Source organism: Lepeophtheirus salmonis, chromosome 3, assembly GCF_016086655.4.
Source record: "Lepeophtheirus salmonis chromosome 3, UVic_Lsal_1.4, whole genome shotgun sequence".
NCBI lineage: Eukaryota > Metazoa > Arthropoda > Copepoda > Siphonostomatoida > Caligidae > Lepeophtheirus > Lepeophtheirus salmonis.
In genome coordinates, this window is record NC_052133.2 from 7917524 (window position 1) to 7989612 (window position 72089).

At 33.0% G+C, this 72089-nt stretch overlaps 4 protein-coding genes and 2 long non-coding RNA genes across 18 annotated transcripts; 2 read left to right on the forward strand and 4 right to left on the reverse strand.

Moving 5' to 3' along the window:
* The first annotated feature begins 4344 nt into the window (after positions 1 to 4344).
* On the forward strand, positions 4345 to 19277 carry LOC121114255 (E3 ubiquitin-protein ligase Mdm2). 13 transcript variants are annotated; one of them, XM_071886980.1, is made up of 13 exons: positions 4345 to 4756; positions 4812 to 5196; positions 6847 to 6956; positions 7266 to 7461; positions 10848 to 10978; positions 11034 to 11313; positions 11400 to 11539; positions 11593 to 11771; positions 11833 to 12176; positions 12585 to 13089; positions 15121 to 15181; positions 17908 to 18676; positions 18732 to 19277. In XM_071886980.1, the coding sequence occupies exons 4-11, from the start codon at positions 7339 to 7341 to the stop codon at positions 15162 to 15164; spliced, it is 1746 nt and encodes a 581-aa protein (XP_071743081.1). In that variant the 5' UTR covers positions 4345 to 4756; positions 4812 to 5196; positions 6847 to 6956; positions 7266 to 7338; the 3' UTR covers positions 15165 to 15181; positions 17908 to 18676; positions 18732 to 19277. The 13 variants fall into 13 exon arrangements, with proteins under 13 accessions (XP_071743081.1, XP_040564097.1, XP_071743074.1 ...); XM_071886979.1 differs by having other exon boundaries at positions 4618 to 4903; XM_071886978.1 differs by lacking the exons at positions 4345 to 4756; positions 4812 to 5196 and having other exon boundaries at positions 6629 to 6956; positions 17908 to 18310; positions 18375 to 18676.
* On the reverse strand, positions 17487 to 20188 carry LOC121114256 (uncharacterized). The gene is made up of 2 exons (XM_040708166.2): positions 20031 to 20188; positions 17487 to 18673 (listed from the first exon to the last, which is right to left on the reverse strand). Exons 1-2 carry the CDS (start codon positions 20186 to 20188, stop codon positions 17617 to 17619), a joined length of 1215 nt encoding a protein of 404 aa, XP_040564100.1. The 3' UTR covers positions 17487 to 17616.
* Positions 20189 to 20338: 150 nt separating this feature from the next.
* Positions 20339 to 23097, forward strand: LOC121114257 (fidgetin-like protein 1). Its single transcript, XM_040708168.2, has 4 exons — positions 20339 to 21219; positions 21308 to 22043; positions 22101 to 22348; positions 22415 to 23097. Exons 2-4 carry the CDS (start codon positions 21806 to 21808, stop codon positions 22853 to 22855), a joined length of 927 nt encoding a protein of 308 aa, XP_040564102.1. The 5' UTR covers positions 20339 to 21219; positions 21308 to 21805; the 3' UTR covers positions 22856 to 23097.
* Positions 23098 to 26273: 3176 nt separating this feature from the next.
* RN-tre (Related to the N terminus of tre oncogene) lies at positions 26274 to 30102 on the reverse strand. The gene is made up of 5 exons (XM_040708160.2): positions 29550 to 30102; positions 29229 to 29481; positions 28890 to 29172; positions 28208 to 28816; positions 26274 to 27565 (listed from the first exon to the last, which is right to left on the reverse strand). The coding sequence occupies exons 1-5, from the start codon at positions 29711 to 29713 to the stop codon at positions 26664 to 26666; spliced, it is 2211 nt and encodes a 736-aa protein (XP_040564094.1). The 5' UTR covers positions 29714 to 30102; the 3' UTR covers positions 26274 to 26663.
* A 3343-nt stretch (positions 30103 to 33445) lies between these two features.
* LOC121114252 (uncharacterized) lies at positions 33446 to 34847 on the reverse strand. Its single transcript, XR_005863232.2, has 2 exons — positions 34534 to 34847; positions 33446 to 34406 (listed from the first exon to the last, which is right to left on the reverse strand). It is a non-coding gene; the product is annotated as an uncharacterized lncRNA (long non-coding RNA).
* Positions 34848 to 61298: 26451 nt separating this feature from the next.
* Positions 61299 to 64890, reverse strand: LOC121114251 (uncharacterized). Its single transcript, XR_005863231.2, has 2 exons — positions 64214 to 64890; positions 61299 to 64159 (listed from the first exon to the last, which is right to left on the reverse strand). It is a non-coding gene; the product is annotated as an uncharacterized lncRNA (long non-coding RNA).
* Between the last annotated feature and the right edge of the window lie 7199 nt (positions 64891 to 72089).

Here is a 72089-nt window from a genome sequence, read left to right on the forward strand (position 1 = left end):
AAGAGTAAAATTTAAACATGAGGTTTTGTGAAACATTTATTTGACAAATCATCTGAAAATAGTACTTAGCACAACTTTTATCTAATATGTGAGCCCCTGATCTAACTATTGCATAAAAACGAGGACAAAAGCTCTTGCAGACCTTGACTATGTAGTTAGACTCGAGCTTGGTCAACTCGTTCTTGATAGAAACCTCTAGAGACTGGGCACTTCTATGAGGAGTAGCACACAGCCTCTCCTCCGGATGTCCCTAGATAGAGTAGTTCAAGGGGTTTGCACCTGGAGTGGAGGGCTACCACATATTGAGGCCCCAAAAGCCCACTAAGTTGTCATGCAGAGAGGCCTGGGTCTCAGCGGCGTGATGACATGGAGCTCCGTCTTAAATGAAAACAAAGTTATTCTTGAATTTTTCTCTGGCCAAGATGGGGCTTTCTTAACCAGAAGTTCGATGTATGCATCTGTATTGAGCCGCTTCTTCCTCTCCACAAAAATGAGAGGGTAGACTCCACTACGCCCAAGACTATGGTTCCGGCTAGATTTTTTTTTCTGAAGATATGTTTAATGTTTAATCTGGTACGTAGTCGGCGTTTTGTTTCTGGGTTTTATAACTTTGGTGAAGAATGAAGCGATGTACCGAGTAGTCCATTAAAATCTGAACACTTTGAGTTTTACACTTCAACAAGATATAATTTATTAAAAGAAGAAACCGAAAATGAACGTGGTAATCCTGACAATTTGAAGAATTTTTTGAGCTAGGAGAAGCTTAGCTGTCATAACGTTTTACTAGAACAGCTACAAGCGGCTATGAGAGATAGAAAATAATAATAAATCCAACTCCCTATATAACAAGGACATCGGAGTGGAATTACTCTGAAGCAGTGTTAACTTCGTCAGTTATTTTCAGTTTCGTCTCGTCTTTGTCTTGTATCGTCTTCGTCAGTGTATAATCTTCGTCATTATTTCGTCCGATTTCGTCTTCATCAATGTTTTGTCTGGGGCATAATATTGTCTTCGTTAGAAATCGTCATTGTTTCGTCATAGTTGTCTTTTATTTCGTCTTTGTCTCGTCTTCGTCAGAGTTTTATCTTTGCCAAAGTTTCGTTTTGGTCATGATTTTTTTTCAGATTATCGTCTTTGTCAAAGCTTACTCTGCATTAAAAATTACTTTTCTAATTTAATTTATATTTTCTTACTAATTAATAATGCTTGAAAAATAGGGCTATAAGGTACAAAAAGTATGACAGTAAGGGGGATTTAGGTTAAGAAAACAGTTAAGAGACATAACTAGAAATTGTAAAATAGCATTTTCTATATATTAAATGTGAATGTCTGTGTGATGCTGAAATTTTTCATGTAGGTTCTTAAGGCTCCAGAAACGGTTCTGGTAACATTTTTTTAAGTCTTCGGGTCAATAGCATTTTTAGCACATTACCTGTACAATCTGAGGGCTGGAGTGTATTTTGGATATTAGACAGGTTCTTTGATACTCAGGGAAGCGGTGGATCAAAAATATAATCTGCCTCAGAAACCACAGCCCTTGGGTAGGGGTATATTCTTGCATATTAGATGGGGTTCTTGGTGCTTAGAAATGTGGCAGTGGTGCAGTTTAAACTGCTTTGAGGCCCAGTACTTCAGCTACCAGAGAGGTAGGGTATATTTTGGGACATTAGGAGAGTTCCTTGATGCTCAGGAAAGGGGTGACTGAGAAATTAAACTTGGCTTGGTCCTTGCAGTTCCCCTGGAAAACCCTTGGGCTGGAGTGTTTTATAGCATATTATAAGAGTTTCTTTGTGTCTAGAAACGTGTCGACGGCGGAGTTAAAAATGTATTTTGGGCCAGTACTTAACCCTGTAAAATCTGAAAGCCCGGGTGAGTCTATTTTGGAATTTTAGGAGGATTCCTTGATGCTCATGGAAGCGGCTGAGACACTTTGAGTTCGGTGTCTTACTCAAAATAAAGAAAACCAATTCATCATCGCGTGAAAGAATAGTCCTATATAATGGCTATATATTAGTATACTCAATATTCATACACATAACACCATCATGATAATAATTCTTAAAATTTTACAGCCTTTATTTTTATTTAATGTTAAGCAGAAGAGTACTTAATTAATTTTGATTTCTAAATGTCCATGGTCAATTTACTCTAGTTGAAGTTAAAAAGTAAAATATTCAAAATCCTTTCTTTTAAGACGTAATGACTTTATAAAAAAGCGTACAGACGATAAAAATATCAGTGCCAGTTATTGTAAAAACTTTATAAGAAATATTCATTTCATTTTTTCACGTGCTAATTATGAATTAATTATACAGAAACCATATCATACAAATTAATTGACTTTCCTAGGTCAGCATCTTCCAGTTCGAATCCATGAGGTGTCTAACTTGAAAAAAATACGTATAGAAAAATTTCATTCTAATTCATTCTTGTTATATTCGTGACTTTTTTCTCAAATTATAACAACACCCCCCCTCTTACAAAAAATAAAAAATATTGAAGAGGTATTTAGTGCCTAGCCATAATAACAATATTATAAAAGATCTAGGCCTTCAATGAATTAATTCAAATGAATTCGTAAATGAAACGTAAATATTCGCCTATCACGACTACAAATACAAAGAAAAAGGAACACTGGCGCCAAAATATGAAAATATTAGTTAAAAAAAATCAATATTTTTTCTCACAGATTCATCAATGATTCATAAAGGACTAAAATTTAACGGATTTTGAATATTTAACTTTTTATGTTAAAAAATGCTATATTGCATTTTATAGTTATAGTTGTTAAACGTTTCTAAACCTGAGCCCCCATTCTGGATGCTGACCACCTTTGCAAACCCAGTAGAAAGTCAAATGGATCATATAAGTAAAAATGTTAGTTATCTCTTGAGGTCATATCAAAAAACAGTCAATTGGCGTTAGGTTATGAGCCCACTACGTGCCCCGCTGGTATATTGCACAACCTGTGGGCAGAAAAAGTAAATAGATTCTCAAATAAGGGGGCTACAACCCTCCCTCTGGGTACGCCCCTAAAATAAGAACAAAAGAAAAAAAATATAAAAAGTACATTTTATAAAATTTAAAAAATGACTGTGACTGAAGATTAGGATTAGTAATGAACTGAAGCAGTGGTTCTCAAATGGGGTACTTGAGATTTTGAAAGAAAATTTTATAAGTGGTGCATAACTCAGGGGCGTCTCAAGGAGGTAGGCTGGAGGGCCTTTAGCGTCCTCAATTAAGGATTTTTTTGTTTTTTACTAGAAAATCTAATGTTTTAATTTTTTTTTCGAAAAATTTAATATTTGAAATATATTTCATTCTTTGTGAAAAGCTATAGATTTTTAACCAAGAAACTTAATATTTGAAATTTTTTTCATCATCTTAGCAATCATAATATCGTCCAGTTGCTGAACGTCGATCAAAAAACTGCTTTGAACCATTTGCAGATGGCTGGATACATTAAAAAAAACAAAAAAAAAAAAACTGGAATATGAGAGTAAGTCATGACTCATGTTTTATCAAGACAACGCCAGGCTGTACACATATTTGATAATGCGAGAGAAGCTGTGGGAGCTCGGATGAGAAGTTCTTATGCATCCACCCTACAGTCCAGACCTGGCACCAAGTGATTATTGGCTGTTCCTGTCTATGGCCAATGCCAATAAACAGAAAGAGCATACTTGACTTAAATAGGATGATTGTAACAGTAAAACTGTATAGAAAGCATTGAAATAAAACGAATAATACGAAATTACTTAATTACCTAATATACATTCCTTATCATTTGTCGTGCGTCAGCATAAAAACATCCTTGAATAAAAATCAATAAAATGAGAAAATCCTCAATTATTTTTTTAAATTAAATACTCAGAGATATAAAAATCATATACATATGTAGAGATATAAAAAAAAGTTTTAATATCTCTATGACTCGTACGCGGTGTACAAGTTGCAATGTCTCTACAGGTTAAAACTTTTATAAGCAATTTGTACAAGTTGCAATTTTTTCGTAATCATTTGCATTAATTCTTTACAACATTAGTCATTCTAATAGGATATGAGCAAAATAAATAAATTTGCTGTCCGCAAAAAAAAAAAAATAGTACATGTTGTTAATAATTTTCACAACGCCCTCTATGTGACTAACATACACCTATATTTTATATAAAATAATTATCATTCAGGGAGTTGTATTACTTTACTTTAAGTTATAAAAAAGCGCCACTCTCTGCCGCTTTGTTTACAGACTAATATATAAATTGTAACACGTGACTTCACATAGATTTTTTGATGCTGTTGAAATAAAAAAGGAGTAATATTGTACAAAGTCAATTAGGTTTTGTCATTTGATTTTTAATCATAAAATATACACATCTCCCTACATGAGATTAAGTGATTGGCCCTTGGTTCACTCTAGATATTAGTAGAACTCAATTGAAACAACGCTCAAAGTCATACTCCATCAACAACTATTAATTGATACTTTCATCTCATTTTATAAATTCATGAATTGGCATACATTCAAAAAAAAAATCAAATTGTAATATAAATTAATTTTAAAAAAACTTTAGTTCGAAACCCTTTGCCCGGATTACATGGCGGAGACGAAGAGACACTTGTGAAGAGACAGCAACGACAAAGTTATTCACCTTTAACGACATCCACAACGCCCAAAATAACCGTGGAGCAGCCAAGACGATTGATAACATACCTTAGGAGCACTGCAGGGTGCCAGAAGCTGCCCAGTGTCATGGTTTGGGCCATTATTATGTCAGAGTGTTTAAAGATACTTCTCTGTTTAATTATAGAGGGTTTGAAGATCAACTACAAGAACCTCTTGTTCGATAAGATCCCCTTCCCTGGCTTCAGGACACTTCAGGACCTTACATCTTTAGCCAAGGTAGGCCACCCTCTCAATTGCAAAAAGTGTCCAGGATTGATGAAAAACAAATTTCCAGAGTTTTCGGGAAAAGAATATGTGCCCACCTAGTAGCTCTGACCTTAATCCCATGGATTTTTCTATGTAATCCATTCTTCAGAATAGAGATCGTACCAAGCACCACCTTCACCAAAGACATTTTGAGGCTGGTCCTCATTCAGGATTGACCCAATATCTCTAAAGAAACTTTCTACCTCTGCCCAAGTGCCTCTTCGTCATGAAATCCCGACCAAGGATGGATAATTCGAACTAAAGTATTTTTAAAATTAATACGAGGACAACATTTGTCAATAATACATCATAACTTATGATCTATTAAGAATACGCAATTCTCAATTATTTATATTGTTCTGAAGGTTACATGTTGATGTTTCTAGCATAAATTATACCTTTTTTATCTTAGAGTACGTACTTAACGACGATATTAGAACAAGTGATAGCGAATGACTTTATACACTAGGCCCTTGTATATATAGTGACTAGGGTTAGACAACTGGCAACCCGGGGCCACACAAGTTCCTTGAACTCATTCAGTGCGGCCTGCACATGAAGTACATAAAATCCAAAGAGAGAAACACCGATGAAACTCTTTTTCATTTAATGTGCATTAAAACCACAAAAATTGACATCCAATAAATTGTGAGTCTGCAGGCCAAACCATAGGTTCTCATTAGGCTTAATTAATGTTGCCATTATTGAATGTGAGCTATTTGGACTTTTTTAAGAAACTTTTTTATATGAAGAAGTTAAAATTCCTTTTTGCATTTTTTCTAAGCAAATCTTTTGTCTTTACATATAAAAATGCATTTATGTGCAGAAAACAGTTTTATGTTGGTGCGATACACATACAGATATCAATACATATACTATGTGTTCTTATTGAGAATCATTTGTAGCGTCTGTTATATCAAGTTATTTGAAGTGTGGTTTTGTGACCCTCACTTCATAGTGCTAAAAAAATTGGCTCTCTTTATCATGGATGTTGCCTTCCCCTGATGTACGTCATACAGAAAGAAATATTTTTTTCTGTATTATGCACACAATCATTGGCTATTGTTATCAAATCTATCCGTAAGATGTCGTACTAATTGTGTTTTTAGATATAATTTCGTCATGTGTATTCACAGGAAATTTGATGAGCATGAATTTGATTCGGAAATAGCGAAAATGTGACTAATTATAATATACATATGAATGTGTATATTGCTCAAGACCATATTTATATATCTTGTGTCAACATAATAAACATCTCGAACGAAAATCCCAATATTTCATAGACATAGGCCTTGTATTCAAATTACCGGAATGAGTTATGATACCCAAGTATTTTAGCTATAATATAGAACTTTCATTTGATTAAAGAGTCATATATAGGCCCCATTATGGTCATTCTTGTATCGTGAAGATTTATTTTAGCTACTTTAAGGGTGCAATTTCGGGCACACCCAAAGATTTAATAAGAATAATCCTTGTTGATAGAAATGGCTTGATGATAATTCGTCATTCAAGAATATAAAAATAATCATTCTAGTTTCCTTTTAAGTTGACTGGACATATCCTCTAATTAAAAAAGTAGTTTAAATTATGCGCTATTAATTATTTATTCGTTGTTCCTTCATGAGCGAAGATTCGAGGAATACTACAAAAAAGATGCTAAAAAATAGGTATTTTTGAAGGAATTTCGCCATGTTTAGTAAGGAAGCAGCGTAGAGGAGGGCCCAGTATTATAGATAGGAGGAAAGAGAGAGAGGGGAAGACAAACAGACTAGAAAAGGCAGATTTGGCTGAGTTGGGCTGTATTATAGAGTCATAAAGGAAATTTTCTTTATTCTTTGAAATATAGTTGTAATAAATAGAAATAAATTAAGCAATCTACGAGCTACGTAAAACTTATTTTTCTATAGAACTACTGGACTACTATTGGAAACCATTTCCGGAGTAAAAAAACATTTCATCACATTTGAAATCTTGGTTCGTTCGAGTCCATAATCAGTTGAAGAGAAAAATAGTGAAGGTAAGTAATAACTAATAGCATTAGACAAAAAAGGGGAGGGCGACTCGAGTGCTGTCATGATGAAATTCCCTAAACAATGTAGTCTGAGTTTTTGGAGTACGCTAAACTTTCCTTCAATCATGAGAATTACCCTGTATTTTCAGTTATACAATCATGGGTCGCCTCTTCGAAAGCTTTTCCAGACCTTACGGTTTTAATAGCGGGTACATATGATTCGATACAAGTCCCTCGTTCCCTTATAATCTTATCCACATGTCACACATTGTTCGTAACTAAAACTCTCTAATCTTTTTCATCTCTCTCCTCTAGAATCAACAATGCTTCTGAAACTTTAAGTCATCTCGATCAAGGCGCCCTAACCGGATTTCTAATCTCTATTTTAATGTCAACGTGCAGTAACAATGCTATTTGCCAGTTTAAAGACGATGCTCCGATTTGGAATTTCCTGCACCGAAAGTTCCCTCACCTCATCTCACTTGATACCAAACAATATAAATTTATCGAGGTGAGTTACTTTTCTTGTTGGTCCTTGAGAGTAGGATGAAGTTGATTTTGCACTATTAACGGACTCAACATTCAATTGCATGCTGTCACCGTATACTACTAGGATCTGTTCGCTTGCAACTTTATTCGAGAAGAAAAGCATTCAATTGCTACTAATTGCACATGACACTATTACCCAAAAGGTATTTTCTCCTCTGGTGCAATTAATAGCATCTAACAGCTTTCCCTCTCGACTAAAATTGCAGCCGGATTGTAAATGGTCACAGGATACAAATGCACTTTGAGTTCGTTAATAATACATTATCAACTTCATCCTGATCTCAAGGGCCAACAAAAAATTAAATCTCAACTAATGTGCCGTTATTTGAAAGATCTATTTAAGTTCTTTTGAATGAAGTTAACCTTGTAAGCCTTAGAGGTTTCAATAAATTGCTAACTTTTTGAAACGCACTTCTTTTTTATTTCAAGTATTCAGTTGCAAGAAAACTCTTTCTTATTAATTAGTTTTTTATGAATGATTATAGCGAGCCATTATCTCACAATTCAGATTTACTATGACAAAGAAATGTAATAAAATCATTGTTTATAAAACCTTCTATGCACTAATTTCTTCTAATTCAAACTTTTTGAACAGATTATCTACAATATACACTTGTGTATTCATCAACTATCTACAATCAAATGTGGATAAAAGTGAACAAATAAATAGGATAACCTGTGGAAAGGAATTATATACCTGTTGTGAAGTAAAAAAACAAATTTCTTCTGCTCATAGCATTAACGCAGGGAAATATTGTTTTTAATATTTATGAACAAAACTTTATGATTTAGCTAATTGTTCCTAAAAATGGACTTTCTTTGACCGAGGAAAAGGCAGTGATCATATGATCACACTAGGCAGATCTGAAAACGTTTTTAACATATTTACATTTATCCTTTTATTTATCATAATTTCCTCTATAAAATCCTCTACCATCGGAACAAAAAAAACCTAGAAAAGTAGGTGGTTCCAAATGCATTTCAGTTCATTAGTTAATAACTCAACCTAAAGTCTAGAATATGGAATCTTCTACTTCTGTATATATATATATATTAAAAAAAAAAAAAAAAAAAAAAAAAAAAGATTGGGTAGGGAAAAATCAATTTTAACTACAGAAGATATTATGATAGACTCTTGAAATGTATTACAGATCCTTCTGAAGAATATAGGATATGATAATGCTTCATATTTTCAAATTAAGAGGATTAATTAAGTATGATATTGATTTATGACTATAGAGAAGTGTTGTGATCACTATAGGCGTTACTGGGTTAAGTAAATTTACGTATTTGGAATTAACCCTGGTTGTTTTAAAAAAAGTAAATGGATAATACTGATCAACAAAATGGTTAAATCGAAGCAAATACTTGTTTATGCATAAATTTAAAGTGCCGAATTTGACCCTAGTTTATTTTCTGTCAGCTCTTTTTAGGATGTTTACTGGAGGTATCTAATCCAATCAAAATTTTCATCTGAAATCGGGGGGTGGGGTTATAAATAACGCTTTTTTTAACAACTGAAGACTTAAAGATTATATAGTCAATCTACATAGCGTTTGAGCTCAAAAAAATAAAATAAATAAATAAAAAGCTGGCAACTTATAAACATGTATTATTCAACGTCTTGTCAATAATTCCAAATTTACTAGCTTTTTTTCCTGATTTTTTCCGAACAAAAGGCATTTAAAACCCCATTTTTTTAGTTGCAGAAAAAAACTAAGATCTCATTAGAAGTCCACAATTAAAACTGCATTATAATCTGCTAATAAACTATTGCAACACAAAACTTTCTGCCCAATTATTATAACTAGAGATCATATATTTAGTAAACTTAGTTATTTGTGCAGTGATAAGTACATTAATAAATATAGATTATAATAAATATATTATGATGGACATGTTTAACGATCTTAATTTGAATTTGTATGTTTTAGGTCATTTTTATATTAAAATACTGACCAAATGAATAAGTTATTGCTTATATTCGTTTGGCTGTAAAGCTTTTTTTGTGGATTTAAGGAACAACAATATGTAAGACCTGTAAATTGATTTCTAAATCTTGTATAAACTTTATATTTAACGGGAGAATACGTATTTATGATTTGTTGTAAGTAGATAGACCAGTGGTTCTCCAACTTTATAAAGTCTGAGCGTACTTACAATACTAAAGATACAAAATAAAATCTTATCTATGACATAATATATAACCATTAGGTATTTCCTTCCGTTATTTAAGTCAAGTGCGTGTCAGGGATCGAACCACAACTTAGCATAATTGCTTTCTTTTCATATCTGGACTGGACATAATTAATATTTGAGGAATGCTACGGAGCGCAACCTAAAAAAAGCAGTTTGAGAACCACTGAGATACACACAAGATACTAGAAGTAAATCACGTCTCATAACGTTCATTGCAACCAAGTATTAAGTACAGTGAATTGAATTATTAAATGTGTGCCATGTGACTATCTACATCATTCTTCCTATTAATATATCTGTGAATTGGAGAAAACAAAATTTGTGCTTTTTTTTTTGTCGTACATTTTTTTTAATAATTAAAAAAACAGGAATTGAAACAGTGTTGAATTTAAAAGAATATATTATGCGTATAGATATGTAACTATATAATATATTCAGTATACATCTATAGTATCTCTAAAAATGAGGATACATCATTTTGGCAATTCATCCAAATTTCCACGAAATATGTACAAAATCATCTGACTAATTAAATATCAACATAAAGAAGCTTATAATATAACTTGGATTGACTTTATCATGATCACGGTAATAAGTTTTAATGGTAGATATATGAGGTATGTATATTTAATTAAAGAAGCTGTTTACACAACTTCTAGTTTTTAAATATTTTATTGATAGAGTAGCCCCCTTCAATAATGAATTAAACGTGTCGATATAATGATGCACTATTTTATATGAATGAGGCAATACATATATTATGTTTGTACATTCTACACCCATTTGAACTATACTTTAGTTAAAAGCCTCATTAAAAATTGGGCTGAATTTCTTCTCTTCCTAGAATCGAACTTTCAATCATTCATATCCATTATTGTTAGTCATCGTATTTTTTTAGTATACTAGGAAAAGCCAATACGTTGTATAAACAACTGTCTCTACTGTGTAAGACAATTACATGTTTTGCAAAAGGGCTCATTTTGTGATATCATATCTTGAGTTATATTTGAACAGTTCCATATGTATCTTGTATTTCTAAATTATCATGTGAATACTTTGTAAACAAAGTTTTGTATACGACCTGAAATATTGGAAAGATAAGACGCATTATTTCATAATTTAATTGTAAGAAATCTTTATTAATTTCAGATTCAAAGTACATTAAGCCAAGTGATTAAGGACAAAAAGCTTTTTGATGCAGCAAATCCTGCGATTGTACTTTGTGATAAGGATCTTGAAGACGCTTTAAATGTCAGATCCTTCCATGTTAGTCAATTTAGGTAAGATTACATAAAATTTGTTGAGCACGAGCCTGATTTTTAATTTACTTTCTAGTTATTATATAACCAAACAATTCCAGTTTATAAAATGTGAACCACCTACTGATCCTAGAAGTAACTTAGAGGCAGCATCATCAACGGACTCATTGTCAACGGAAAGCAATCATGTTCCTTGTGAATATTCCCATAAAAATTCTAGTCAATCAAATTTGCGTAGACAACCGTCTGTTGATTACAAAGTGGAAGGGACCTTTATCATTAGTAAAGAACTGAGAGATACGTTCAAGCTCCTTGATAACTTTAAAAGTGAGCAATCACTTTTTGAGTATAGTGAGGTATATCAAAGTCTCATAAGTCGTAATATATTTATGTATTCTTGGAAATATTGAGTGAGTCAACATTTTATGTATTTTATTTATAGGTTTTATCTTATTTATCCAAGTATATTATAAAGAAAAAGGACACATTTTTTGATCCTAGGAATGTTAAGATCGCCAATATCGAAGGCGATCTCTTGGAACGAGCTTTTAAGGTTAAAGCGTTCCATCGGAGTCAAGTGACGTAAGTTTTCATTTGCTTGTCTCGCAGGCAATTTATTATGCATTACTTATTAGAGCTCTACTTGATCGCGAAATAAATCGTGTACCGATCATTGACGAAGTAAAGATTGAAGATCTAACAACCAAAGAAGAATGTAATATTCAAGAGAATGACGGCGACTATTCAAAAAGTAGTTCTTGTCATTTTGTTGAGGATGAAGATCAAAACGACCATAAAAGAAAGTTTTCTATTGGTAATATCCTTTGACCGTACATACGGTGGTAACTTACAATATTCTCTTACCTTATTTTCAGAGTATGAAAAAAGTGAAGAGCAACCAGGTTGCTCAAGTTCGTCGTCTCCTCCAAAGAGAGTTAGGAGACTCTCGACTTATACAGTATCTATTTTAGGGTACGACTCAACTGATGAAGAAACTATTTACTCGGCTCAAGGGTATGAAACTGTTGCTATGAGTGAGGGTAGTCACCACAGTAAGAGTTGTGACAATGAGAATATGCATAGTTCCGGTAGCTCAAATGAAGATGAAATGGTATATAGTGTCGAATACGAAATCAATGATGATGATGATGAAGAAGATAATGAAGAAGATCGTCGTCGTAAGAATAACGAAAATTCGGATGAAGACTCTGAACTTGATGTAAGTTCTAAAGCGGTAACAGAGTTTAATCTCAACTTACCTCAACTTTGTTATGAGTTATTTGATTTTATCATTGTTAGTTGTGTTTTTTAATTAGATACGGTGAATTATGTTCATATGACATTCCTGCAATATAAGTAAACTATCAATTTTGTTTTCTAACTTCTTGCTCTACTCGTGATACAATTATAATTCATGTATTAATTTACTACTAAAATATTTTCAATAAATGCTGCTTTGGCTTTGAAACAAATTTTTTTGAGAAAGGGAATAATAATTATAACTGAATATGGAGTCAATCAAACATTTAATTCATAATGATACAATATATATATTGATTCTTAAGTTTCTATTTATGAACATATTATTATCTATATATTAAGGCTAACATATAGAATTTATATATAGGATGTCGTATTAATGGCTACAGTTTTAGACCTGATGGAGGAAGAAAAGGAATTTTGGGCCGACTCAGAGTCTGATATAGATGATGAATTTGAGATTAAAGATACTAAATCTGTTTATAAATGTTGTAAATGCGGCGAACAGAATAAGGTTATATTATCGTACTGTGACAGTTGTTGGCAAGAACGTAAAGAAACTTTTCCTAAAAGAGAAAAACCCCGAAAGAAACGGCGACACGTCATTCGGAACACTCTCGCATCTGATGAATTAATTATGATGAGAAATGGTGGCGCCGCCCCCACTCAATCTGATACGGGAGAGGAATTCCGTACAAAGAACAAGGAGGTTATACCATCTTATTTGAGGAGTTACTCCCAACCCTGTTCATCCGCAACATCATCTAAGATGTCCAATCATTATGAGAGCCAAGATTCTGGTCTTGGTAGTCAGGACAGTATTTGTTCTGAGAAGTCTCGGGATGATTCTAGCGAAGAAAATGATTTCGAGGGTATCTATACACCATTTAAAAGCTATAATCCTACAAAAAGTTCTCTCGCCTCTAATAATGATAAAACTCAAAATGAATCCTTTTCTGGGTGTACTTTCTGTTTTCGGAGACCTAAAAATGCCACACTTATTCATGGTAACATAGGTCATACTGTTTGTTGTTACCCCTGTGCAAAAAAGCTATGGAAAAATCAACGTCCTTGCCCTATTTGTCGCAGGAAAATTGAAAAATTCGTACTTAACATAGAAGCCTAAGGCTTAATATTAAAAAAAAGTATATTAACCAAAGATATGAATTTCCCATATCAGAACTTTAGCAGTCATTTCCATACGATTTGGATACGACCATACCATGTGTATAATTAATATTCATCCTGTTAGATCTTCAATATTATTTAAACTGAGGATGCTGTCTTGATTTTGTTATCAAGGATTCCCTTTTTGTTTATATAGTATTTGTTATAAATCCTTGGCATTCCCCAGATATATATATATACTATACTTTTTTTTACTACTCTGATTCTCAAAACTAATTACTATTGGACAGAAAACCATTTGTATTGAAATAAATTAAATATATTCAGGATGAAAAAGGAAATTCTAAATGCAGTAAGAGGTATCAAAATTCATATCACGGTTATCACCTTTCAAGTAAGTACATTTTTCAATTCTTTTTTTTTTTTTTTTTACTTCAACTTATATAAATAAAATATTCGGAAAAATGAAAGCTTTGTAACTTATCTTATTTGTGACAAAATTGTCTTTAATTCACCGTTTTAAATACTATGTATTCTGACCAATAAAGTAACTGAAACAAAAATGTCATTAATATGGTATATTCCCGTGATTAAATTGAACTGTCATTCAGCTAGCTACTAAAGATTCAGATAGTACATATACAGCGTTTTCACTGACATTCTAAGTTACATCATAATGGAAGGAGACGCCATTTTGAGGATTCAATGTTGATATTTTTACTATATAAAATGGACACATATTCGATAAATCTTGATTAAACTCGCATCAAACGGCTTTATAAATAGAAAGACAATACTTTGTTCCAATGAGAAAACACTGACATTTGCATGTCATCAAAGTAATGTGTACTAAAAATGGTTAGAATTGTACAATTATTTGTTGTTGTTGGTCGATTAGGAACACAAAAAGTAGGGTAGTTACAGACAAAATTCATATTCTTTACATTGTAATAATTAATTTGTAACACGAAAAGCTGATTTTGTATAACAATGTAATAAAATATTTTTAATTCCTCAACTTAGGGAATAAATATATAATAAAACAAGGCAATTGAGAGATAAAATTTTTATAGACAGTAAGGTTTAAGTTCTTTTTGTTGGTTACACTTTGACATCCATTAGTTCACTATTTTCCTTAATATTAATGAAGAAAAGGGTTTCATTGTTATAAAACTTGGTTGTTAGTCCCACTTACTGGACGACATCAAAAATGTGAAGTCATGTGAAAACGCTCTATTGTACAATTTCGTTATTAATTATGAACTATTTTGTTATTGAGATGATATCCTATCCAGATTTTTTATTATGCATTGATTCATTACATGAAAGCTGCTCCGACCTTATGACCTTTAGATATGACAACAATCGCCAATTTTCAAAAATAATACCTCTCACTGTTCAGAAGCCCATTGTAGATATGTGGTCTGTCAACAGAAAAATAAGCTAGAATTATTTTTCTCGAAATTAAGTATGGGCTACATTTGTATTCTTTGACAAATTATCGTGTATATATATATATAAGCAATTACCGACTCAAATATGTCTGAAATATATGTATATCTATATGTAAAAAGGAAGTACAAAATAAATTGGGATTATCTTTTCTTGATTTTCAAGATTGCTTTTAACTTGGTAATATGTGTTCTAGTAAGCACAACTAATTAGTAATTACCATCATATTAAAATGTATTATTGAATGGGGTCCATCGTTAGCAATTATTACTACGAATCATTGCTGAAATCCGTATAATTAAATTTTTGTGTCTACATTTCAGATCTATTTCCTCGAGAAAGATATCATCCCAGGATACCACGATAGGACCCAGTAGAAAACAGGTTTGTAAAATTCACTTGTCATAGAAAGCTAATACATATTGATATCATATTGTTATGGGTTTGTCTAAGGCAAACATAATTGGTTATTTGTGAAAAATAAATCTTATTGCAGTTGTAACTTTTTGCTATTAACTGTAGTGATAAGTAATATTCATTGATCCAATTATGGGATGCATGCTCTTAATATACAAAAATCTTAGTTGGATTCTAATAAGCATCACAAAAGTGTATTTAAATGATTGATACCTTGTATTTTGAATAGACCATGTATTAATCAATTGCAAGCGGGGGCTGCAAGGTCTCAAAATTAGAAAGGAAGGGAGATAACAAATTTATCTGCAGAAATGTAATATTTATCTTCAAAAGAGCATTTTATTTAATGGGGAGTGGCAATAGGGCGTGAACAAAAAATCAAAATATATATTATCCGCAAGGTGGTATGACTTTCTGTTCCTGGGCTTCTACAAGTATAGATTACTTGAGGGGATATCTACGTAATAATGATAATTATAATAATTCAGAGTTGTATTATTTTATCGTAATACGGCGCCATTCTCTGTTGCCTTATTTACAAACTAATATCATCATAATAAACAACGCTCACCCTCAATTTCTTACGACTTTGAATAAGAGAGAGATAACACGGGGAACACTCATTTTGTAGAAATGAATTTAACATTGAGTGCAAAATCCAAAACTGATCTTAGTATTTCTTTGAGTCATCTGAATTCTGAAATATCTGATATTATATTAATTCGTAACTATTATCGTTCAGTGTCCATTTTTTCCCTTAAAACAATTCCCAAATTAAAAGTAGGATTAATTAAACTAAACTTATGTAAACGTGTTTTTATGATTAAAAAGTGTTTTTACTGATTCTGTATCTTGTTCTGAACTCAATATATTTCCATTATTAGGCTAAAAAATGATGAAAAACGACACTCTCCTTTAGACACTTATAACTTTTTCCTAATACATAGGGATGAGGAATATAATTGAATATCATAGAAAAATATTCAATGTATAATTTAAAGTAATATGCATCTCGAAGGATTTTTGTTCCATTTGGTATTCTTTAAGTGATCCCATTTTGAAATATTAAAATTATCAACTCATCGTGAATGGATCGCTTTATTGTTTCGATCATGGTATGTCATTCCCAAGAATGGAGTCCACTCTACTCTACTCTATAACTTATAACCTACACCAAAACCTGTGATCTAATAAAATATGATATTTCAATAAGACAACACAGCTTTCTTAAACATCAAGAAAATTGGATGAAATTTTCAGGAATTACAGAGTACAGTATTGTGCAAAATATGATAATTTTAAGTACCTGCAATTGAATTGTATAATATGAAATTCGAGTATATGAATATCTTACCACGCTCTCCAGACAATAAATGATCATTATTGAAAAAGAAAAAAGAGAGGTTAAAATTAAAGACAAAGTGCTTTGATAATGCGCAGTAATAAAGATTGAAGGTGCTTAAGTCGGGATAAAATTTATGTACTTCGCATGGACAGATTGGTTGGAAACTTTACGAAATACTAGATAATTAAATGTTTTAACGCCCATTATACCTTTTATTTGATCCATTCTACCCTATCCGTGATTTTGGATGTTATTTTGAGATAGTTTATTTTCCAACGATTGGGCGATTAAACGAAGCAAGAGATTGAAAAAAAAAAAAAAAAATAGACCAGATAAAAGATTAACAATTTATCTACATTAAATATAAATGACATCAAATTGATTTCCCCCATTTAAGTAATGAAAATCCAGCATTTCCATGGGGATTTCCAAAATACTTCTAGACACCTAAATATTATAAATTAAGCCTTATAATGATGCAAGTAGATAAAACAAATACATTTAAAAAAAACTTAATTGTCTTCGTTGATTTCAAGAGTTTCATGGGTTTAGCCTTATGTATTTTCATTTGTTCAAAGCTAAGTAAAAATTAGGATTTTAAGTGACACTATACCGTCTCAGTCAATTTTTCGAGTACAATAGGGTATTTTTGGATACGAGCTGAGAAAGTGTGATATTTGTTCATTAATAAGTTCATAAGAAAATGAAGAACAGTTGTGTACCATCACAATGTTACGCGATTAATAGTAAAAGGAAATAAATTTATAAAAATTATAGATAATTTGTGAGTTTAGTTAAGTTAATTCTAAGGTGGGAAGGGTTTAATTATAGTTATTTATGACCAGGATAAATTGCTTTGACAAAAACGAATAAAACTCGTATATTGTACATTAGTATTACTCAAGTAATCTTTAAAAAAATGAAATATTATGAATGACTAAATTTAATTATATTATTGGGGGTTTATCCCTTCTCCTCTATTGATAAAATATATATTATATGGTACAAATTTACAAAGCTAAAAAATATACATATATATGTACATGAGGGGTAAAAATTAGTATTCACAAGTCTCTGATTCCCCAATACTAGGATCAGTATACAACTTCAGCTGCTCCTCAACAATGGTCATTCTTTTCTCCATGTAGAAAATAGTCTGTGTTAAAGTTTCCACTTTTTGATTAAGTCTATTAATTTCGGCTTTGAGAGTTGTAGTATCAACATCTTGTTCCAGTGGATTTTTCTTGAGTATGGACTGTTTTTCAATGTTTTCATAATCACTTTTATTCAGATCTAGCTCTGAAAGAGCTCTAACAGTATTTCCATCTTTCACATTCTTATCTTTTAGAGAATTGGATGATGAGGAGTCAATATTAGATTTCCAAACAAAAACAGCGTTGTCCGAGCCTCCCGAGGAAAAGTATTCTCCCTTTGGTGAAAATTCTATGGCAGTGACTTCTTCTTTATGTCCTGTCAATCCATATACCGGCTGTGCCTCAATTATATCAAACATTTTAACGAATCCGTCAGAGGAACATGACAATAAATAGCATCCAGAGGGATGGAAGGCAACTTGATTAACAGGTCCTGTATGGGAGGTGTAGCTTTGATGAAGTTTCATCGTACGAATGTCATACATCTTCACTTTCTTGTCTGAAGTCCCAATAGCAATACAGGACCCACTGGGATGAAAACTTAAACACTGTCCAAAACCCCTCCCAGGTTCATTGAAGGAATGGATCTCTTTTCCGGTATTTTCGTCAAATAATTTAAGAGATCTGTCGTCTGACACAGAAGCAATCATTTTTTGATCAGGACTCCACTTGGCAGAGCGTACCCAATTGTTATGGCCATTAAATGATTTGATGAATCTTTGCTTTTCTACAGTCCATAACTTGATGGATTTATCATCAGAGGCACTAAGGATTTTCGAGCCGTCACTGTTGAAATCCACGGAGCGAACGGGTCCTTGATGACCTTTGAAATCTGTGGACTGCCCCTTGACAGACTTAACTACCCAAATTCGTATGGTACGATCTTTGGAAGAAGAGGCAAGGAGACTTCCAGAAGGGGAATATTGAATGTCGAGGACGGCATCAGTGTGGCCAGAGTATCTAGTAAGTAGTAAATTATAATTGAATTAGTAAATATTACTTTAATAATTGATTTTAGTAGCATGGCTTATAATTTTGCTCAAACGTCATATTTTCTCCTTCTATCTGGAAATTGGAGACAGCAAATTGATATTCAATGATCACAACCTTTTAGTTATAAAGCAATAACTTTGCTAAGCAAATTATATATTATTGAAGTAGGAGTGGGATCTCAAATCTTTCGAGCTATAAAGCGTTTCTACTAACGTCATAAATTCTATCGTAATTGAAGGAGACGTCATTTTAGGGACACTTAGTTAGTACTTTTACTACATAAAATAGATAAATTTCCAATAAATCTTGACTAAACTCCCTCAAATGGATTTCTGCATTAAAAATACTTCAGACCTGCGTTGAATTCTACTTGATGTCAATGATAAACACTGATATTTGAAAATAATCAAAGTAACATGTACTGAAAATCTCCATTAAACGTAAAAATTTGAACAATTATTGAACTGTTTTTGGACCAATTAGGGACAAGAAAAGTAGGATAATTGTAGAAAAATACCATATTCTTTCTATTATAATGATTAAGGTTAATATAAATACTATATCGCGTGAACGACTGACGTTTTACTTCCACCACGCTTTTAAATATTGACGTCATAGTCTATGAGTGGTAGCGTATTTTGTTAAAATCGGTCTTTCCTGCCCAGTAGTCGGTACGATACCTCAAATTGAAAATTCTAGCAAGCTCTATTACATCATGGTTTATCCTTGTAATTCTATTAACCTTGATTTAATAAGATTTATAGTGATGTAATAACCTATTTTGAAGATATTTTGGCGTCTGACATATAATGCAACTCGGCAATAGAGGGATACATTTTTAATAGAGTATAAAGGGTTATGTCTTTTTATTTGTTGGTCCTATTTGTACTATTGTCATTAATATGAATGAAAAAAAAGAGTATTTATTCTTATTTAACTTGTTCGTTGAGGCCCCCGAATTTGCCTACATCATATGAGAACGCATTATTCAGATAATTACCCCTTTGGAAGATATTTAAAGTAGATGGGAAGGTCGTATTTTGTGGAAGAGGTTGTAAGTTCGTCTCTTATGGAGTATCGAGGGGAAAAGGGAACTCGGAGAAACAAATTCACAACCTACTCCACCTTCCCAAGATCCTTCAAAGTGGTAATTTTCGGGAATAACTCGAATAGGAATTCGAAAAATAGAAATGTTATTTCCTAAAAATTAGGAGGTTGGGAGGATTGAATTTCAAGTTTCCGCGTTGGCTATCTCCATTTTTCAGATAGAAAGAGAAAGTATGACGTGCGGCAAGATTCTAAACCAAGGTCTCCATAGACGTACCTCAAAGCCTTCAAATTGTTTTCAGATGAAAAGTTCCAGACCATGATATTGGAGTCCAGGGATGAGGCAGCCACTTGTTTGATGTGGGGATGGAAGCTCAATCCCGTGACGCCTCCTTTCAACCCCCGAAACTGATGAGCTAATTGGGGCTCCTCCATTTTCTTCGTAACTGTGCAGGACTGTTAAAAAAGTTTACTTGTAGATTTGGTATGGATGGCTATGGGTTAGCGAACACTCAACACTGATGAGAAGTAGAAACTGATTCAATGGATTTTATGATGTAACTGAATTTCCCTCGCGAATAGATGAGTGACCTCATGATTTAAAATAAATGACGTCATTTGAAGAGGATTTTGAGCGGGAGTTCTATTTTCCGTGTAAAAAAAGAATAAGCCGAAATGAACATGGTAACCCTGACAATATCAATAATGTTTCCGAAGTGACGAGGCGAGCTGTCATGACGTATAAAATTAGCCGTCAGCAACTGAAATAAACAGAAACTCCACTCCGCATCAACCAAGGAAATAGCCAGGAATTCCTCCCTTTTCTATCTTCAATTCTACTCCTTGGCGTCAAACAGGACCTAAACTTTTTACTCCCAACCAATCCTCAGCCTTATTCCCCCATCATTCATGAACACAGCCACTCGTGATCTCTCTTTATAATTAGAGACTCTTTTCTCAAGATTGAAATAATGATTATAACAGCTGTAGAAAATCATAACCACTGTTGAATTACCAACAACATAAAAACTTGCACGCTGAAAAATGCTTAGGATTTACAGCCTTATCACTTCTACTTTTATTTAAAGAGGAGCATAGACAGAATTGACTAATTAGTAAATAATAATTAATTAATAATTGAACTCTATCCGGGAATAATATATAAATATGCCGAATGAGGAGGAAATTTATTTCTTTCGAAAAACGCTGGAGGATTCAGAGAAAGTTTTACCAGATTCGAGTGAGCGTGCTATTCTCTTGCGACGATTGGCATGGCGATATCCCAAGGAGCGACCTTTTTTAATTCCTGAGAGCAGTGACATTATTGATAATGAAGATGGAGTCAACAATTTTGCGGGTCCCACATTGGCCCTTGCTGAAGGATATAGGAACCAAAGTCATAAATGGAAATCTTCACTCACATTCAGAGATATTCAGCCTTGGATGTCTACTTCTACTCCCCTTACGTAGGTTCATTTCTTGCCTTCCACTTTAATCGATAGTCACAATTTCTCATGAACATTTTTTAATACTTAATTGTTTATACTTATCTAGGAAGGAAGCTCAAACATCATCCCAAGGCGATCCACTTGCTCGACTTTTAAGTCTTCCTCTCAAAAAGAAGGAAGATGAGGTAGCCCAAGTCCCTCCTCTTGCTACTTCCAAGTCCTTAGAAGAGAACTCCATGTCAAAGAAACAATTGGAGTCCCATCGCTTTAACTTCAAACCTGTCCTCAAATCAAATGTAGCTCCAAAACACCAAACGCTATTTAAAGAGGATAAACCTTTATTTTCTCACAAAAAAGCCTCAGTTCCTTCCCATTACCATCATGTACCTCATAAACAAGAGGAGCCTAAAGAAACAGCTTTTATGACTGGGCATGATAAGCTTATAAGTGATGTTCAACTCCGATATGGTCAAAAAACTGTTCAAAAACGTTTGGGAACTACCAGATCTTCCCCTCTGAGTACATTTAAACCACCTGTAAAAGAGGATAAAAATATATCCCCGTTGGTTGCAAATGTCTTGTCTTCTAATGAGGGGGTTCATCTATGAACGAGGAAAATATAGATCCACTATATAAAGGGATAGATCCTAAAATGATTGAGCTTATAAAAAATGAAATTATGCATAATGGAGCAGAAATTCAATGGGACGATATAGCAGGTCTAGAATTTGTTAAAACTATGGTCCAAGAAATAGTAGTTTTTCCTTTAATGAGACCTGATATTTTCACGGGTCTCCGTGGTCCACCCAAAGGCTTGCTACTCTTTGGCCCTCCTGGAACTGGTAATGCTAATATGATTATTGTTCTCTCTATCTATGCCCTAATTTGTGTAATTATAGGCAAAACTCTAATAGGAAAATGTATAGCTTCCCAATCCAAATCAACTTTTTTCTCAATTAGCGCCTCTTCCATGACATCAAAGTGGGTAGGAGAAGGCGAAAAAATGGTCCGAGCTCTATTTGCAGTTGCTCGAGTTCATCAACCCTCAGTCGTGTTTATTGACGAAATTGATTCTCTCCTCACTGCCAGATCAGATACTGAACACGAAAGCTCTCGTAGACTCAAGACTGAATTTCTTGTTCAACTTGTTAGTATATTATTATTATGAGATATTTTAGATTATTTTTTAAATACATAACTATCCATGATTTAGGATGGTGCCACTACAACTGGCGATGAAAGGATTTTAATTGTTGGAGCCACTAATCGCCCTCAAGACTTGGACGAGGCTGCGCGGAGAAGATTGGTTAAACGGCTCTACGTTCCTCTTCCGGATAAAGAGGCTCGTCTAAAAATAATTGAAAACCTTTTATCTTCTCAAACGCATCGAACGACTGAAGATGATGTCATCGAAATTGCTGAGTTAGCTGATGGGTACTCTGGAGCAGATATGGCAAATCTCTGTAAAGAGGCAGCTATGGGACCAATAAGAAGCTTAGATTATTCTAAAATTGAGTTCTTATCTGCAGATGATGTCCGACCTATTCAAAAGTCGGACTTTATAGATGCCCTACGACAAGTGAGGGCCTCAGTAACTGACAAGGACTTGGATGGTTATTTGGAGTGGAATAACAAATTTGGTGCAGGGAAATGAGTTTTTAACATTTGGAAAATTTGGCTCAAGGTGTATTAATTTATTTTATGGATAGGACGTTTGTTAAGTAGTTTTATAGATGCTGTTAACTTTATTTGAGATTGATGATATATATTTTTTTCTTTTTGGGGAAAAGTCAATAATTGTGTTATCTTAAGAAATATTATTTTTTTCCAATCTTAAAGTACCTGAAAAATTCATATAGTTTATTAATATAAATAAAAAGATATAATTATTATTAATTTGCAGAGTTAGGTATCTTATCATTTAAAAAAAATACTTTTAGATACCCGCCAGATACTTTTCTGATGAATCATCGAAATTTCTACGAGTCAATCAATAATTAATTAGTCATTGAATATTCTTGACCCTGAGCAAAGCAATTTTCATGATTATAATGAACATACTCATGTCCCGTTTTCAGAGAGAATGTATTGATGAGTCGGTGTACACTTCCAGAATACATGATCCATTGTACACTCTACATAGGTCTACTTTTTATAATTATAAAAATTATGAATGTTGCCGTATCAGAAAAGGAAATTTAGAAATAATATATTGTATCAAAATATGCCCAGAAATATTAGTTTGAATTGTTATAAATTACTATTCTTGGGATTTTGCTCAAAACATTGCTCATTTTTCTAAGCTGGTTTAAAATAAATAGAGAAAATTTAGATTCTAGTTAGATTACTCAACATCTTTTGATGATATTTTTTGAGCGAAAATCCTCCTTTATTAGGCTCTCTTTTTTCAAATTATGTATATGATGCAATCAGGCTTATGATTACATGGTTGAATAAGCGAACGAAAGGATTGGGAAATTGGGGTCAAAGTTGACTATTGAATTATCCCCCTTAAATCTTGCTACAATGGAGAAATCCTAAACTTCCATTTATGAAAAAGGTCGGACGATTAATCTGTGGTGATAATGATTAGATACATCCATCTAACAAGACTCTTAATGATCTTGTCAACTTCAAATTTCCTTAACTACTAATGAGGACGTCTTTTAGTATGTTTAAAACTATCAATGCTGATCGAAGGCAAAAATTAATGGAGAAAATCTTGATTTGTCGATATAATATAGAAAAATTTATGAATAAATTATGATGTGTATAAAACAAAACTTACTACTTTAAATTATTATTATAAAATTGTATTTTTTTTTAAATAGAAATTGCTCAAATGTGATATTTTGGCTGATAATTTTTCAAAATTTTAGTACTGTTTTATTACTCATTTTGGCAAAAAAAACCCTGCTTAAAAATGATAAGTCTAGAAATAACATTCGACGTGGGTATTCTTATCTATATTAACATAGCAAAGTTTGTCTGATTTTTTATTGTATGGCCGGAACACTCATTTTTATCAAAAAGCTTGTGTTTCCATAGCTCTGAAAATCATGTTAAAAAATAAAAGGAGTACATATGCTGAAGTTTGTAAATCCTAAGCATTTTTTTAGGGTGTGAGTTTCTTGTTATTAGCAACCTGAATAATGTTTTTTTTTTATATATTCTGGAGCTTTTATCTTTATTATTTCATTCTTGAGGAGAGAATAACTAAGTTTTGAGTAACAACGTGTAAGTGTGCTCACGAAAAACGGAGAGTAACACTCATAATTTGTAGGAGAAGTATATTATATATTAATAAAACCAAGACTGTCTGTTTGTAAACGCCCAATAACTTCATTAAACAAATTTTCAAGAGATGAAACCTTATATTAAATCATACTGACCATACTATATAGTAGCATTTTCAAAACTCTTTTATATTAAGTTCTACGATTTGAGAAAGAAAATATTAAGATTACTTTAAGTTTGACCAAATTTCATGAAAAAAAATATATATATTCACTTTTTTTTATAAAATACAAAACACATATTATTCCTTTGAAGATATTTTAATTTTTCATAAAAAAGGACATATTTTATTGATGAATGATGATTTTTTCTCTCTAAAAGGCATTTTTAAATTTCATAACAAAATTTTATAAGGTCTCTGAATACAATTTGAAAGGAGTTTGTGGTCAGAGTTTGAGAACCACTGCTCTATAAGATGTGTAAAAGTTTTAATTTGTATCAGGAAGTTGCAACAAGAAAAAAATGAGATGAATAATTTAAAATGAAGGATTAACAGTACTTGGGATGAGGGCCATGCAATAGCCAATAATTGAATATTCCAACATGGAAGATCTATATATTAATGCCGTCATTTTTTACTATTTTAATAAAAAGTTACCAAGATATAAGTTTTCTTTGGCACATTATACAGTTCAAATGCCCTCAGTTATATTACTCATAAGTACAAAATAACCATGTAGTTTTAATAGTTTAAAATCAAATGATAGCATCGATTAATAGTTAGTAATTAGAATGACCAATTTTGCAATTCAATAAGGCATTTAAAGCAAACACATTGCAACTTGTATACAACACACACACTAAATACTCTTTGATTTGATAAGGATGTCGTTTATACAGTTTTGCATGCGCGGATACTGTGCCGAAAACCTTTTGACCGAAAAAAGAATAAATATATTTGATGATGATTCATGCTGCAATAACATGTAACTATGATTCCCATTCATGTAACTCCAATAAAAAGATAAAATGTTTAATTATTCGTCACGAATTGCAATAATTAATTCATTTTAATATGGAAGAGGATTCAATAGTTAGCTCGAACAGCTATTAGAACCGTCTTAACAAAAATCATGACAACAACCCCATTAAACTTATAATTAAATAAGAGAGATAAAAATAATGTTTAAAGAAGAGAGGGAGTCGGAAATGAGTCGATTATTAATTAATGCGCACTCAATAACCACAATTTGTAGCAAATCGAGAGGGGACAATTGGCCAAAAAATTATATTTAATATATTGATGATCTTTTGCAGAATAATATTTCTTATTAATTATATTAATTAAAAATCATTATATAAACGCAACCCAGTAGTATATGATAAAAATGTAATTCAAATCTTTACCGTTGTAGTAATTTAAATAAATTAAATAATGTACAAACACGACAGTGAATCGAATGGAAGAAACCCCAACACTTCTCCGTTATCAATTATCTTTTGAGATTCATTTTGGAAAATACTCATGGATTGACGAAGAAGCAATACCTATTTATCATAGCATCTTTTTAAATTTAATTTAACTATATCTCAATATATTAAATATTATTTTGCGGCTAAATTTTGTAAATAGTCCTTCAGTTAATTGTCCTAGAACCGTGGCAAGTAATGAAACATCTTATCATTAAAAATAAGAGTATCATGAGTGAGAATCATCATTTAATATATTTTAAGTGCCCTAGAACCTTCATTTAGAACCAATAGACTGGACATCAAATTAAATTACGTACATAGATATTTTTTTCATTTTTAATAATAAATTATATATTTTCATATTTCAATAAATGCAGAACAATTTGTATTGCGAAACGCTTTCATTCTATCTCTCAAATTATTCATGGAAACATATTCATTAGATATATCATATAGATTTGAAGGGAGCAAAGTTGAAAGGGGGGAAGAACATATGTAAGTGTGTATACTAAACCTTTCAGCAATTATAATAGTAATAATGAATGTTAAAATTAGGAAAAATATATGTAGAACAGAGGGAAAAGATCCATTACTGTTTGTTTTAAAAAGATAGACGTATATTTTAAGTAGTCGGTTGTGAGTGTGTGTGGATGGGCAAACGGATTGAACTCTTCATTTTTTTTTTAAACAGCAATAATGAAAAGCACTTATTATTTATTATATGTAGTTCCAATTGTTTGTTTGTTAATTGTTCACCGATTACCAAGATTGTTCCTTTTCTTATTACTACAACTACTACTAGACGTCGGCTTGATGGTTTTTGAAGAAGCAGTGGATGATGAGACGACAAAAGTTTTTGTAACTTTAGTTAGGGCAATTGTTGATGATGCTGATGAGGATGAAACTTCTCTGATGCGAGATGATGAAAAAGTAGATGATAATGATAGATTTTCAGAGTTGACTGGAATTAATACTTTATTCCCTTCGTATCTTGTACTTGTCAAAGAAGAAGAAGAAGGAGGAGGTGGAGAGGATACATAATTGGAATGCGGACTAGTGCTGCAGCTACTATTACTATTTATATGACTGTTATGATCATAGGGGACGTGTATCCGAACAACATCCCCTTCGGAACTCAGAACCTTAGGAAGAGGGCTACTCCCCTCTCGTTTGTTGTTGTTGTGTCCGGTAGGATTTCGAAGTTGATCTGTACCAGGAAAAGAAATGCTCGACACTCTTTTGGACGCGTTATTGTTACCACCACCACCAACACCAACACTACTACTGATTTTGGAGCTTCTGAGAGCAATGCTACTACCGTTTCTCTTTTTGGGCTTAGAAAATGTCTCTACTTTATCAAGTCCATTGTTTAAGCTTGCAGTATGAAGCATGAGACGTAGTGATTCGTCCAGCTTAGTCTGTGCCTCCGAGGGAGGCAGAGGAGATGGCGGTAGCACAATGGATGAATATGAAGGCTTTGAATCCTCGTATTTATTAAGACCACTTTTAGTTGAGGAAGGGGATATGACCCTTCCTCCCATGGAAGAGCGGGTAGGAGGATCATCCACCGTATCAAATGAACTGTCTATTCCCATTTCACTCTTACTTTCATCTAGCAAGCTCGATGTATCATCAAGACTATGATCACAGGAACCTGAAATGAAGAATACATATAAACTATTATTAGTATATTGTGGGAAATAGGATATATAGGGACTTAATGATCATAACCTTGAAAAATGTATGTATATAATTAATTACTACAATAATTCTATCTAGTAAGTCAGTTTCTTTAAGACAATTAATTCATTGAAAGAGTGTTTTGAGAGTTGATTAAGTACCTATGTCTCACATTCAAAACAGGGATTATTACCACTCTTTCCATTGTTAACATTCCATTAGCTAAATACCTAACATTATTTCATTATATATAGTATTTACTTGCTATATGGAAAAAAAGAAAGAAAAAAAAAAGATAAATAAATTTATACGCATTCTCACCCACAACCCACACAGCAATCATTTTTAAATGAATAAGCAAAATATCGCAATAATAAAATATCTACTATTGCAAGTAAAAGATATAAACATACTGTTTGCTATTCTCACTAGAAATTTAGCTTATATCAACATATAAATGATACTATATATCATATTCATGGACTATACATACATACATTTATTCAGTGTATCAAATTTCGAATATTGAGCATGATTTTATACGATTGACGATAACCTTGACTGTTAGTAACAGTACATGCGTATTATATCCTAATAATATAAAATCAAATCTCACCTTCATCCAAAGACGGTTCTTGTTTGATTCGATTCTCTGTTTCAATTTGACGTTGAAGCGTGTGTTGGCTAAACTCCTTTTCTTTATCCGACAAAAATCGACTACGAAGCCCCGCTTCTCTTTCAACAGAGTTATTAAACTTGGCAGCCTCCTCATTTATATTTTCCGGAGGGAGTTCTGACGGCGGGATTCCATGTATATTAGGTGAATCTAACCTAAAGTCACGTAAATCGTACATGGTCTTCCGCAATTTGTCTATTACAATACTATCTTCGAAGCGAAAGTTCTTTTCGAGTTTAATCTGTAGGTACTCCATGATCTCGTCCATTCCAAGTTTCATTAGATAATGACGGTGCATTCTAAGAATGTTATAAGCCATAGCTATCAGAACTCTATCACCTTCTAAAATATATAGATCCCAGACACGCAGTGCCAAACTAAAAGGTATCCTATCCAAAAAGCATTGGAAAAACCACTTCAAAGTATATATCCCCGTATCAATGCCGTTTTTATCTAAATGCTTTTTTAAATTGGGTAAGAACTTTTTGAGTACCTTTTCATGATGGTTTTGAAATCGTAAGAGCTTTGGAAAGCCTTGTATAAAAAAACCTACAAGAGAAAAGGATACACATAAACTCTTTGTTGAGGTTGAAGAATATAATAAAATGACTGGATCCTTTACCATGCATGAGATATTTAGGATCTACCATAAGACTACTAAGGGCCCAGAACACATCCTCTTCTTCCGGCAGGTACATAAGGAGTAGAGCCACAATTTGCGACATTCCCTGACAATAACCAACTTTAGTATTATACACGGAGTAAGCTGCAAGAATATGGAAAAGGGCTTTTTGACGAGTGCTATAGCGTTCACTAAACATCGTATTATTGCGATAGGTTCGATTGACATCTAAATCGATTTGACGGATATCCGGAGAGTGTTTCAACGCTCTTTGGAGTATATCCTAGAAAGGAAAGGGGCGGTGTAAGTAAGAGTGAAAGGAATGTTGGAGGGATTTACAGCATAGAGTCCCTTGTGTTTCTCTTTGAGTGGGTCGACATTGAGGAGTATGGCCCAGAACATGCCTCTCACAGATGCAGGCACTCCTTTATACACACGATTGATCATCTTTTCCCGATCTCGAGCACCTTCTATGAAGTATTTCTCTTTTTTATTGAACATTTCACTCCACTTCTGACATCGCGATGCCTCAATACGATTCTGTTTCTTCTCGCGCTCCGTTCGATGCGACGCATCCGGCAGACGATTATCACTAAAAATGGATTAATACATTCATTCATTCATTAGGACTTTCTTTAACATCAATCCAACAATATTTACTGTAAGAATCCGTATCGATCCGCAATGTGAAAAATTTCGTACTCAGGGTCTTCCCAGGCATCAATCACGGCCCCTTCACCGCGTCCTCGCTCATATTTATTCACAATGAGGCGACGTTCCTCCGCTGCTCGGAGTCGAGCCACCAATTCCTCCTCCTCATCCATTCTCTTTCATTCATTCCTCCACATCCAGAGCCTTTTCTAATGATTTCCCATTTGGGGAGTTGTTTTCTTTTTCTTTTCTTTTCTACTTCATCAAATATTTTATTTTACATTTTATTTTACTTCTTCTTTTCTTTTCTTTTTTTTTTACATTGCTGCTCCTGCAACTGCTGTTGCTGCTGCTAAAATCTTTCGTACTTACGTATTTTCACCTCTTCCTTTTTTTGTGTAATAATAATAAATATAATTGTACAATGACTGGGATGTAGTGTAGTACTAGTACTATATACAGACTGCAATACATACACTATGTAAATGCTGGCCGGGAGCCTTCAGTTCCACTCCACTCCTATGCAGCATACATTTCATTCCACCACTATTATAATTCTTCTGCTGCTCCTTTATTTTATTTTCAAAAATTCATGTCCATTTAGGTCAGTGGTTCTCAAACTATGCGCTCGGGGGCTTGCATATACCCTTTTTCGATGCGCGCCGCAGTATTCCTCAAATATGATATATAGGTTGTTTTCACGTGACATTTTCACTCTTGTTGATGCCTCCCATTTTGAAAGGGGACTCAAAAACCTAATTTTATAATAATGAAATCCCTTTTTTTTTAAATTATGAAGGAAAATAGTCAACTATTGGAAGTCTATATGGGACCAACAAATAAAATGATTTAAACCTTTACCATCTACCAAAAATCTATCCCTCTAATACCCAGTTTTATTAAATATCTGACCCTGAAATGTTCTCAAAATATGTGATGAGATCGTAATACAATCTTATTTCCATAGAATAAATACAAATTAACTATCATAATAGCAAGAATAATATATTTTTGCCTAAAGATTCCTACGTTTCTCGTCCCTAATCGATCAAAAAGAAATTATACAAATTTAGACATTTTATAGGGATTTTCAGAACATATTACATTGAATGAATTCAAAGATCACTGTTTATCATTGACATCAACATGTATTCAATATATACGTTCAGTCTTTTTCATTAGCAAAGTCATTTGATGGAGTTTCATCAAGATGTATTCAAAATTTGTCTATTTTATAATGTAAAAGTAATAACATTAAGCACCCAAAAGGATCTCTACTTCAGTTATAATGTAATTTATGACGTCAGTTAAAAAGTTCTATTTTGTCCAGTCCCAAGATATGAAAAGCAAGCAAATATCTCTAGTTGTGTTTCTCACACACACAGGAATAAATAAACTTCAATAACATTATGCTTTTATTAAATGCATTATCTTTCCAAATATTATATGACTTAATTATAAATTATAAGTCCTATTATGTATACAATGCGCAAGTAAATATCTGTAGTATTCTGCGCTCAGACTGTAAAAAGTATGAGAATCACTGATCTAGGTTACTACAATATTATGTGCACCCTCCCTTTAACAGCTGCCGATATGAACGCCCTTTTTCATAACTACTTCTTCTTCTTTTATCAATTAATACTCACTCAATCTCTTTTTTAAACTATCCTTGAATGAAATGAAACTCCTCTTTCAATCATCCAACACGTACATTGTCGGATTTCAAGGTATGGTTGATAATGAGTGAAGGATTATTATTTAATGAATTTTAAAATTTATTTATTAGGTGAGGTATACATAACATAACATATTTATCCTTCAATCCAGGAGGTAGGGCCTTTTAAAATAAAATGCAAACCTTTGCATTTTACATTCTAATTAATAGCGCTCAAGGTTTTTTTTCTTCGTTTTTTTGTACATATTATTGGGGTATGACGTCAGAACTCTTACCTCAGAAGTCTTCAAATAGGATCGACTGAGTTTTATTTTTGTACTATTGAATTGTAGATATTATGCCAATAGGGATATGAAAATGGTCTAAATCTTCGTAAGTGCAAATTAAAAAGAAAAGTATATTATATTGGCAACCCTGATGGACGACAGATCTGCTGATAGAGATCACTATAAAAACTATATTGCTCCTTGTTTGGTATACGTTTGACTTCAAAATAAATATTAATAAGAACACTAATATCTTGCAAGTTACCAAATTATATCTATTTTTTTAAATATATGGTCACAAGGATTTCGACCTTTGTCACAATCCTAATTATGTTTAGCCTAGATGTCTATTTGTACTTTTTTAATAAATAATATCTATTGAACATAATAATATGCTTATAAAATAATTGTTAAAACACATGGCGATTTTCACCTTTAATTCAAGCGAAATACTCGAGGTATGAAATTGCCCAAGACATGCTAATTTAATCTCACATTTTGTTCTTTGTTACTGACATAATTCTTAGTAAGGTATTGTCTATTCGATTTTTCTTTATGCTACAAAAATTTCATATGGGAATTTAATAGTTATAGAACATTGTCAACATGATTGAAATCATTCTATCAAAAAAATCACTTGGATACACTTTTAAAATATGTAATTATTATTCATTGAGTAAATAATATTAATAAAGATTTGCTAATGCGTTTTTCTTCAAGTCAAGATGTACATATGATTTATGTAATTGGTTCTTTTCAAAACTGTTCCTTGTTTAAATTTACAATACAAAGATCTCATTTTATATGCTGGTACAATGATATTAACTGTAAATAATAGCCAAATACTCCCACCAATATTGTTTAATCATAAAACCAAATTAATTAATTATCTTTTATCACTTATTAGCAAGGGTATTGCTCCATATGTCTCATGTTACACGTACCTAACAAAATATTCCTAATTGAATGACGGGATATTTTCACCTGTTGAGTATGTATTTGACATCTGTGAGTCGAATACAACAGCTCTTTGAATCACCGGTGGTCATTATTATTATAATAAGTTAAACAAAAACGCTTTTCACTTATTATTGAACAACAAATGTTAAAAAGAATTGAACAAATAATTATATAATCTTTGTGAAAGTTAAAATGGATATCATTCGACAACTCTTACTTATGTAAATAATATATGTATTATTCATTAATTCGATCCTGCTCGATCAATGTATTTTAAAATTAGAGCATCACATATTGTTCAACAGTCAATAACCATAGTTTGAAATAATATGATCACCTAATAATAATATACTAAAAGAAATGAAACCCTAAAAATGAACGAAAAATGTTTTGGAGGAGAGCAGTCTAGCTGTTATGACGTTTCATTGGATTAGCTGCAAGCAACTTTGCAAATAAGGAAATAACAAATTCAGAGCTAGAGCAATAATATCTTATGTTATTTAAGTAATGTATTCATTGGCTAGAGATAATGAACATAGGGTGATGATGTGAAAAATAAGTTGACGCTGTCGTAGTTGATCAAAACCAAGGTGAAAATATAAGTCGTATTGATTAAAACATTCAAATTGTAGTAGTAAAAATTAGACAGAATTGCCAGGTGGGTTGACGAAAAATCGGGTATAATTAGTTAATTTCAACAACAAATGGCTAAAACCTCGACTAAATATATTTAATGGTTTATAGCTAGAGGGGTTTAATTATTTAGGTATCCTCTATTTATCATTTTCCAAAGTTTTAGCAAGATTGAGGCAGCTCCGAGAAAAAGTGTAATATCGCTTAAGGATATTAGAAAATCCTTTAAAAAAAAATCAACAAAGTAAGCCCAAAATCATCTGGTAGTTGGCAAAAGAAATGAATCAAACCAACTGCTATTTATATCTTAAGTACTGCTCGACTATTGTTCTCTATTCTCCACAATTTTTAAAATGAATTACATAGTATTTTATTCGAATCTGTATTATAATATTACCTATTAATATTTTATTAAATTTTTACATTTTTATTTGTATATGATAGCCAAAATGTATTCATAGAAATACTAAAATGACCAATATACATATATACATAATAATGAAAATCCAGTGTAGAATGGGCATGTAATCTTTTTTTCTCCAATTCCCCACTTTTTAGAGACCCAACTCTCCATTTCCCACCACAGCATCGGTGTTTGACAAATTTGACTTTAACCCATCAATTGTTTAATACGTAAATATAGCTTTGCTTTTTTATGCTATGTTATATAACTTAATTATTGCTTGGCATATATTATATTTTTTATTAACAGTTTCACATAGAAATAAAATAGATATGAAAAAATTTGTTATAATTCTTTTGCAATAAAAAACATATTTCTAAATGCAACAGTAGACGCATTCAGGTTAATGATACTTTTACATTTGTTTTGCCTTGACGAGTGCCTCAATGTTCGAGTCCACTTTTCAAATAGCGCTGCAGATTCAAAGTCAATAAGGCGGTTTTGCGATTTGATTTTGATCTTAACCATGCTTGCATGCGCCGAATCACACAGGTACGTGGAGGGAAATACAATAAGTAGTGTGAGCGACGCCACATCAACGCGAGAATACGAACCATACATAGTGGCCCAGAATGCCTTCAGGCTTTTCTCCACAAAAAAAACATTTATTGCACCAGGTCAAAAACTGTTCTTCGATTTCTTCTGCTTCCTTCGGGAAGATGTTAACTCGAAAGCTCGTGAACACCATAATTGAGTTGTCACTTTTGAATTACGGTAAATAAAGCTGTAACTCGCCAGCAGCTTGTTGAGGTTGATGATAGCTTCGTTCCCATAACCTCACTTAAGCCACCAGCAGTCTTGCTATTCGCAACAGTGTTGGAAAAGCCGTAGAGCTGAGAGCAGTCTCGAACGTGCCTCGAATTTTCCTGCAGATTCAAAAATCTTAACCCTTAGCGTATAATATCATAACAACACACACATACTAAATAAAATAACCATAAAAATAAATAAACGTATGAGTATTTACTAAATAATTGGAGCACTGTTACCCACCTGTAACACAAAGGAGAGACGTGACAGGTGTGGGTTTGCGGGGAGCGGCTGTTGACATTTCTAACCCAACACCGTAGTCCCTTTAACCCATACATTACCAAAAATACTTCATTTGTTGGTCGTTTTTCTTATTAAAACTGTCTGTAAATGATTGGGATTTGAACATTGGTTGAAATTGAAATGTGTGAAATTAGGAAACAGTGGTTTTTCTGTCTAACCGGTCATTCCCCACTTGGAAACTCCACATTCCCCACCATTGGGGAATTCACCGTTTTAGAGCGACCTGTTAACACGCCCACGACTGATTGAATAATGAACAAAAGAGAAGAAAGAGCACACGCATCAACCGTTTTTCCTTTTCTAATCACTATACTTGTTTTTTTTCTTTAAACACATCCTCTCTTTATTTATACTAAAACAATATATTTTAACGACATTTTAAGAAAACTCTGCGATATAACAAACTTTATTTTTGCTTCTGTATCCCTGGTTTTATGTATGTATATATAAACATTAAATAAGTTAACAGCTACGATTCCACTACATCTATTAATTATCTCTGATATCTCTTAAATAGGGTATCTCCAGGGATTAAATTGAGTCGGAACATTAAAAATTCATTTTACAAATTTTGTATGGTAAGTTATAAAAATATTGAATACGGCAAGATATAATCATGTGGGTCTTATTTTATGATAAGATAACTAATTTGTTGAAGACAAGCTACCCGTATTAATAGATAACTAATGTTGATAAAAAAATATCACTACATATCTACGATTCTATTTAGGTTCTATTTAGGGGTAAATAGATAATAATGTTCATATTATATACGAGGTGTGTTCAAAAAGTAAGGTGACTTTTTATTTTTTTAGGAAAAAATATTAATTTATTCATTAATATTTATGTTGTCCCCTTCAAATTAATCCACCTCAGATACAATACACTTGTGCCAACGCTTTTTCCAATCCTTGAAGAACTTGTCATAAGCACTTTTCGGTATAGCCTTGAGCTATTCTACCCAGTGCCGTATGTCAGGAAGATTTTTCGGTCCGCTTTACAAGGTGAACGGTTGATTTTCAGTGGTGAACGTGGGATATTTAAACAGGGCAAATGCTACTGCATAAATTAAACCTTGCAAGAATGGACTGTCTGACCATTATTTTCTTCAGGCAAACATTGGGAAAAATAAAATGAAAAGGAAAAACTCTAGACGGAAAGTCAATGCCGACCTATTCATAAAGGAAGGAGTATAATGGAGTATAAAATGCACGGTGCAAGAATGAGAGAAAATTTTTGAACTATACAATTAAGTCAAACAATTTAAACCTCCTTAAATATTTTTAAAATAATAACGGATGAAGATAATGAACGAGATTATAATATTCCATGAAACCGTTACATCGACAGAAAATAAATTATGTTAACAAGTCTTGATGTTCTTAACTCGCATGTATACGTGGTGATGTGTTTGAAAAAAAATGAAGAAAAAAATGCATGTGTTCTTTATCATGATTAGAAGAAGAAGTTTTTCCTCTCTTTCATTGACGCAAAGGTGTCAATCAAACTGTCCATGTCTTCATGGAGCACCTTGTCCACCATCACCCTGTCCATGTTCAAGAGGGTGAGGGAGGAGAGCCTCTCCTGGTCCATGGCGGTCCTCATGTGGTTCTTGAGCCTTCTGAGACAGGAGAATGACCGTTCCACCTCACAGCTGCTGATGGGCATTGAGGCCAGGATAATGATCACCTTGTATAGGTCCGGCATCAAGCGGAACACTCCCGAGCTTATTAACTCCGCAGCAATTTGTGACGAAACCATGTCTTCTGTGTCAATATCTGCCTAGAGAAACATAAATTTTAAACATATAATGCAAAATGAAACATTATAATATGAATTGCTGGAAGATTGCATGGTCTGACTGGAGCTGCTCGAGTTCAAGTCTGTTCTGCTTGGCGACACGCTCAATGACACAGGTCTCCACTTCACTGTCATTGACGATTGCAATGAGATCCATTGTGATGTTTGTATCGTCGGTGGCAAATCTGCTCTCAAGCTCTAATACAATCTTATTGATTGCAACATCGAAATGTGTTTCACGGAAGTAGGATTCAGTTGTTCCTTTCCACTTTATTCTCCTTGGAATCTTCGCCTCCTTGAATTCCAAATCAATTGAGTCCTCCTGGTCAAATACTGATTTCATCTCAGACGACTTCAACTCAGCAAGTTTCCAGATTGATTCAAAGATTTTCTCATTCTTAAGATCTTCAAGAGTCCTAATCACTAGGTTAACGTGTTTCCGGGCCTTTGTTAGGTCAACTTTTCTGCCTTGAAGTTAATCTGACAAGCTAGATGTGTATCTGAGGAGTGTCTTCAACAGTTCAATGCCGAAAACCAATTCGTGAATAAAGATGCTGTTGAGCAGAGAAGTTGCTGTTGAACTCGACAATGTATCTTTATCTTTTCTCATTATTATGAGGGTCTTCATGATTCTGACCATCCCTAGAGATACAGTGTGTACAGCGTCGTAGCGGAGACTCCAGCGGGTAGCAGACTGGTTCTTCAGGGTCATCACTTTGGCATGCTCCTCATCTTTACTTGTTATCTTCACCGACTTGTAGATTGCTGACCTCTTTGGTAACCCTTCAATCAAGACTACAAGATTGAGGACATGGGCGTAGCAGTGGATGTAGACACACAGTGGGGCTGCTTCCTTCCACCTGGCGGCAAGACCCTTCTTGATACCGGATATATTGGAGGCACCGTCCGTGGCCAGGGAGACAGTGCGGGCGGGGTTAAGGCCGAGATCCTTGACAGTCTCGTGAAGCTTCTCAAACAAATATTTGCCGTCAGTCTGGGCAACTTTTACAAACTTGAGGAAGCTCTCTTTCTTGATGTCTTCACTCGTCAGATATCCCAGTGACAGACTGAACTGCTCCGTGTTTGACATATCTGATGTCTCATCAACAATCACAGAGAACCAGTAGTCATCATCGCCGGCACAAGTCTTGACATCTTCAATTATATTTTCCGTCACTTTGGATGCTATAATCTCTATCAGCTCATTTTGGATGTCAGGTGAAGTCCATTTGGCAAAACCTGCCCCAGCTGAACCAAATTTTTTGACTTCGGCCTCCAGTTTATCTTTAAGAATATGATTGCCGTGTGAACGCAGGGACAAAAGCTCCAAGAAGTTTCCTCGATTGTTTTCATTAGATTCCGTCAACTTTTCTCTTGTTTCGGAATCGCCCCTAAAAGCCAATCCTTGCTTTGCAAGGAACCCAACAGTTTGGAAAAGATACCTCAAATAAGCTCGCCACTTCACGACTTCCTCAGCATGTTGAGACTGAACATGGCCGAGAACCGAGGTATTCTTTCTCTTTGATGTGAGGAAATTGATCCACTTTTCCATCGACAGTTTGTGTTTTTTGTTGTTAGAATGAACTTTCAACGAGGAACTGTTTTTCCATGTTTTGAACTCAAATTTCCCAAGATTGGAAATGGAAAATTTGGAACAGGCGAAACACTTGGCTGACTTTTCAACCTCGTCATATTCTAGACATGGGAACTTACAGAACCAATCATATTGAAAGTCTCTAGAGTATTTGTCATCTATCTGAGGACTGTATGTTTGTAACTTGGGCTGTAGAGGATGATCTCTCTCGACTTTAGGCACAGTTTCCCGCTCAGTCTCCACTCTGGTTCTGGTCTGGATGTCCTTCCACTTTGGCTCCCGCCCGGTAAGTATCGGGTCACCCAGCTGGCTCGTGAAGACGACAGGGTACGCTGGGCCTCCGTCCACAAACTCCATCTCCTCAGTCTTGCTCTTCTCACAGACCTGGACATTGTCGCTAGTCTCAGAGTCCTCTGCAGAGCGAATATTGTTGTTGTTGACTACAGAGAGCTGCTCGGGAGAGAAGATTGGTCCGATATCGAGATTAGGAAGTCTTATTCCATGAGAAATCCGTCCGCTGGGGTAATTTGATGAGTCGCCATTATTTTCTGTGTCTGCAGTAACTTTCTCTTCAGCAGAAACGGACTTTTCAGATCTTGGTTCAGGCAGTAAGGCCTCAACTGGAGCAGGGTCATCAGGACAGGAGGAGGCAGTGACTGAGGATGAGGATGTAGCAGAGGAAGTTTTCTTAACAGCAAAGTTCAATGTTTTCTGCTTTTTATGATCAATTTTCACTTGATACTTGCAGCTGGGGTCATTCTTATGGAGTTTAACTTTGTGATCATTAAAGTTGTCCTTCTGTATTTCCTTCTGACAGATAGAACAAATCACCAACTCTCTGTTAAAATGCGTTTTCCGCTTCCCGTGATACATTTCTGATAATTAATAAATTACTGCAACAATCCACTCTAAAAAGTACATAACTATTATTTATGTCCCTTTTAAGCAGTAATAATTTAATTTATCTTGTATTCAATGAAACAAATTATCACGCTCTTAAATATTTCAAGAGTACTCCATACGAAAAATGTTGTGTGCATCTTTTTTTTTTTTTTTTTTGGCTGTAAAGTACTTCACATTTGCAACCAGTAACGTTAAACGTAATATCTAACTCAAATATCCACTAAATGTGAAGTACTTTAAATCCATACGAAAAATGTTGTGTGCGTCTTTGTTTTTTATTTTTGGCTGTAAAGTACTCTTGAAATAATTGCAGTAATTTATTAATTATCAGAAATGTATCACTGGAAGCGGAAAACGTGTTTTATATTCAAAGGTTCAATCATTTATATTTATAAAATGACCGGCAATATTTGAAAGAGATATTACGGTAAATTACAGGATTTGAATTCAAATTTCTGCGATGAATCGAGATACTCGAGAGTGTTAACTGTAGTTTAAAACCTCCGTTTTATCTATCTGACTTAATTTGGCCTCAATATTGTCTTAGAGATATAATTTATTAATTTACTAACTCTATAAATGTGCCGGTGAATTTTGGCTACTTTAAGTACAATTTGTGGTGCCTCCAAAGGATTAATCAGAATCATTTTTTCATTTAAATGAACTATAATTTGTTGGAAAATGTATTCCATGTTCAATTTGAGAAAAATTATCTAGCTTCCTTTTGGGTGGACGTGCTACAAATATGTAATTTTATTATAATGACTCAGTACTATTATGAGTTGGTCATAAGTTACATATATAATAGATTTTAATAATTAATTATTACTTAATTCATCTATATTTACATACCTATATGATTGGTTGACGGTTCAGTAAGGTTTTGTTTTTTTTGGTCCGCTAAAGCGGACAAAGTGCAATGCTGACGTACGGCCCTGATTCCACCGATGCAGTCTTTATCTCCTCAGTCGTTGCAAATCTAAAATTGTGATTTTTGAGTAGCTATGGGTTTTTGATTTTTTTTTCCAAAAATTTTAATATTTAAAACTTTTTCTTTGTGCTTGAAGTAACATGGAGTCCATTATTAGTGACCAAATGCTAAGACACCCATATTTTTTTTGTAAGAACGTGAGATATATGGTACACCTGAATTAATAATATTTGTTTATATCAGCTTCCTGATTTATGAAAGAAATAATGAATTACTGCTATAAAGTGTAGAACCTTCTACATTTAAAATAGCGTTTGCGCAGTAAATATAACAACTTTATTTAAATTCATATACTTTATTATGAATTTTTAAATTAATTTACACCAAAGATAGACGATAATTCTTCTTTTAGAGGGGGACGTTTAACACCCCACTACTTATTAAATAATGAACAAAATAGATGAAAGAACACACGAATCAACCATTTTCATTTTCTAAACGTTATACTTAGTTTTTTTAGGTACTTTACTCTTTAATGATAATGAATTCATGATACTCTAAGCACCCTCTAGTGGAAACACAATGTTTTAATTGCCAACTAAGTTCGGATAAAAAGAATGATGACGAGGTCTTTACTTCGCAACTTGGTTTGTAACTTTGTATCGAATAACTATCGTTATCTAATTTAGCAGATTTTATGTGTAAAGAGATAGGTAACCACAATTATGAAGATTAAATTACCTTTTGTAAAATCTATTTTTTTCAAAGCCTATCTATTGACACAATATTGTGACTTGCATATACTCATTGTAATTTGTTTGATAAAAACAATTTGAATCATGAAATATGACCTCAAAAGTTAATATTATTTAATACTCATTTCCCAAACAACAAAAAATATGTATAATTAGTTGGCGTCTCGATTAGGTCTCACATTACTTAGAAACTGTTTATAGGTACTTTAGGTTATATAAATGAAAAATTACTGTTTGAGACAATCAATTTTAAAAAGAGCATGTACACCGTGAATAATTGTAAAGGATATGACCTGCTTGTTTGTTATATTAGCTGCAAGTAGTGTTGGATCAGTCTAGCCTGAATGAACTGGAGAAACTATCCATCGGTCTAAACTTTAAAAAAAATAATATATATGAATTATGATAATTCATTTCTTTTCTATTTCCAAATAGGACATTCTTATGTCTCCACTGGCCGCTTGCATAATTTTAAAAGCTTCTTTTTTGTGGGGTCTACGTCTTTAGTCCACAGACCGATGCAAGACTAGGCTTTTATTATTGGTTCATTTTTTTGGACCTACCGAGTGAGTCGATCATGTGATCGACTCAGACCAATAATGGACCGACCCAACACTAGCTGAAAGTAGTTATGAGATGAAAGAAATATACACAGATCCGACTCCGTCTCTAGCATGGATATCCAACAAGGATTTACAATTATACTCCTGCAAGTCCTCAAAGTACCTTTTCTTATTTCATCTATTACTATGGTATAAAATATTTTGAAAAAAAAATTAATGTTATAATTTTTTTGGAGATAGATTTCAAAAATCCATAGCTATTCACAGAAAACTACATTTTTACGAAAAAAATTTGAAAAATTAAAATAAATATTAAATTTTCTAGTAAAAAGCAGAAATTCCTTAATGGAGGGGGGGGGGAGGTGTACTGCCCCTCCAGTCCACCACCTGCGGGACGCCCTTGTAATAAGAAATGATTGGAATAGAAGAAGTGCAAATCACTTCTCTGCTAGTAATTATCATTAGAAATTATGGATTATTCATACTAGAAAAGACTCATGGATTGACGAACAGGCATAATATGGGGCAAGAGCTTAAATCCATCATTATTACAACATTTAATATATTTTATATTAATAAATATCAGCTGGCACCTTCAAAATGATTCTTGCTACCCTATTTGCCACCCTAAGTACTGGTAGGTTATATTTTCTATGACTCTAGTTATCTTTGTCTGCAGATATGTTTCAAAGTTATCAAAATCAACTGAGCGACATGGTTTAATTCACAACCCACTCAGGAAAAGTTATTACTCGCAGTCGCTCCTAGAGAAGGAAATTACATTATGGATACTAACTTCAAAGACAATTCCTAGGTTCCAATGTTAGTTATTGTTATACTAAAATGTTTACTTATACTTATCAGTGCAGCTCCATCGGACCTTTTATAGGAACATTAAAAAAGACAAAAAAACTTCACAAAATATGTATTTTTTAAAAAAATATTTACACTGGAGAGGATTGATGATCTAGCTAAAGTGCTCTCTCACCAAATATTCTTCAAACTATAAGGACCATGACAATTTTCGTTTATTTTTTTAGTTTACCAACAGATCTATTTGATACGACGCTAAATATAAAAAGTCCTGCAGACGCCTCCCTCGTCGTTATTGTATCACACAACCTATTATACGAAAATAAATAGAAAGCGGCCCAAAATCAGTCGAAAATTGCCAATTATGGATCAATTCTTTCCAACTATGGAATTATTATTCAATAATAGTTGATAATTGTTCATAGCTTAACAAGAACTTATTCTAATTCAACCAATCAACGTTCATAGCACTGACATGGGGAAGAAGCAGAAACATCGATAGCTGAGATCAAAATACAATCTACATTTTTTTGTTAGTGAGGTAACGCCGTGATCTGGAGTAACAATTTGTTGAAAAAAAAAATGCATCTGGTTAGAATTAGACTCAAGGTTCTCGGGATCAAGTCAGTACCAATAACGAAATACTTTACATTACTATTTTACTGAATTATTCCTCTCTCCTTAATTCTCATTCCACAACCTCATAAATTAAGGATTGATTTTGACATTTTTTTTCAAATTAAAGTTATATGTCTGTAGTCTAACCTAATTTACAACCCTTTCGTGCGGTTTATAACTCCAAGCCAATGAATGAAATTATCATTTATATAAATGAGGAGTCCTAATGCCGTGAGCCGTCTATACAAGCATGTGTAGGAAGCTTTAACACTCCCCCTTACGGAAAAAATTGGATGTCTGTCGAAAAATTTGATTATTTATGGAGGTAATTTATAATTTTTAAAACCCTCAAAAGATATTCAGTTGGAAAAATGGGACGCCTGTTGTAAAATTTATTTGATTAATTATTTATGTAATGAGAGGAAAAATGGAAGTGTCTAAAAAAAAATCCTTCCTTTTTTCTAAATAAAACCAAACAAACATAGCCCTAAATAAAAATCCTAGCGACGGTTCTGCCTGAAGTCAATCACTATTAGTGTTGAGACTCTGTCCAAAACCGATTTTTTTTTTGATTCCATCATAAGTGATTTTTTCTAGATATGTTTGAATGGATATTTTGGTCCAGACTGTTAACTGAGACAATTTAATCGTCTTCAAAATCGTAGACCGATTTTGCTGGGTATCAATATGTAGACTGATTTTTTTCGGTCTTTCTGTAAGGACTGATTTTCTCTCCTACCCTCCTGGATTTTTTATGTTTCTCTTTGGAAGAAAGGTTATGTGATTCAATAAAAGGAACAACGTGTTTCATTTACATTAAATTATTTTCTTGGAATATTAAAAGGTTATAAATATACCAAAAAATACAAAAAGACCGATAAGCAATATATTGCTGTCTCGGTTTGACTTTGTCAGTTCCGATTCTAGCAGTTCAAGACCCAGAATGGCTAGACCGATAAAGGCACAACTTTGCAATTAACATTATTGTTAGTCGATGTTCTAACACATTTTAAAACACAACTGACGTCATCAACAATTTATCTATAGAATTGGTTAATAGCACCGATCCAAACCCATTTTTTCGTTGTGAGCGATCTACAGTGTGCGAGGTAAATGATGGACTTTTTGATAATTAACAAATGTGGTCAACTTTTGCAAGAATGAAAAGAAGTTCAACGTTGAGGCTTTATCAGCGACTTCTTTATTGATATATCTTTCTATTTTTCAAAATAATTTCCTTTGGTTGCTACCATGGCCCCCATACTGGGTCTAAAGGCAATGCAGCACTTCTTGATCAAGGGATGGGACATGGCTGTCCACTGCTGCACCACAGAGGCCTTTAGGTAATCCAAATTTCGGTTAGGGGTAGCACAGGTTCGGGAGGAGTGTGGCGAATCGGCCCATTATGCTTAAATTAAATCTACTAAAAATCATCGCAGCCTCAGACCGGTCTGGAATTTTAGTATTAATATTTATATACATTGTATGGATCAAGTTTTATTTTTGTCCTATTTATATTTTTGTTTTTTTAATACCTTAAAAAATGGTGTTCTACAGACTCCAATAAATACATATGCTTGTAGGTACCTTTGAATCTTTGAAACTGTCTCAAATAATAGATTTACTTGACAACAAAAACCCTATATATAAATGTTATCTATTTAATATTTCCTTAAATGTTCTTAACTTCTTGTATATTCGTCTATGTATTAAAGTACTATGTTTTACGTATTATAAATAGTCTTGTATTGTGTAAATAAATTAGAGTATAGTTAGAATAAACATGATCTTATAAACAGTGTTACATTATTCCTCCACGTGAATTCTTCTCCTCATTTCTCTCGGTCATCCTGGATCTCTCCACCTTACAAATAAGCTTGTGTCTCTCCCTCGTCAAGACGCAACAATAAAATATAACAAAATCTCTTAAATGTGAATCCTTACACTTCAATATAACTCTATGCTACTATGTTAATGTTATGTATGAATTTATATCAATGAGTAATGACTTATCCTAAAAATATTTCAAAATGAGAATACATTTAAAGAATATTACAGATTGTCCTGTACTTTACCCCTCTTTTAAACACGGAGTTACCTCGCTAATATAAAAGTATCTTATGTATTTTGTTGTGAGCTGTCGATTCACTCATCTCACTTCAGTCGTCTTGGCTATTTCATAATTTATTCCTTGGATAAATAAACGAAGTAATGCTATACTTATGCTCCGTTCCAAAAGGACAGGAATACAATTTCTTGTTGATGCCTTTAGTCGTTGTATATTTGAATGTATATATTGGCAGTTTTACTATTTCTATGAATAGATTTTGGCTATAATTTAGAAATGTAGATGTTTAACTACACTTCTAATAAAATATTAATAGGAATTAATAGGACTAATGGGAGTCTTCGAGTACTTAATAGATAAACAGGAGTTAGTGTGAATGACTTATTTGGCTAATTATCAGATGATTTTTTTATTATTCACCTTTCATTTTCATATGTTAATACATAAATCCTGAGCTAATACGTATATAAAGATACATGAATAAACATTATAGTTTAAATTTTTAGCTCCGGGGTTGAACTTACATCAAAATTATAGGTTTTGTACATTTTTACATCAAACTTTTTTCCTGATGGCAAGAACTTCTAGATCTTTTGTTTTCGTAGATTTCGGAATAAAAACTTTTTCCTAAGATTTTTTTAAATCATATCAATCGTGATTGTGCTCTCATAAACTGGACCGCATTTCTAAAGGGTTCTTTGCCCTGCACCCAAAACTTGGGATATCCTGTGTGTGATATTGCTCGTCAAGTCCAACTCAAGCATGATCTACCAATAGATCTCACTATGAGTCACAGTTTGGCGCCATTCAGTTTCGCGGTTGCTTGTTAGTTATATTAAAATTCTAATATAAATTTTAGGAATAAAAATGGAAAGTCCTTTGATGACACCTCCAAGTTGACTTTTAGGTCTTTTAATCACAGGAATATAACTTTTATGAAATATAGTGCTCAACCATTTTTCTTCTTCAATAATTGCTTTCTCACCTATAAAAGGGCAAGTTGTGGCTTTGTATGAACCCTAGGTACCACGAATGTGTTGTAAAGATCTATTCGTTTCTGAAGATTGTAGGATCTTCATTTACATAATCATGGAGATCCATCTGAGAAAATATCCTTCCAGTGTTTTTCATCCTCGCCACCGTCTCTATTCCAAACGATACCCAAGATCTCAATCTTCCTTTTTATTAACAGGAGGCAACTCTTCAACCTTGAGAAGGGTTCTGTAGTCCAATGGGTAAGATGGTAGTTTTTTTCTTCTGTTAATAGAAGGGCCCGAAACCTTCTCAAATCTATCAATAAAATTTAGTAAAACTTTAATTCTTTTCACAAGTTGTGGCTCAGAAAAACCTTTTATTGTTAAAGTGACATCGTCTGCGTAGATATCTATCACATGATTCGATCCTGCTAGTTTTATACGAATCAACCAAATTTTCTTACAACACCTCAGAACAGGTCCTCCACTGCAGAAATGAAAAGAAGGAGGCTGAAGGTCAGCCCTGCCTGCAACTTTTCCTTAGTGTTATTGGTTCACTTTCTACTCCATTAATTGATATAGTTGATGTTCCATTACCTAATAATGCTCGTACTGGATTAAAAACCTTCCTGGGTAGGAGTTTTTTAACAGCTAAATTTGTTTGTGTGTGATAGAATCGAACACTTTAGAGAAGTCGATCGCAATTACAACTCCAAATTTTTGCCTTTCTGCAACCGAGTTAATACATGCGTTAAATAACAACTGAATAAACACATGAGAAAATCAAGCTAGAATGATTTTTATCAAAATTTAGTATAGATTACATTTGTATTCTTCACATTTTGTTACCTTTATTGTATCACGCAAACTTTCCTCCAAAAAGAAACAGAAAAAAGGCCCAAAATCATCTGGTAGTTAGCATCATAAGTCAAACATACCAAATACCATTTATCTCTTATATATTCCCAGACTGTTACTGTCATATTTTTTTTTGTGTTAGCGAGGTAACACCGTGTTCAACGACAAACTATCCTCAATAAGGACTGTTTAATATCTGGCAAGACTTTTCCACAGATACAAGGAACTAGCATAATAGGATTTTAATCAATAACTGTGATTGAAAACATTATGAAATGTGAAAAATCCATGCTTAAAATAAAGTTTATGGTGACACGTAGTACCGGGTGATATATTGAAATATGTAAATTGCTAATTCAATAATTAAGGAAGATTGAGGGATTCAAATATATCTATATTTCGATATATTAAAGCATATGTAATTAATTACAAAACGAAACGAACTTGAGCTCTCTACCTTACGTAAAAGTCGAGAAAATAACCCTTGAACGTCTTCGACGAATTTCCATTCCCGCACTCTAAGCAGTTGGGCGTCTCCAAAACCACCGTATACGCCGTCAGCAAGTCCTAAACATTGGAAAGGAAGAAGAGCTTTGTCAAAAAGCCCAAACTGGACCTGGATTAGTTTAAGAAAACAGACCAGACCAATCTCCTCAAGTCCATGAGGGCCCATGTAACAGATGACGGAGCTTTACACTAGACTGTCTAGCCAGCTATTAAAAAAAATGATGGAAAGAGCCTTGTGAGGGCAGAGAGGCCACTATTGACACCAGGAATAAAATAAACCCATCTCCTCCGTTTTAAGACTCTTTGAATGAGTCTATTGTGTTCTTTTGAACTCTTTTTCGACACTTTTGGCCTCCCCACATACCTGATTCCAACCCCCTCGACTACACCTTTTGTGTGCATATCAAGGTGAAGGCCTGCATTGGCCTTCATCCAAACACCAATGAAGGCCACTGTAGGCCTGGCTGACAGTGGCTTTGAGTGCTGGGACGCCATGACAGTGAACATAATCTATAGCTAATTTTAACTTTTCTACAGAAAATCCACTTTCTCTGTTGTTTAAAATTTGAGATCCTGTCAAGTTTTATTTATTCTATAAAAGACATAATAAAACACTATTAGGATTAAATGAACTTCATTGATTAACAAGTTTATTGATTCATTCACAAATATGTTACACATGTGGCTTGCCAAAACAACAGCAAGCTAAAATAATTTTTCTCAAAATTGAACGTGGATTACATTTGTATTCTTTAACAACGAATTATATTCATTTTTTTAAGCAAATTATTCTTATTAACCCTAAGGAGACTTGCATATAGTACATAAAGTAGCCAAAATCCATTGTCACAATAGTATAATGAGAAATTGATGGATTTTATGGTTGACAAGGACCCAACATAAATTTCTTCAATCCAATAATAGTCGAAATTCTTGATTATCTTCACACCTCATAGTAATTTGAAAAATAAGCTTATTTTTTGGTATTTGGTATTCAATATCTGCAAGACAGTCCACTTCAAAAATTTTTAACAGGCCTTGCTTGATAGGTCCATTTTTGTTGATGCTACGATACCCATAAACATGACTAGAAATAGTTTTTTTGTTAGAGCGTGTTGAGAAAAGAAAGTTGTGGGCGGTACATATGGTTCACCTGAATTAAGACCTTTCTTTATATCAGAGATAATGAATTACTGCTATAAACAGGAGAACCTTCTACAGTTAAAATAGCATTTGCGCAGGAAAATATAAACCTGTCCTGACAAACTAATAGTAGACGCAAGATGGTGCCACTATCACAGAGTATATAAACAAACTACTAAAAATAACTAAAATACGCTCGTGTCCCATTGACTTAGATTCCTAATAGACCAGGGGTTCCCAAGCTTTTCAGCCTGTGACCCTCAAAATAACGGTGCCAGAGACCGGCGACTCCCAACAACACTGACAGTGATTCATAATGTTGTGCATACCCACGCACATGTACTATACATGCGGTCGTGTGTGTATGTTCACCAAGACAGTGCACGCACACACAGGCTAAGGAACTCCAGTTACTCGACCGACACACACAGTGAAATCAGAGCTCGTTCATGTGAAGCAGCTGATCAGAAACTAACTGCTTATTAACAGTTGAAACAGTGAAAATACAAGTATCTCTGGTCACAGCTGCACAAAGATTAGCGCCGCAGCTTCTTGAACTGATCAGATGCTATTGGTTGTTTTTTTACATGGTATGGAATAGCAGTCCCTCATGCTCTGATCCCAGATCATAATACAGAGAGGCAAACAGTATAATATTAAGTCAACGTGTTTTTATATAGTTTACAATTTTAACAGCATTGTCGAGAACATGTTCAAGTTTTCAAGCATTTTACTGGTAAGTAATTGCTTGTGAATCATGCAGTGTGTGAAATTTATGTGGGGTGCCCCTTGTAATACTCTTGCTTTCACTCCTTTATTTTTCCCCAGCATTGCTCCAGCCCCATCTGTACACAGACCAATGCAATTTTCCCAATATATTCCCTCCTCTCTTAGTTTGCATTCAAGCTTTTCAAAAATTTTATCACCTTTGCACGTTCCCTTCAGCTGGAGCATAACAGCATGGCCTGATTTAGTTTTTGTTCAAAGCTTTATCTGACAAAAACAAGCTCCTGGGAAGAGTTGGATATATCTGTCTATTCATCTAGTTGTAAAGAATATTTTCCTCCTTTTATTCTGTCCACCAGCTGGCCCATTATGTCCCGGGGCATGTCTATGATACGCCGGACAATAGTTTTTTTTAATTATATAAAATAAATAAATAATTGTATTTGTTTTTTGGAATGCATTTCGCGATCCCCCGGGGGTGGCAACCCCCACTTTGAGAACCCCTGTAATAGAGGGACGACAATTCTCGTATCGTATTATAGATTAAAACTTGTTCATGTTAAAGTGAATAAGGCCGTTAAAATGCCCTTGGCACACTTTTTGGAGTCTTAAGGCTTTTAATATTTCGTCATATATATCAATTGCATGCTGCATTCGATTGGACTACATTAAGATTATTAGATATATTCATTTGTAAATAATGTTTCGGCATTGAACTATATTGTCATTTATTATATAATAGACATAATAAAACACTATTAAGATTAAATGTATTTCATAGATGAAAAGTTTATTGATTCATTCACAAAAATGTGCCCTGTCAACCCAACAGCAACCTAGAATAATTTTTTTTCAAAATCGAGAGTGGATTACATTTGTATTCTTCGACAATAAATTATATTAACAAATTATTATTATTAAAAATTTGAGTCTAATGCAAATTACTCTTAAAGATAACGAAAAGTTGATAGATTTGATGGATATCGAGGCCAATATTAGTATTTTAAATCAAATAAAAGTTTTACTTTATAGTTAAAACTCCCGAGAATCTTAACTCATCACAGTAACTTGAATACAAATATTTTTTAAATAGCTGTAGATTTTTCAATTTTTTGTTCAAAAAGTTTAATCTTTGAAATTATTTTAAAAAAGAGTTAATTTTTGGTAAATAAAACCAAAAACTAAGCCCCCAGAATATAATCATGGGGACTCCCATACCTACAATTGACTCATATATGTATATGTGGAGTAAAAAATAAATTGGGATTTCTCTTTATCTTGATTTTTGTTCATGATTGTTTTTATATTGACGCACAACATATTATAGTACATGGTAAAGGGAATACTTTGTCAAGATTCGTTCCTCACAGCTAAACCCATTTACGTCAATATAAGTAAAAAACTGTTTTTAAGAGTTAATGATGAAAGGTTGCGTGTCTTCAAGATTATATTTTTCCCGTAAATTAATTTAAAATAAGAAATTCACATACGACATTCCGATTTTAAAAAAACAAAACATTTTGATTCCAAGACGGACAGTTAATTAGTTACAAAAAAATTGTGTACAATTTCTTTATAAATTAAACTAAATAAACATTTTTAATAATGAAGCGAGACACCTGATGTATAATACTAATATTTGAATATTTGGACTATTTATTTACCTATGTATATTATGTAGGCTCTTGACTACAACTGTATTAAAATGCAAAAAAACTGCATAAAAATACAAATTACTACCATTAAATTGTGAATGTAATTAAATAATAATATGACTATCCATTTACATTATTTCATTTTATTTTTCGAACTCAGCAAAAAATTGTAATGACGTATTTTTGCTGATTTTACTGTATTTTATACCTTGACTTTTGATTATGCTTCCTTTTAAAAGGGTTTTTTCTTCAAAATTAAGAAGGATTGTATGCTTGAGCAGGAATGATTTCAAATATATATATATATGGATGAGTCTCAGCTCCTTCTACTTTTATTAATGGGTAACACGTACTACTAAATCCTCACTAATACTTCATTTAGACTTGAATGAACTTACTTTTTGATACATATTATCACGTGTTGGGTTACTCTTCGACATTTAATGTTATTATTTTTAAAGAAAAAAGACATAAAATGTTAAATTGACAACAATGACTTATTATTTTCATGTTGTGACAGCATGCTTTCAATTTTTTTTTTTTTGAATGCTGAATGCAAAAAAATAAGATTTTATTATTCCGTTCCAATAGTACTTACAAAAAATTAAAGAAATCAAAGTTTATATGTTTATTATTTTTTAAATATGATTTAAAGGCTGATAAAGAAAAGACGAAGACTTGGGATATTTATTTCGTGGCATTGGCACAGGGTAGGGACTCAGGCACGTTATCGCTGGGAGGAGGGACGGCACACTTTCGAATTTCTACTTTCGACAGAACCCCAGATACCATAATTGAGAAGATTCACGTCGGGTGAGGAGGGACGGCACAAATCTTATTTCCAGAGATCGGAAAAATTATCCACGTGCCATTACTGCGTGGTCTTGGCCTTGTGCCCCGGGCGGAGTCCTGCTGGAATATATAGTTTCTTTTTGGGTAGTTGAACTTCATTCAGGGCAAGACCACCTCCTTGAGAACGTCTAGGTACTCCTTTTGACCGATTTTCAGGCATTTCGGGAACCAATGCAGGGGCATCCTCTTCCTGCCTGATGCCACGATTCCCAGTATCATTGTAGAGGCTGGAAACTAAGTTTGCTTTACCAAAAGAACCTCATCAACCGCGTAGGTGAGGTAACGGTCGTTCCTGAAGTTTCTCGATTAGTTCACGGTCCAGTTTTTCTTGTCTTATTGCTGTGCTGGGCGCTAATCAAATTGAAGAGTTGTTTCCCTCTGGAGGTGGAGAAATTGATGGAAATTGATGAGTTTAAATCGGAAGTGGGGACAGGTCAATACTGGTCTGCAAAGCGAATGTGCTATTTTTCAGACAGAAAAGAGGGCAAATGTGTGGCCCGTACTACAGGTGACAGAGATTGATGGGATCTTCATAAGACCAGAGGAGGCTACAGAAGAGGAAGTTATTGAATTTGGAATTGATTAAGTTTTTAGAGTTTATCACAGATGATGGATATTTATATATTCTATAACAAATTAAAAGAAATAAAGTATATAAATTATGCTTGAATTTATATTCCTTCCTTCCAACATGGTTACAGCAAAGTTTTTATTTACATTTTAGTTATATATTCATTTATGGGGAAATACTCCCTTCACGCATGTTATCATGAAGATTCTGTCATCGTACAAGATGAAAAATCTTTCATTCTCTAATGATAATAAAAAAATAATTGAAACAATACATCGACAATTGACAATTTTAATTTATTTCTGAAGTGGGTTGCTACTAATGCCAGGCTCCTTTAGTTTTTATTAAATTTGATATCTCCTTCATCACTATTTACTCTATCTATTTTGAATATATATTAAAACATTATACGGTCACATTATGTATCGTGAGCTCCTGGTATAAGAGAGCATTTAAGGTCAATTCTTCAGGGGAAAATTCTTTCTATGTAGCCTATAAGGGAAAATTCATGTACACCACTAATCAAATTCTATAGGAAAAATTGTCACCGAAAACGAAGATCCAGAAGATACATGCATAGGCAGATAATCGGAGCGAGTGGATCATTTCGAGGAAACACACAGATCAAAATTCAATTATCTTAGAAGATACGAAGGAATTGGGGCTTAATAATATAAATGATATTTGAAACTGCAATGGAACTATTCAACCTGCAATAGCGATGCAGAAGCAATGCCTTCAGCTCTCCTGATATAATCTCGGTAGGTATACAATTGTATTATACAAAAATAGTGCATTCAAATTTGCGAAAAATTTGTGCAAAAGTTATGCTTTTAAGGATATGGATGTGTAATTTTATCTCCTTACTCCAACTTCCCTTCCGAAAAAGAGATGCCCAACCCTGACGTTGATGCATCAGTATGAATTTCTAAATATGGATCGAATTTCCGGGTAATAGGAGAGCGCAAGTCTCTCAAATTTGATACCAAATTTCTAGTCACTCAGACTCTGAGATGACAATCTGATAGATGGGTTATAAGGGGCATAAAAGTGGCGTCCTGGCCTCTGGGAAGGTTCCGCTTCAATCTCTCCTCTCTGTTTCTTTAGTCCAGCTTATTCTTTAGGAAGTCCTTTATGTTCTTAGATGTTTGTGGAACATCAAGTAATTTCCCGCTTGCATCCAAACATTCACTTTAGGAAGTGAGGGCGGCCCTGTAGTCAATTTCAGGGCTTTTCCCCTGCTGCCTGTTCCTAGAACTTAATCCTTCTCGTTGATCCATGAATATTCCACACTCCTCTTAAACATGTCTTGGCCTCTGCTTTCATGCCATAGCTAGGATCAGGTTCCGGTTTAAAATTAGAGGATATGGTTGGAAGAGGATCGGGCATTAGATACTTTGTGGCCTTTAGTCATGTGCTTGGAAAAAACATTTCTTGTACAAAATGTTGAGAATATAAGATAAATAACAGACTGATGTCATAAAAAATTCGACATCTTGAGTAAAAATATTGATCATACCATCTTTTCAAGTTAACGGTTGCGTTGTGCTATTTGTTTTTTTTTAAATATGAAATAATTATTATGCCTCCCTTGCCCTCTTCAATATATATACATATAACATATAAATACCGGTAGATCTGATAGGAAGCTACCACGCGACTCAAGAGAATAATTGAACTCATAAGCGATTAATTTTTCCCCCCCCCGGAAAACTTATTGTAACTCATGTTCACGCAACCTAATCCAGCTTATTATATTTAAATTCAAATAAATATTTAAAACTAAATTGACCAATAAGTAATCAAAATCGATCTTTTTAAAGGGATTTAAAAAAAAGTTGAAATATAAAGACTTATTATAACTTAGATAGGATATAAATCACTTGAATAGAAAATAAAAAAGATATTAAATTCTAAGTAAGGTCCTTCATTTTACTTAATTTTCTCGATGTTATATACAGTTTTTATTAATTGTAATCAAGATAAAGTAATAAATAATTCATTTTTCAATTGCTGAAACGTTTGTATCAATTTACATTTACTTTATTTTAATCTATATAATTCTTTCATGTCGAAATACGAAACTGAATAGTAGTTATACCCTAAAAACTTGATTTTTTAAAAAGATTTTAAAGGTGAAGCCGATATCTTTTGAAAGTTGTTAAGGTCATATTTGTGGTCTACGGTTTAAATAACAATAATAAATGTGGGCTTCAGCTCTCGAGCAAAAATACTTTTACATAGTATTATAGATTCTTAAAATAAGTAAGGTTCTTGAATATGCTCCGAACTTTAGTCTCTTGAATCCTCTCACGTTCAAGGTTTTCCAAATGATATACAATTTATACACTTTTAATAAAATATGAGATTAATACAGTAAACATATGAACCTATTAGTCTATTTATATAACTCTGTAACGCAAATTAATCATCCTAAATAAGTATAATTCAAAAAAGTATTAAAGATCCTATTTATCTGTGATACAAATATGAATACCTATGATTGAGCTAAATGATAAATTTGTTCTAATATTAAAATACTTAAGCAAAAAAGCAATTCTATCCCTTGTTGGGCATTCCTTGCTCTCCTTCTTAATTTAATGACCAGCTTCTTGAATCGGCGCATGATCGGGGTCACAATCTTCATGAAGGATCTGATAATTTTTCTCATATTTTGCAAAAGTTGCCGCTCTAGAGATAGAGTTATAGGCCACACAAGTTAGCATATTCAACGTGGGACTATATTTATTATTTAAATAACATACGCCCATTATAATGATGTGGGGGTTGATGTGAGGTAATGACTAATAAGATGCAAATTATGCCCTTAATTTGAAAAAAAACAACAAAAAATGTCGGATCTTATAGCGGGAAATACTGTGTTTTCAAATGTTTAGTCAACTATAAAATTTCTCTTGTCTGCTGTCGCAGCGTCAAATAATTTCCCTTTCTTTTGCTCAGTGTCAACGTTCTATATACTCATATGAATTTAGTACGATTATAAAGCTGTAATATTTGTTGTAGCTGTAATTCTATATTAACATCACGTGGTATTTTAAGCAACTCTTCCATTTTGGGAAAGGATTTGAAATCCCAAAAAATACTCTATGCAAGTTTTTTTTCATACAAAACTTTTTTATTTTATTTCAAAAATGCTAGCTTTGTGGAATATATATTGATTGTAGCACGTGTATTCACATAGATTCTCTGATGCTGATGAAATAAAAAGGGAATAATATTGTACAAAGTCAATTAGGTTTTGCAATTTGATTTTTAATCATAAAAAATACACTTCTCCTACATGAGGGTAAGTGGTAGAGCCTTGTTTCACTCCAGATATTGGTAGAACTTATTGCTCTAGTCCTCCCAGAGTCAACTTATGGAAAGAGCTAAAAGGAAAATACAATACATATTTTATTATTTAAAAAAAAAAAAAAAAAACTGTTGAGAAGGATATAAATAAAATGAACAATCTTCATAACATTAAAAAGTAAAGTACTGTATCATTACTAACAAATTGTAAAGTTTCAATAGAAAATACTAATACTTTTTTATGTATTATGTAGGTAAAATAAGTAACTTTTGTTGAAAAATAATTTTTTAAATAAAACATAACGAAGTCGAATGGAATTTTCGAATTCATACGTTATATAGAACTACACATAATCCGTCATTAACAGTTTTTTATATTATCCGTCAAAAATGTATCCTTCCTATTTAAAAAAAGATTGAATAAATATGTAAACGCTGTACGTGTACTGCGTATAGCACTCACGTTTCTGCATAATTTTCGAATTAGTGAATAATTTTGAACTCATTTTTGTATAAATATGCTATGAGGTTTAGACGAAGATACTAAATTTACTTTAATAATATAGAAGATAACTCCTTCAGAAATCCTCAGTGTTGATCTTCAAGAACTCACTCTACGTAGTTACTTATAGTTTCATTAATTTTAGTATGATCAATACATATTTACAGGTAGCACAACCATACTAAAGTTTCAATATTAATATTTTAAAAACTATTCCCCTTAATCAACAACTCACTAGAAAGTAAGGACATTTTTCGAGTACTGGGTATTACGCCCACCTTTTTTATCGACATTTACTGTCATTGAATATCATAATTTATTGAAAATATATCTAATAGTTATTAATTAATGTGCATACTTCATTTTGAAAAGAGTTTGCATTGTTACAGAAATCTGGGGGGGGGGAATCTCGGTTTTCTGACACAGTTTTTGAATAAATTGATATTGCTCCTCGTGGTTGAATAAATTTCATTTATTGTATTTCTTAATTAGGGATACACCATGTTGTTCTGCATTTTATTGGTTAGCTGAATGCTTGACCATCTTTGGTCCTTTTATAGACTGCTCCACAAAAATTTTTAGATTTCATTTACACATATTGACCGTAACATATTTTCTTTTCTTGTGAGGAGGGCTTTTCATTCATGTCTTTAAAACTTATGATTTCTGTCATTGCTGATACTTGAGAGTCGAACACACATAAAGCATTCATTTCTTCCAATAAATACGGTATATTTAAATACATACTTTGAGATTTCTTTCTCAGTATTGCCACATTCATATACAGGGCCGATCGTTATTATTTACCCTTTTTAACATACAAAAGAAGTCCATGGCAATATTCTGGGGTGAGTTAGATAACAAGTTACTTAACTATTAATTATTAATTGACCCCCCAAAGATCCTGTTTTAGTAAATTAATCCACCCTCAGAATTGATGATGAGCTCCTGGGGATGGTGGAAGCTGCTGCAGACACGCTAGATGTATGGGCGCTCATGGAAGCCTTGGACTCCACGGGTGCCTAGATGGAATAGTCTAGGGGGTTGAGGTCTGTACTCTGTGGTGGCCAGAAGTTGCCTGAAGTCCTTTGCCAGAAGTGCATGTTAGCCTGGACCCTTTCTTGGGGTTTCTGTACGGTTTGGGAAGGTGCTCCATCTTATTGGAACACACAGGGAGAATTACCAACGATGGATTTGATCCATGGGAGAACTTTGGTGTCCAGATATCACAGCTCCCATCTAATATTTCACTAAAACTGTTAATTCATCAATCTATCTTCTCTGTCTTTGTAGATTCAAATAGTCTTCTTAATATCCATATTTTCAAAGAGTATACTCGTTTGGTAATCCCTCTTGCATGGTTCATTGCTCCTTGACTTTTGAATGATATTCTACTTGGAAGATTGCTATCTAAGAAGATCTAAATAATTTCAACAAGTTTATGTCTCAAATTTGAGTTAGCAAGATAGCGTCTATATTTTACTATTGAAGACTTATTCATAATCAGTTCCTGATTCAAATGTACCTTTTTTTTTATTAAGTCTCATTGCCATAAAAACGTTTAAACAATGTTTCATCAGAAATTTTTGATGTTGATTTCATAAGAAATTTAAATGCTACTTTCACAAACAATTCAAGTAAATGATGTATAATTGTTTATACAAAGGGTAGTTACTTTAAAAGTTCGCAATTTTCTTTAGCCTCATCCCGTCCCCCATTATACTGGTTTTAATACAAACACACACTAATGGAGAGTAATCTAATACAAATATGACTCTACCGCGTCAGTTTCAAATTATGTTTCCTTACGAACATACTCAGGAAAAAAATCGTTATGAACTTTGTGTATTTTTGCAATTTAAATGGTAAAATAGACAACACATTTCTGGCTAAAGCGGTGAGGTTCACTACTCGATTCGTCCAAAAATTCAGAAAACCTTATCAAGCAGGATATTGAGGACCCAATGATGATGATTTATTGGAAGAATTGTGATTCAAAAGTGTTCAAAGTCATCAAAAACCCTGCTTTTTTGAAGAAAAAAAAAATAAAATGAGAAGAATCCTGGCCAATCGATGAATGCAATCGCGGACAGCATTAACGCAGCGTCCTGTTCAACTGTCCATCGTGTCACCAATCAAGACCTACTGTTTTTTTTGTACGTCTTAAGGGACAGATTATAATCCCGTCAATCAAAAAGTCACTTAAGTATTTAATATTTAAAAAGTATATTCGGTTATTTTTTAACTTTATACTTATCTTTAAAAGGTAAAATTTAAATTGAATTATTTAATAAAGATAATAAAACAAAATATTACGTGAAATATATACGAAATAATATGTGGCTTAATGAATCATAGAAATTTCTAGGAATTATTCCATGTACCTACAGTCATAAGACTTGACTGGACCGAATAAATAAGGACCAACACAACACTATTATGAAGGAAATATACTTTATTTACATGAACTTAAACATCGATTCTTAGGTTAGATGATCTAATTGTCATAATATTACTGTTTACTTATACTTCATCAGTGCAGATCCATATGACCAATTAAAGAAATATTATTTTAAAGAAAACACCTTGACACGGAATTGGACTAAAGATAGGAACGATGTACATTTTCACTGATCCAGGTCAGTTGCTGATCTTAAGACGTCAATATTCGGAACTTTAGGATCAAGATCCAAACCTAAAATTTTACAGATACTTGGCTCGAATTTTATTAGCATTTAAGTTAAATTTAGGACCTAGATAAAATCAAATCAGGATTAAGGTTACATATTTACTAGTGAAGGGAAGATTCCAAAAAAAAATCAAAATGCCGATTCTGATGCAATTCCAGTAAAAATTACCTATGTTGAGTCCGATTCTTTAATATTTAAAACAATACAATTTTTCTATCTGGATTATATTATAGGGGAAGGGGCTTGGCTTTTGGAATCTTTTTAGAAAAGAATCATTTAAAAAAAAAATTCAAATATTAAATATTTTCCAAAAAAAAATTATAATATTTTTTTTTAGAAAAATTTAAAAAAAATCATAGTTATTCACAGAAAATTACATTTTTTGGGGAAAAATTTGAAAACTTGAATTAAATTTCAAATATTAAATTTTCTAGTATAAAGCTCCTTAATTTTTTTTTTTTTTTTTTTTTTTGGGGTGTGGGTGAGCTTTAACTTAGAAAAGTAATAAATAGTTGAATACCAGTAATAAATAAGAATCAGAATTACAAATTATTAAACATTATTTTCCTGATGCCGAACCGATTTAAGAAAAAAAAAAATCCGATTCGGATCCCCCCATCACTAATTTTTACGGATTACCGATGCCAAAACAATGAATAACACAATATTAATACTATTACAACATAAATTTATTAGTAACTATTAGAATTATTGTTATAATAATATCGGATATGTCGTAAACTTTATTGTTTCTCGCAACCTACCCTCCAAAAAGAAACAGAAAAAGTTCCAAAATCAGTTTTTAGTAAGCCAATTATTATTGAATTATAGTTAATAACTGTTCACAGCTTAATAAGAACCAAGACGTATCCAAGCAGTCAATATTAAGACCACTGATTAGATGAAAAGAAGTAGAAACTTTTATATCTAACAGACAAATGCAATATACATTTAAGTGTTTATCAAATATCCAAAGCTATTCACATAAAATAAAATTTGAAAAATTAAAATTCATTATTAATATTTTTTGAAAAAAGCTACTGCCCCTCCAGCCCACCGGCTGTAGAAGCCCTTCCATTGTTTTGAAGGTTAAGTGATTGAATTATAATCTTCTCCTTTGATACTATGACTTTTGAGTAAATTTAAAGAATAGTTCCTTATTTGAGAAAAATTAGCTAACAACCTCCAAGGAAAAAGTTGTGTTATACAATAAAGGTAACAGTGTGTGAGATAACACTGTGTGGAATATTCAATTGATGCAACTGTTTATGTAAATGTTCCTCCAATCACTAATCAAATATACTCTATTTGAGTGCATGTTCGATATAGATAAAATCTAATAATTTTATAGCTATGATTAAGTATTCAGCAATTCTTGTAGAAGCTTCTTAAGATCCAGGAAATCCTGCAAATCTTTTTGATGACACATGATAGTTTGGTTACCCGAAGCCAATTCTGATTTTGGATTTTTTTTAGTATAATACAAATTTACTTAATCAGTACTAAGGCAAATCGGATACGGGTCCAATTTGGGGCTGCCAGGGAACTTATCAGCACAAAAATCGATGTTTTCGCTTTTGTTCTACTAATAATTGGAAGGGAGTTTTTTTTTATTTTGGAAGAAAGTATAAAATAATTTATTTATTGAATTGTTTTTGTAGATATTTGCTAATGCTCGGATACAGATCAAAATTTAAATCCTCCATTGATCATAAAGATGGTTTTCTGTATTTTTCGATGCAATCTATGGAAAATGGACAGCTAAATTGACTAATAGATGGTGCTGAAATGCTTGGGTTTTGGGATACTTTAGTATCAAAAGGCAGTTAATCTATAGAGATTTTTTAAATATACGTTTATAAGTATTTTTAAGGACTTTCTATATTGTATTCTTCAAACCTCAAAACATTCTTCAATGTCCAGAGGTTTTGTGATCTAAAATGATACTTGTTTGGAGGAGAGGAAATCCCACAAAAATAAATTTTGGAAGCATATGAGTAACTAAAGTGGCATAGAATATAAAATGCCCTAAAAAATACATTGTAATTTAAAAAAAAAAAAATTATCTTTTGAATTTTTTTGAGAATATTTAACTTTTTTTTTACTTATCATTTAAGTTTGACTTTTGAATTTTTTTGTGAATATTAAACTTTTTTTTTACTTATCATTTAAATTTAACTTTTGAATAGTTTTTCCAAAACATATAAAATTTTGCAAATAGTAATAGATTTTTAAATTATTTTTCAAAAAATATAACTTTTTGCGAATTTTTTTTTCATAAAAATTAGAAATTATTTTTGTTTAGTTTTTTTCAAAAAATTTAATATTTATAATACATTTTTTGAAATTTTTAATCCAAAAAAATGTAAGTTTTGAAGATTTTTGTTAATATTTTTGCAAACTTTTTTAAAATAAATTTTAATTTTCGTAACTTTTTTGAAAAAAATACAATTTCTTGTGAACAACTGAATTTTTGAAATATTTTTAGTAAATAAGTTTTGTAATTTATTTTGTTTACTTATATATTTATAAAATTTTTTTTCGAAAACATGTGTTCAAAATATGTTAATTTTTGATTTTCAAAAACCAATCTCCCCCAATCCCATACTTAGATACTTATGATCCGGGACCAAGACCCGTCAAATCTTTACTTTTACGTCGAGTTAGTAATTTAGAAGCTTTGCTCTAAAAAACCTGGGAATAAAGACTGATAAATCTCCCTATCCCTATTTAACTACTCTCCCATCCCTACAACTCAAATGACCATTTTCCTCATTAAACACTTTTCGTTTTCATTTAAATAAATATAGAAATGGATACATATAATTGTAAATGTAATAAAATTAAATTGTATTCGTTTAACACTTTCGTTTTAATTCATTTAATTGAAAGCATTAGTTGGTAACGTGAGAAAATTACTTCTCCCAATGTGATTCAATTATATAATATGTTTATTGTGTATGCATGTATTTGAATGAGTCATTCTATTACAATAAATTACTCAAAATATGCCTTTTGTATTGTACAATGTACACTTTTGTGAAATTTATAATATGTATCTATTAGAAATGAGAACGTCTGTAATGTAATAACAGTGATCATAAATAAAGATGTAAAAATTGTCAAAATCCCAGGAGAATACATTTTCAAAAGTATAAATTCAATATAGTACAAGTGGGGAAAATGGTGTGTATTTTTAAATTGCCAATTTTTTTGGATTCAGCAAACTGAAGAGTGTCTTTTTTTAAAGCTGTTATCATTATTATTTAATTTCTGAGGAGTAAACTTCATTTTACTACATCATTGATCATTTATGTATACAGGGTGAGGACTCAAAAATTAGATTTCTCTTCGATGCCGTCTAGCCTCTGCTCTAAAATTCTGACAATTTTGTACTTGGCACCATTCGAAAGAACCGACAAAAAGTTACTATTAGATGTTTTTTTGTTTTTGTGTGATTCAAAATGTCCGAGCAACACGCAAAATGGCAGAGGGTGTGCAATCTCCTTTGCGCACAAGTCGATCTCTGATTGGCTGAATCAAGAGCTCAGGTCGAGGGAACCTTCAAAATCAAACATCCAGCTCAGGTCATAGTCCTGGGCGTTGTGGTGTCTGACGACATCAAGATACCTTCCTACTTCTTCAACACCAATGAGAAAGTCAGCACGGGCATGATCTTCAGGGACCCTGTCTTGCCATGGTTGAAGAGCACATTTCCCAGGACAAATACTATGTGTTTACCCAAAATGGCACTCTGGCACATACCTCCAAGAAGATACAGCATTTCTTTAGAGATAACATGGCTGTCTTCTGGCCTGCAGACTTCTGGCCTTTGTCCTTACCCGACGTAAACCTCCTGGACTTTGCTGTTTGGTGTGTGTTGGAGTGTAAGACTATCAAGACTTCTCATCCGAACGTCAATGCCTTGAATGTTTTGATAAAGGAGGGGTGGAACAATTTGTCCTTGGGTTTCATCAAGGCCAGATGTGCTTCCGTTCGTCCCATAATGAAGACATAATTCCGGTTGGAGGGGGAAATATTGAATAAAAGTGTAGAAAATTGTTGAATTACCAACTTTTGCTTAAAAAGTTTGTCATGCAAATGGCATAAAATAAAAATATGTATAAGTGAAAATGGTTTTTAAAATTTTCTAATCATTGAGTCCTCACCCTGTACACATATAAGACTTGAGGATTTAGTGTGGAATTATAATTAGAATTCATTGTTGAAGTCACAGTAGAATTGGGGATTTACATCGGAGTAATTCTTCCATGTTTCTTTCCTACTCCTCCTCCTCCATTGTCACAGCTGATTTTGAAGAGTATTTTTGGGGAGAGCAGATTAACTGCCATGACTCATGATGTTCTTTTATAATAGCTGCGGGGATCAACTAGAGGAAGATAATAAATACAAATCCCAACTATGTATCTAGCCAGAATTACATCAATGTCAATTCTAAATTCTACTTTGAGTCCAAAAGGGACTTACAATTATGACTCTCCAACAGCTTATCAGTATTACTCTCTGTCATTCATGAGAACATGCACAAGTGATTACTTTATACTTCTTCAGTGATTAAAAAACTATGAAAACAGCTCTTTAAAACAAAAATCAAGATGAGGTTACAATTTTAAAAAGTATTGCACACGTTTTAGCTCAAACTTTATATAACTTTATCTATATTATTGAATCAAATTTATTTAGGCATAATAACTAAGAGCAATGCTGCTTAAATAATAATTTCACATTTGGGAAGAATTGGCTAACTACCAAATGATTATTTTCACTGTTTCTTTTTGGGAGAAAGATTGAGCTATACGATAAAGCAAAATTGTTACACTTGACTAAAGAAGGCTTGAAAAACAAATAATTTGCAAAAATAAGTCTAACAACTCGAATAGTTCTTAAATTCGTTAATCAAACTATTAACTAAATTTTTATCCAAAATGTGATTCTTCAGCAGCAACCATATTCTATACATTAGACCTGAATGGCTAGCAGACGTTAAAAACTTAGTACTCTGCATGTTGGTCACTCTCTGCAGCAGCTTTGTGGTCGTCCACATTCCTGTGAGGATTAGCACGGGCCTTAATCTTCACACACCCATATTACATAGTCCAATGGTGAACAATCTATTGAGGATAGAGGCCACATTGATGCAGAACAGAAATCTTGAAGACTCTTCGTTAGCCAGTTTTGGGCCTCATTGCTCTTCTAGCTAGGGGCACCATCCTATTGCCAAACAGGAGATCCCAGCATAATTGGCATTAATTTAGGGTTTCACCATGTTCCTCAATTCTCTTTTGCCTCACTTACACGAGGTAAGATCCGCTATCCTTTGCCTTTTGGCCTTTTCTCTCCTTGTCTTCAGTCCAATTTTCGAAATGTTTGTTTTGAGACATTTTGAGAATACCTGCATGCAATTCAAATCAAAGTTTTTGCATTGCACTGGTTTGTCCGATAACATATACTTTTTTGGAGTGTAACAGTTTTGCTCCCGTCCACTCTATAGGGATATATACTGGGCCAACCATTATTATTTACCCGTTTCTACTCACTAAGTATTTAATCCATGGAAGGATCCTGGATAGAATAGTCTAGGATGTTGAGGTCTGGACTCTGCAGTGGCTAGAAGTTTTTGCCGGAAGTGTATGTTATCTTCGAGCTTTTCTTGTTTTTTTTTACGGTGTGGGCAGGTACTCCAGTTTGTAGGAACACCTAGGGAGAATTGCTAACGATGGATTTGATCCATTTGAGATTTTTGGTGTCCAGAATTTTGGCTTACTTATCAGCTTTCAGCCTGTATCCTAAAGGGAACCACATGGGATTCATGGCCTTCCCGTTGGATGCAACCAGGCTTAACCTCCTCACTTATGCAGGGTGTTTGGTGGTGGAGAGATATCGGTGCTCCTCTGCTACATTCCAAATGTCACTACCTGATCATTCTGCCTGTTAAAGACCGGATTAACAGGAAGTGTTTTCTTATCAGAAAAGATCACAATTAGTCCACAGGTTTCTTTAAGGTGATTCAGGATCTTTTTTTGCAAGCTCCACACTGACTTTTCTCTGTTGTTATATCAACAGAGGATCACAAAATACGCCGCTGAAAATTTACTTCTGCCTTTTTTAGAGCCCTGGACACCGTTGATGTGGATTTGTTCCTCTCCGTGGCCATGTCAGCAATTGAGGAATTTGGCTTCTTCTTGAAGGCCTACTTCAGGTGGTTGACAGACACGGATGATTTTTGCCTCCTCCCGGAGAGTGTTTGAGGTCCTCCCCAACCTTCAACCGCACGAAGGTATCGTAAATCGTCTTTCTCGAGGTCTCAGTTGGCTCCCAGAAGTCCTTCTGGGCCATCCTGCACAGAGAAGCACTGCAATCTCAATCCTCTTCTGTTACTGTGCGCTCTTGGTGGCAACTAGTACAATGTTTTTTTTTTAGCAATTGACAGTTAGTAATGTGTTCTACAGCATTGCTTATCTGAATATTGTAAAAAATGACACTTAATCTCTAAAGATGTGCCTAATACAGATAAGTAAATGATAAAGGTTGGCCAGGTATATTGACATCAGATAATATGTCATCTCTCAAAGTTTCAGACCTTTACTTTTTCATATTTACATACATTCAGAGATATAGACAATTTTTACATACTTCTGTCTTAACGTTAATTACTTTGACGTCTCTTAAGTCACGAATCAAAATGGCAATGTAATCCCGCCATCGATTATCATTAAAAGTTCTACTACTTGATTTCTATACATTTATTTCTAAAACATTCCCATTATTCTGATGTCAACTATTTCTAATGAGCTCCTTAAATCATGGAATTAATTATTTAATTACTTCAAATGTAAGCCATTAATTTTATTTAATGAACAGTGTTGTGATACTTATTGACTCAAATAAATATATTTAAAAAGCAACCTCCATTCTAATTTATTTATAAAATTTCCACTATTTCAATTAATAATTTATATAACTACTCATTAGGGCGGTTTGTTTTTCAACTTTTTTCGAATTTCTATTATGGCAAGTGCAGAAAATTCATGATATGGTATGAAAATTGCATATACAAATTGCATTGTCCGGCGAGGTCATCTTTAGGTTGCACATAAGACGAATGATTTTTGAACATAAAATGACAGTTCAGCACACGACAGTTCAACGATCGGCGTTCAGGCGTTCAACTGACCACAATTTTGATTTTCAATAGTTTAATTTCACTAAAATGTATTCCTTTTTAAAATTCGTTAAACTGTTTATTGAAAAATATATATAGCGGACCGAGCGTTATTATTTACCCACTTAAGGCACAAAGTATTGAAAGTCCATGGTAGGATCCCGGGTAAATTAGGAAACAAATATATTAACTATTAATTATTAATTGATACTAGAAGAACATATTTTAGTAAATGTGTCCACCCTCAAAACTGATGGTGAGCTCCAGGCGGTGGCAGAAGCTGCTGCAGATCCTCTGTATGTACTCGGCGCTCATAGAGATCCAGACCTTATTGATGGAGGTCTTCAGGGTGCAGGTGCTGTTGTGGCGTCTCCTGCAGGTCCTGGACTCCACCTGTGCCTAGATGGAAAAGTTTAGTGGATTGAAGTCTGGGCTCTGCATATGGCCCTGGACTCTTGAGTTTTCTTTGCGGTGTGGGCAAGTACTCCATCTTGTTGGAACACCCAGGGGATTGCCAATGATGGACTTGATCTGGACATGCCAGCACTTCTGGTATTTGGCTATTTCTTAAAGACCTACTTCTGGCGGTTGATGGACAGTAAGGGTTTCCTTCCAGGTATGGAGAATGTCTGAGGTCCTTCCCAATCTTCAACTGAATTGAAACATTGTATTTCGCCTTCTTCGAGGCTACAGTCTGCTACCAGAAGGCCTTCTGGGGCAATACCACGCGGAGGAGCGCTGCAATATATCGTATTGTGTTGTCATGGGGCTCAATGTTTTTCTTAACGATCGACAGCTAATTACGTGTTTTACAAAACTCCTTATCGGAACATCGTAAAAAAATTACTCTTAACCTCTCGAAATTTACAATATAGAGATGAGTAAATAGCCCGCTAATTACTATGTAGATGCCTTTTTGAATGTATATAATTATTAATTCTTGATTTGAAATATGGTAGAATACTCTTTGGAATCCATCATTAATAATTTGAAAGGCTAAATAAAATTATATTTCAAATTAAAAAAATAAGTGAAAAGACTTTTTAACCCACTGACATCTTTAAATTCATATAATTATGGTAAAAATTATTATTATTACAATAAACTATACAATAACAATATTTGAAGGGTCCTTTATGTTTTTAATATGCCTCATTATTACAATTTGAATGTTTTGTCGACTATTTTGTCTTTTTTGACGGCGTCAATTACTTCTTTACATCATCACTATGTATTTTATCTCCACAGTTATTAGTATTCATTCTTACCTAGGGACAGCATCTCCTGCATCATTATAGTAAGCTGTTTAAGATGTGTGCCGAATGTATAGAAATCACATTATTGTAACAGTATTGCATATATTGACTAAGATATCTTATTACACATCTGATGTTGCTGAATAAAAGTTATATTCTTTGACACTATAACCATATTTTTAAAAGTTTGAAAGGAGACAACAGTTATTTATTTCGCCAAAAAGGATTTAAATACAGCATTAATCATTATTTTATATAAATTAATTATGATAAACATTATTTTAACCTGTAAAAAAAATTTATAAAGTTTTTTTCTAAAGACAGAATAAATAACATAAGAAAATTTTTATACTTCCTTTAATTAATTAAAAAAGAAAAAAATGCTCCCTATACGCGGATCATCAAATTTTCATAACTTTTTTGTTTCATAGGACAATTTTAGAAAAAAAACTTTTTAAACACTTTTTAAAGGGTAAAAAAATGGTTATAAAAATTAGTTTAAAAAACGTTTCCTCTTAGTATCTAAATAGATTAAGTAAAGAGTTTTGTGTTTTTCTCATAATTTGATCGAGATGTGCAACCTAAAGATGACCACGTAGGGCAATGCAATTTTGCATAGGTCATTTTCATTTTATACGATAACTTTTCTGCACGAGCCGTAATCGAAATTCAAACAAAGTTGAAATTCCAACCCCTCTAATATACATATTCTTTCTCAACTAATGGCTTGATGTTGCCTCGTATTTAAAGGATAAAATATGTTGCTGTCGCAATCTTAATGTTCTGTAATGATATAATCAGTCAATTTCAAAATGTAATGATTGTATCGCATCATTGTGACGCACAATGAGGATTATTGTAGAATGATCATAAGGTTGAGTAAGTAATTGTAAAGAAGCTTAAATTATGTACATCTTTTCCATATATTTTATACATGAATCAAATTGACTTATTCAGGTAGATTGATAAATATTCTTATTCAGCATTTATCAAATACTAATTCTTCATGATTGCTAAGAATGATTGATCAATGGAAGTTTCCAATGGAATAGTTATTTATATTTGAATAAATGAGGCTTAGCTTCTGTTAAAGAGCCAAGTTCTTTTATTTTTGGTTTTTTATTATCATTCTTAATAAGCGGTACGTCAACACAGAAACAAGCTAGAATGATTTTTACTGTATACATGGCCGATATTCTCTCGGTTCGTGTTACACAACAGTGGTTCGAACGATTTAGTTCTTATTGCAGTGTAGGTAAATGATGCGACACACACTATCAGACCTGTCATCGAAAATGTCAGTAAAATCATGGAAAATATCGAGATAAACCTGTATGTTAGTAGTTGTAGCATCACACAGGAGATGGATATCAATCATAAAACCGTTTGAACCATTTGCAGAAGGCTGGATACAAAATGAAACTCGAATAGGAGAAGAATCATGTTTTATCAAGACAATACGAGGCAGCACACATCCTTGATGACGCGCCAGAAGCTCTGGGAGCTCGATGAGAAGTTCCTATGCATCCACCCAACAGTCCGGACCATGCATCCAGTATGTACCAAATATTCCGCTCTGTGGCCAACACACTTGGTGGTACAAATATGGCCTCAAAAAAGGCCTGTGATAATTGGTTGTATGAGTTTTTTGGCAATAGGGACAAGGTTTTCTACGAGAAGGGCATTATAAAGCTGGATTCTTGATTCAAACAAGTTATCGAATAGAACAGGGCATACTTGGTTTAAATTGAAAGATTTTAACACTACTTATAAAGCATTGAAATAAAGCGAAAAATAAGATATTACTTTTTACTAAACTTATTACATTGTATAATTCGGTAGGTTAATAGGGATTGAATTGTCTTTTCAGCTCATAAAAGTTTTTCTTTGTATATTCTTTTTTCCTTAAGAAAAACATTTCAATTTCCCATCTCTTTGATGTGATTTCATCTAATACAAACATCCAACCATTCTGTTCAAATATTGATAAAAGTCTGAAGTTCTGAAGAAAAAATCTTCAAATTCTATTTTATTTAAAGAAGGGTTCATGTAAGAGTTTAGGTCCCACTTTTTTTAATTAGAACTAAATCCCTAAATATAGGAGATGGTTTAGATATGAGCACTTTCTACATCTAAAAAATTAAATTAAAGAGTAATTTTACAGCTGAACTACTAAATAAGGACCGGAAGACCGCAACAAATCCTGAGCCTACTGAACAGTTCCCAACACAGTTGGCCACTGACATAATCGAGTTTCTAGCGGGCTGTGAGAAAAGCGGATCTAAAATTAAATGTTATTTGACGACGCAAGCTACTTTCTACAGCATCCCACCATTTCTTTTATAAATTGTATTTTAAACGTATTAAGGAAAAATACTTATGGGTCCTAGTATCATCTGGGTCAGACAATTGCGTCCAAGAATAATACAATCAGTAGCATCTGATAGCTTCCGGATAGATCTTAGTATTAAATCATTCAAGTGAATTTTGACTCCTTTAATAATACAAAATCAACTTCATCTTGATCTCAAGAAGTCTGATCTAAAATAATGAGGTATCATTTGGGAGATATATTAAAGTTCTTTTAAATGATTGATAAATTGACCTTCTATTCCTTAGTGTCTTTAAGAAATATCCAATTTTCGTGAGTATATAAAATTTCCCTTTGTTTTAAAAGCGCATTGTAGAAGCAAATACCATTTATTAAATTAAATACCTGAACCTATTTAAGCTTCAAATAAAACCATTTGAACTAGAAACATCAATGCATTATTACTTTCCCAATAAAATTTTTCAAAAGGATAGTTTTTTACCCTTTAAATTACATTTTATCAAGATTGGATATTTGAATTATTTATAATGTTCAGGAGAATAGGTATATTGATGCAGATTACAGGTTTATAGAAAAGTAGTTTTAAGGGGGTTACCACATCTATTGTACGTGTATATGTCTAAGTGTAAATATAAATAAAATCAGGAGAAGTGATGTTCTGGCAAAAATATCATTTATATAAATACCTTTTTATTATACTTACATATGTTATACACTAAGGTGTCAAACATTTATGACGTCCGGATAAAGTACTATTTTTGATATCTGTCTGTGTATGTTCAAAACTTGATATCCCCCTCGGATTGGACATCCTAAATTTTTTGCCCCTCCTCTCAATATTTGATATTATCTTTACTTAAATAGATTGAAGTATTTTTATAAATAATAAACCAACAATTTAATTGAATTATTTTTCTTATTTGCAGGCTTGCCCTCCAATGATTTCATAATCTTGTGGTACTCCTGGGGAGACCCTTTCACTCAGTTCCAATCCTCTTGAGCTTTTTTGTAACATTTTTTCTTGTTTAAATGGGGATAACTTTGATTAAAGACCTATATCAATTTTTCATACTGTGCTCCCTTATTGTTTTTGATAGTTTTTTGAAATGGAATGTGGTTAAGAGGAGTAAGAATACAATTGCTTATAGCGTAAAAAATAGCATGTGAATGTGTGTTATATTGATGTAAGTAAATAATGCATTTGTAAATAAAATATATTGGTTATCTTGAAGACCATTCATATACTTCATATTGAAAAAGTTTTTGTAATCAGTGAAAGAGTGATCAGTTCTCAATGAAGTGGACTCTGAAATACCCGATACACCTGATAGATAGATAGACCTGTACACACAAGATAATAGTATAGTCATATAAGTAATCAAAATGGTCAACCCGGAAGAAATTCGTAACTTAACAAATTTTTCAATTCAATTTAAATTAACATATCTAAAATCCGCTTTGGGCCAAAAAAGTTATTGCAGATAGAGTAAACGTGGGTATTTCTGTCATATTTTATCAAATCACTCAAATCATTAGAGTATGCAAAAGACAGCAACAAAGATGTTGTTGTTGTAGCGGCCGACACCGATATTAGTGCTGTTGATGTTTCATTGGAAAAGTGGTATGCGTCTCTACATGCTTTCAGATGCACCAAGCAAAAAAGAGGACAAAGAAACGGGGAGAATTGAAGATTTGGTAATTTCAACTGGGAATGTCATATCAAGTCATATTTTGTTCAGTCATGCTTGGTCGGGTTGTGATAATATTCTTCGCTTCATACGATGCAATTGTAACGTATCCAAGATAATACCTTGCAGTACGTGTAGGCGCTTTCATCTGTTTCCGCTTTTGGTAATTACAATCGAGTTGAGTAAATATAAATATATTTGATGTCTAAAATCTTTATCAATCGAAAGCTTTCAATGGTTTTTTTCGAGTTGCCAAATATGTATATATAATACATGGTACTTGTGTGCCAAATTTCATGATCACAACATTTTTGGTACAGCTTTTAATCCTGCTATTGGAGGGTGGAGGACAATTGAAAAGTGAGTTATGATAAAATTTGACAGAAATACTCTAACTGCAATAATTTTTTTCGCCCAAAACTGTTCTGAGTGGATTTTGGATATGCTATTTTACATAGAATTGCGCTTCTTTTGGTAGCAAATTTGTGAAATTATGAATTTTTTCCGGGGTAAACCCTAATATGACTATACTATAAATGTGGTAACCCGCCTTTAAACTTATAAAAGATGTAGCAATAATTACGAAATCAAAAGGAAAACTCTTAAGAAATTAACTTCAGATTTTTAGTCATGCACTAATAGAATTAGATATATAATCGAGTATACTTTCAGGGGCGTCTGCAGGATTAATTATTTTTTGGGGGGTACTTGGTTTTTTTATCAAAAAAAAAAAAAAATCAAATTTAAAAAATAAATTTCAAATATTACATTCTTTAAAAATTTTCAAAAGTCCTCTCTTTGGCCAATTATCTGTTGTTCTGGATGTTGTGGGATCTGTTCAGATTAAGTAGCTACGTGTGAGTGTGCCTATGAAAAACGGAGAGTTACTCCAAGGATTTGTCAGGACAAAGGCGTCGCTACCCCAAAAGTTTCTGAAGTTATATTCTTAAACTTCGGGGAATGCCTGATACTACTGCTAGTAAACAAATATGTATGTAGCTACTAATAAACGCAAGAGTGGATCTCTATTATCGGGTATGTAAACAAAATAATAATAGGTAAACAATATTCTCATGCCCCATTAGTTATGACATAGTAGCTGTATTTTCCTTAAAACTTTTGCGTACAACTTAACAATAAATAAATATAAGTCCATCTCAGTGATTGTCTCTTATGGTCCTTAACTATTGAGCTTTCATTAT

Excerpts from the sequence above, each read along its gene's own strand:
- LOC121114255 (XM_040708161.2), top strand. The coding sequence starts at position 7,110 with ATGGGTCGCCTCTTCGAAAGCTTTTCCAGACCTTACGGTTTTAATAGC. Across the intron at positions 7,160-7,265 it reads CCTTACGGTTTTAATAGCGG|AATCAACAATGCTTCTGAAA; the intron begins GTACATATGATT and ends TCTCTCCTCTAG. Across the intron at positions 12,177-12,584 it reads ATGAAGACTCTGAACTTGAT|GATGTCGTATTAATGGCTAC; the intron begins GTAAGTTCTAAA and ends ATTTATATATAG.
- LOC121114256 (XM_040708166.2), bottom strand. The coding sequence starts at position 20,188 with ATGGAGGAGCCCCAATTAGCTCATCAGTTTCGGGGGTTGAAAGGAGGC. Across the intron at positions 18,674-20,030 it reads AACAATTTGAAGGCTTTGAG|ATACTCTGGCCACACTGATG; the intron begins GTACGTCTATGG and ends ACTACTTACTAG.
- LOC121114257 (XM_040708168.2), top strand. The coding sequence starts at position 21,806 with ATGAACGAGGAAAATATAGATCCACTATATAAAGGGATAGATCCTAAA. Across the intron at positions 22,044-22,100 it reads CTTTGGCCCTCCTGGAACTG|GCAAAACTCTAATAGGAAAA; the intron begins GTAATGCTAATA and ends GTGTAATTATAG. Across the intron at positions 22,349-22,414 it reads CTGAATTTCTTGTTCAACTT|GATGGTGCCACTACAACTGG; the intron begins GTTAGTATATTA and ends TCCATGATTTAG.
- RN-tre (XM_040708160.2), bottom strand. The coding sequence starts at position 29,713 with ATGGATGAGGAGGAGGAATTGGTGGCTCGACTCCGAGCAGCGGAGGAA. Across the intron at positions 29,173-29,228 it reads AACACAAGGGACTCTATGCT|GATATACTCCAAAGAGCGTT; the intron begins GTAAATCCCTCC and ends TTTCCTTTCTAG. Across the intron at positions 27,566-28,207 it reads AGAACCGTCTTTGGATGAAG|GTTCCTGTGATCATAGTCTT; the intron begins GTGAGATTTGAT and ends TCTTCATTTCAG.